The 60,679-nt window shown below is 49.5% G+C and overlaps 1 protein-coding gene and 1 long non-coding RNA gene across 2 annotated transcripts; one reads left to right on the forward strand and one right to left on the reverse strand.

The window, feature by feature from the left end:
* Window positions 1-28,647: 28,647 nt before the first annotated feature.
* On the forward strand, window positions 28,648-37,220 carry LOC140849758 (uncharacterized). Its single transcript, XR_012131942.1, has 3 exons — window positions 28,648-28,935; window positions 36,673-36,747; window positions 37,103-37,220. It is a non-coding gene; the product is annotated as an uncharacterized lncRNA (long non-coding RNA).
* Window positions 32,215-59,399, reverse strand: LOC108398583 (BPI fold-containing family B member 4). The gene is made up of 17 exons (XM_037012893.2): window positions 59,328-59,399; window positions 57,675-57,795; window positions 55,345-55,407; window positions 54,372-54,891; window positions 53,304-53,408; window positions 52,380-52,523; window positions 51,195-51,258; window positions 50,666-50,726; window positions 49,550-49,641; window positions 47,913-48,116; window positions 45,795-45,848; window positions 44,420-44,590; window positions 42,014-42,081; window positions 39,844-39,886; window positions 38,106-38,169; window positions 36,102-36,178; window positions 32,215-32,793 (listed from the first exon to the last, which is right to left on the reverse strand). The coding sequence occupies exons 2-17, from the start codon at window positions 57,778-57,780 to the stop codon at window positions 32,770-32,772; spliced, it is 1,860 nt and encodes a 619-aa protein (XP_036868788.2). The 5' UTR covers window positions 57,781-57,795; window positions 59,328-59,399; the 3' UTR covers window positions 32,215-32,769.
* Between the last annotated feature and the right edge of the window lie 1,280 nt (window positions 59,400-60,679).

The following is a 60,679-nucleotide window of genomic DNA, read 5'->3' on the forward strand; positions in this document are numbered from 1 at the left end:
TGCCCAGTCCTCACAAAGGCAGGAACTGGGTATCTGTGTCCCCAGCGAAGGGCCTTCCAACCTCACCACACTGAGGCCAGCTGGCCTGGCAGGGGGGTCTCCAAGCTTGAATATCCCATTTGTTCCTTGACCTTTGCTGTTTGAGTTGGTGGTAACGCCTGGTGCATTGGGCCCACGTCAACCCGGAACAGACAGGAAGCTCAGATGGGTGCCCACTTGGCATCAGACTGGGGAAAGGTAGCTCCGGGCACCCTGTGTCTGTCTCCTCTGCTCACCCCCGTGCGACCCAGCAAGGCCATTGTGGGCATCCTTTACAGAACATGGCCAGGGCAAAGGGAGGGCTAGGGCTGGTGGCTTGGGAGCCAGCGTGCTTGTGCTGACAGTAATGCCACTCTTAGAGCTGAGAGCAGGGAGAAGGCAGCAGTGCAGGCTCCCAAGCCTGAGTCTGGGACCAGAGAACCCAGTCCAGCAGAGCCTGCCGGGTGGTTTGGGTGCATCATCAGACCTCCTGCCCTGGCTGCCTGACATCCAGTTCTGCAAACACCTGAGACCCCTCTTCCTTCATAGCACTAAGGGCTGTGCTGAAATCTTGTGAAGGGAGTTTTTTCTTGCCCCAGGAACACAGCTGAGGGGGCTGAGTGTGACGCAGTGACCTTAGGCCTGGTTTTGGCCCCAGGCCTCAGTTGCCTCATCTGTAAAATGGAGTAGGCACACCTATGCCTGGATCTCAGGTGCAAGATGGAAACCCAGTGGGTGCTGAGGGATTCTGGGTGGTGGGCAGAGCTGGGCTCCAGGCCGGGCAGGCCTGGGAATCCTCTCTCTCTGCCTGGGGCCAGCTGTATGACCTGGACAAGGGGTGTCACTTCGCTGAGCCTCAGGTTTCTTGTCTGTGAAGTGGGACTAATCACAGGAGTTACCTCCCAGGTGTTGTGAGAATGAGGTGGGGTAGAGTGTGTGACAGGGTTTGCACGTGGTAGGCAATCAGTGCACAGTGACAATGACGAGGCCAGCAATGATAGCTGTGGCTGGTTTCTGGTTGCTTCACTTCTCCAGTGTTCCCATGTGTATGTGGCCCCACCCACCCAGGGCTGCTGCAAAGATGGAGTAGATGATGCATCCAGTATGCTTAATGCCCAGTGAACGGCAGCTGTACTTTTAGTTTGTGGGCAGTGAAGACCTGCACGAGCTAAAATGGGTTCAGGTCTCCATACCCCCGTGTACCCTGATACTGGCTCCATTAGCTGCTGGTGTATGACCAGGTACACCACCAGCAGTTATGTTCCCTCACTAAGCCTCAGTTTCTTCTCCTGGGCCAAGTTAGGAGGGTCTGACGGGTGCCTCCGGCCAATTGCAGAGACTGGTTGGGGCCCGCTGCTGAGAAGCCCTGCGGGGCAGCTCCTGGGCCTCGAGCTTGTCATTGATTAGGGCAGTTGGCCGTCCGTTCAGGAGGGCAAGCAGAGCACCATATTTTGCCTGTAATTTTGCAAGACCAGGTAATCTTGACAAGTTCCTCCAGCTTGGCCATGTCTGCACTGCATGTTCATGGCCTGTGGGACTCTGGGACCTGCCTGGTGCTCGAGGGGGAGGAGGAGGCCCCGACTGGGCCCCAGGCTGGCCCTGCTAATGACCTGCTTTGTGACTGAGCAGGATGCTCGTGCTCTTGCAGGGCCTTGGCTTCCTAACTACAAGATGAAGGGAGCACGCAGAACAGAGGTTCCCAGCTGGACAGCTGACCCCTCGGGGCTCTGAGAGGTGGTAAAGAGTGGGGGCTGCTTGGTCTCATTCCCACCAGCTGGAGCAGCCCCACACTCTTGCTCTGAGCAGGAATCCCACCAATTCCTCCAGCACCGTGAGCACTGGCCCTTCTCTGAGGCCACAAGGGCTGGGGCCACAGGACGTCATCCCCAGTGCCTGACACACATTAGACACTAATATTTATTGCAAGCTGCAAAGCATTTTTTCCTTATTGCTGAGTAGTTTAAAATGGACACATTTTTTGAATCCATGCATTTTAGAAGAAGCCTGGTCTGGGAGTCAGCTTTGGATATGCCTCTCAGCCTTTCCCCTCGTCGGCTGTGTGACAGCAGGCAAGTGCCCTAACCTCCCTGAGCCTCTGTTTCTTTCTTTCTTTCTTACTGTAAAACTAAAATTAGAACGGCCTCAACTTCAGAAGAGGTGCTGGGGGGTACTAAATGAGGAAATGTCAGTAGAGAGCCCAGCCCTGCTCCTGCTGGAGAAGGTGCTTTGTGAATAGTTACCAGCATCGTTATCATCACTGCAATAAATAATAGTGAGTGACCTAGCACAGTATTTAGGCACCCAGGGAATTGGGAGGGTGGCTAGGGGCAGTGTGTGCAGTACTTAAAAGAACAACAGGCCTGGGTTCCAATCCTGGCTCTGCGGCTTACTAGCTCTGTGGCCCTACTGTCTCAGAGACTCAGTTTACTCGTCTGTAAAGTGGGCACAATGCGGACACCTACCTCACAGGGCCTGTCTGAAGAGTGCACTAGTTGACATGCACAAGTCCTGGGAAGCGCTCTGTAGCTCCGCCATCCCTATTCTCCCAGGAGAGTGGAAACTCCAGGAGGCAGGGGGTTTGTATGGTTTTGTTCCCTGCTGTGTCCCAGTGCCATAACAATTCCTCCTTCAACAGATGTTCATTGAGTTGTTACTATCATACACAGATCAGGCACTTTGCCCAGAGGTGCCTCCCTCCAGGGAGAGTGACGTTGCCCTGTTTCCAAGCACTTTCCAGCATCGCTGCCTCCCCCAGACATAGGGCACTTCCGGCCCACCTCTCCTTTCCCTCTCTGGTCCCTCTTGTCTGTGTAGTGGCTGAGTGTGTGGGCTTGGCTGGCCAGGTGGGCTTCTCCCCTTAGCTGTGTGGCCTTGGTGCCCTTGGCCGTACTGAGCCTGTTGTTTCTCTGCTCTGGGTCCTAATGCCAGGCTCCGTGCCTTTCCAGTTTGCTGTGACACTGAGACAACAGGACGCCAGTCTAGGGCTGACACAATGCTGGGGTGTGTCAGTGCCCCTCCCGCCCATGCAGACACCGTCCAAGCCCTCCAGGACATGGGTAGGGGGACACTCAAAGGGTCTTCAGTGGCAGCTGGGGAGGTTGGACTCTCACAGACCAGGTGGGGTCCAGGCTGGCTCACCTGAGTCATCCTGGAAAGAGGAGACTTGACAGCTCCTCCTGGCCGTCCTGCCCCCTCCCCTTTCCGGGGTACAGGCAGTCCCCATGCGGGAAGATATTTGCCTTTCAGGCACAAAGGCTCCAGCCATGAGGGTCGTGGATGAATTTCTCATTGAAAATCTCCAGTGAGGCATTAAGGATTAGCTGCTTAGCCCTGGGACATGCTACCTCAGCGTGACTGCTAATCTCTAGCCGTGGCAGCTTCCTGGTCCCACTGACCCAGCCCTTAAGCTCTGAGATTGTATATTTTTCCAAACAGGGCTCAGCACCCTGGCAAGAAAGGTCACCCAGCCTGGTGAGAGCAGAGAGGGCAAGCAGCCAGGCTGAGGTCACACAGCGGCGGGGGCCGGGCTGGGCTGAGGCGCTGTCCACAGGCTTGCCCTATCCCCATTTCCCCCAGGGATGTACACATGTGCACCACAGCCCACAACCAAATGAAATGTCTTTATTTTACTATAAAAAGGCAGAAAGGATTGTCACTTTGCTTTTGAAATCAGTCAGGTAAGCCCAGTTCATCCAGTTTATAAAGGCCCCAGTTTCTCCCACTTGCACAAACTGCTCAGGAATCCTTGGCAAATAAGAAGGAACCAAGCAACAAATGTTGACAAACACCATGTCATTTTTATGACTGTTAAATGTAACACTTAGTGAGGTCATCATGTTACAGTCTGAAGACCTTTAATTACACTTCTAGCAATGTTGATATTACTGTTTTCCTCTCTGATTTTGGAGGTAGCACATTTTATTTTCTCAGCTGTCAAATGTTTTCCTAAACCCTGGGCTCTGGGTCTGGAACTTCTATTGGGTTAGATAGCTCCCAAGTCCCAGTCTGTAGAAAATGGGGAGCAACCCTCGTGGACTAACAGTTAAGCAGGAGGGCTCCCCCCAGACCCCTTGCTGGGGACTTCATTCTCCTTTTCCATGAAATGTTCCCTGAGCACTTTTCCCAAATCCAGAGAAAATTCCACATGCAGCTGGAAGGGTCTGGCTCCTTCCCTGAGTCTCTTGAAGTCTGGGTACTTTCTCATTTTTTTTCCTTAGGCCCCCCAGAGCTGGCCCAGGGTCTGGTCTCGAGAAGGAGTTGAACGATGCTTGTGGAAGGAAACAAGGGAGAAAGGATGGAAAGAGGAAGGGGGAGGAAGGAAAGCAGGGAGGAAAGAGTGAAAGAGAAGGAATGAGGGAAGAAGAGAGGGAGGGAGGGCGGTCAGCTGTGTCCCACAGACTAGGGGATCTCTAAGGGCAGGAGCCACGTAAATTCTGAGGTCCCAGAGCCCAGAGCAGGACCGGCCTGGCTCATTAATCTTGATTGACTGTCTGATGTCTGATTAATTGACTGACTGACTGACTGACTGAATGAATAAATGAGTGAAAGATCCCTTGACATGAGCAATCTCTGAGTCCATCTTGGTCTAGCTGACCTTCCAGAATTTCACTGTTGTCTGTCTTCACTCTGTGCCACCATCCAGATCCCTCCTGCTAAAGTGATCCAGACCTTTCACCCATCTACCTATCCCTTCATTCATTCATTTGTTCATTCATTTAACTAATATAAATCATTTTGTGCAAGAGCCACTTGTCCATTTGAATGGCCCCTCCCTCCATCTCTCTCTCCATCCTTCCACCCCTCCATCCCTCCTTCCTCCCTCATCCCACCATTCCCTCTCTGCCATCCATCCTCCATCTGTCCGTCCACGCATCCCTTCACCTGTTCATTCATCACACAGTTACGGAGTTGTTCTGCTCTGGCCCCGCCCCACTCCCAGCTCTGGGCACAGGGAGTGCTCCGTGTGTGTCCACTCTTAGGCATCCCCAGCAGTGGAGGGAGGCAAACAGCATGCTGACAATTACTTTCCACAAAGCAGGCAATTTTCCTGAAAATGTTCTTTGAAAACACTATGCAAATTGTCAGATTTTTGCCCTCTGCTGCTTCAGCTGCTGTCCCTGGCACAGGGCCTGGTCCTGATGAAGGCCCCTCATAAACACTAACTTGGGTTGAATTGAATGGTTTGGGACATGAACAAGGAAATGGTCTGACATTATGGTGTTGGTGGGGCGGATAATATAGCAGACAAACGTTGGCAGAATGCCCACACTCGGGGGAGCTCTGAGCGTCTTTGTCTTGCAGGGCTTTTGGTAATTAACTAGACCTCAATCTGAGTCCTAACCTTGCTGCTTTCTAACTGTATGGCCTTAGGTAAGTGTCATCACCTCTCCGAACCTCCATTCCTCAGTCGAAAATAGAGATCATGATAGCCCATTCAGTAAAGTTGGTGTAAGGAGTAGGTGAGGTTTGAGCCTGGAAAGCAGTTAGCCCGGTGCCTGGTGCATGGCAAGTGCTCAGTCATGATGACTCCACAGTGCCAGGCTCAGGGGGAGGATTAAGGATGGGAGACAGGGCAGGTCTCTATCCTACCCTGCTCTTACCAGTTGTGCAATTATAGGCAAGACAGGTCAGCTCTCTGAACCTTCTTCCTAGAATCAGGTACTGATTCTGGCAAGGAGGGATGGGAATACATTAAATAAAAAGCAGAATTCAGAGCCCTGGAGCATTAGGTGGTGGCCTCTGAATTAGAAGGGGAGGAGGCAGTCCGGAGAAAGTGGCAGAGCCCCCTCGTGGGCCTTGTGTCTCCACTCACGGCCGCTCCCAGGATTCTCCATCTCTTCTGGACCATCCCAAAGCCTCCTCTTTGGCCTCTGGGACCTGCTTTGCATGGGCTCCTCCCAATGCCCAGAGCCAGGTCTGAGGGTGTCACCCCCCTAAAATCCTCCCATCCTTCAGGGAGCCTCTTACATGAAGCCTGCACTGATTCACCCAGCTGGCCCTTCCACTTTCTGTCCTGTGGCTTTTAAACAGGTCTCTGCCTTGCCTACATATCCACTCACAGGACTGTTAGCTCTGGGAGGCCGAGGCCTGTCTGGGACTCATCTCTTTTCCCGCTGTGGCTCACATGGAAGGAGCTGAAAAATGACTGTCAGCTGCATCGGTCAGGATTTTTTTGGTTGTGTGTAATGGAGAGCACAATCCAAATCGACTTAAGTGTGAAGGGGAGTCCTTGGCTCCTGTAACTTGAAGGCTCAAGGGTTTCAGGCATAGCTGAATCCAAGTGCTCAACGGGAATCTTCAGGACTATGCATCTCTCCAGGACATGGCTCTGCCTTCTTCATTGGCTTCATTCTCAAACTGACTCCCTGCAGGGGGTGGTGGAGATGGCCATCAGCAACTCCCGGCCCACACTCTCAACAATCCTAGAGGAAGAGGTTGTCTCTTTCTTTTTTTATTAAGGTATTATTGATATACACTCTTATGAAGGTTTCACATGAAAAACAATGTGGTTACTACATTCACCCATATTATCAAGACCCCCCCATACCCCATTGCAGTCACTGTCCATCAGTGTAGTAAGATGCCACAGAGTCACTATTTGCCTTCTCTGTGCTACACTGTCTTCCCCATGATCCCTACCCCATACCATGTGTGCCAATCATAATACCCCTCAATCTCCTTCTCCCATCTGCCCTCCCCTACCCCTTCCCTTTGGTAACCACTAGTCCCTTCTTGGAGTCTGAGTCTGCTGCTGTTTTGTTCCTTCAGTTTTGTTTCACTGTTTTATTCCACAAATGAGGGAAATCATTTAGTACTTGTCCTTCTCCGCCTGGCTTATTTCACTGAGTATAATAACCTCCAGCACCATTCATGTTGTTACAAATGGTAGGATTTGTTTCTTTCTTATGGCTGAATAGTATTCCATTGTGTGTATGTACCACATCTTCTTTGTTCATTCATCTACTGATGGACACTTAGGTTGCTTCCATATCTTGGCTATTGTAAATAGTGCTGTGATAAGCATAGGGGTGCATCTGTCTTTTGAATCTGAGAAATCATATTCTTTGGGTAAATTTCTAAGAGTGGAATTCCCAGGTTGAATGGTATTTCTATTTTTGGTTTTTTGAGGAACTTCCATATTGCTTTCCACAATGGTTGAACTAGCTTACATACCCACCAGCAGTGTAGGAGGGTTTCCCTTTCTCTGCATCCTCACCAGCATTTGTTGTTCTTAGTCTTTTTGATACTGGTCATCCTAACTGATACCTCATTGTGGTTTTTATTTGCAAGTCCCTGATAATTAGTGATGTGGAGCATGTTTTCATGTGCCTGTTGGCCATCTGAATTTCTTCTTTGGAGAATTGTCTGTTCATATCCTCCGCCCATTTTTTAATTGGGTTATTTGTTTTTTGGTTGTTGAGATGTGTGAGTTCTTTATGTATTTTGGATGTTAATCCCTTGTCAGATATGTCATTTACAAATATATTCTCCCTACTGTAGGATGCCTATTTGTTCTGTTGATGGTGTCCTTTGCCATACAGAAGCTTTTTAGTTTGATATAGTCCCATGTGTTCATTTTTGCTTTTGTTTCCCTTGCTTGAGGAGATGTGTTCAGGAAAATGTTGCCCATGTTTACATTCAGGAGATTTTTGCCTATGTTATCTTCTAAGAGTTTTATGGTTTCATGACTTACATTTGGGTCTTTGATCCATTTCTAGTTTACTTTTGTGTATGGGGATGGACAATAATCCAGTTTCATTCTCTTGCATGTAGCTGTCCATTTTTGCCAACACCAGCTGTTGAAGAGGCTGTCATTTCCCCATTTGTATGTCCATGGCTCCTTTATCATATATTAATTGGCCATATATGTTAGAGTTTATATCTGGGCTCTCTATCCTGTTCCACTGGTCTGTGGGTCTATTCTTGTGCCAGTACCAAATCGTCTTGATTGCTGTGGCTTTGTAGTAGAGCTTGAAGTTGGGAAGTGAGATCCCCCCTGCTTTATTCTTCCTTCTCAGGATTGCTTTGGCTATTCGGGGTCTTTTGTGGTTCCATATGAATTTTATAACTGTTTGCTCTAGTTCACTGAAAAATGCCATTGGTATTTTGGTAGGGATTGCATTGAATTTGTAGATTGCTTTAGGCATGATGGCCATTTTGGCAATATTAATTTTTCCTATCCATGAGCACAGGATGCACTTCCATTTATTGGTACTTCTTTAATTTCTCTCATGAGTGTCTTATAGTTTTCAGGGTATAGGTTTTTCACTTCCTTCATTAGGTTTATTCCTAGGTATTTTATTCTTTCTGATGCAATGGTGAATGGAATTGTTTTCCTGATTTCTCTTTCTGCTACTTCATCATTCGTGTATAGGAATGCAACATATTTCTGTGTATTAATTTTGTATCCTGCAACTTTGCTGAATTCAGATATTAGATCTAGTAGTTTTGGAGTGGATTCTTTGGGGTTTTTTATGTACAGTATCATGTCATCTGCAAACAGTGACAGTTTAACTTCTTTACCAATCTGGATGCCTTTTCTTTCTTTGTGTTGTCTTATTGCTGTGGTGAGGAGAGGTTGTCTCTTTTCTAATATCTCTTCAAAAATCTAGGACTGTCTAGGATTACACGCTGAGCTCTGAAGCAATCACAGTGGCCAGGGGGAAGGAATACACTGATTGGCCAATATAAAAATATTCCTGCAGAGAAGGTAGAGGTGTAATGGTCAGGGGCAGGCAGACAGCCAGAGGGGCATGGCTGAGGGAAGACCTGGTTTCAAGGAGGAAGAAGTAGCTTCTGTGCCGCGGTCAAGGGAGGTGAGGCTGACAAAGGTCCACTGGTTCCCTCCACATGGAGATCATTGAGGACCTGGTGCTGGGCTGCGGAGGGACCAGGTAGGTGGAGGGCGGGATGTGTCTAAAGGAAGTGTTGTGCTCAAAGGGCATCCCATGGACCAGTAGCATTGCCTCTCCAGGGAGCTTGCTGCAGATGCAAGTCTCAAGCCCCAGCTGTGCCTGCAGCTTAACAAGAGCCCCAGGTGGTTCTTGAGCAGCAAGGCTGAGAAGCACAGCTCCAGGAACCCTGATATGCAGGGGCAGAGAAAGGGAAGGAGGGAGCTGGAGAGAGTCAAGAGAAGAACCTGGATTCTTCCTAAGGAGGGAGAGACTGGGGCTCTTAACAATGAAACAAATTAACTTTCTGCTCACAATGTGAGCTTCATTAATTTTTTGCAGGACACATTTGTATCAGATTTTCTTTCTTAAAGGTTCACATGACATGTGCCCTGCGTGTTCTGTTTCCTGAAGGAATGAATGTCGTTGGTGGGGACGTTTCTGAGAGCCTCCCACGGTGGATCCTTTGGCAGCTGGAGTTTTCCCAGGATCATTTAATGCTGGACCAAGGACACCAGGTGCTGCGGGCCCTGCAGACACTGCAGGGAGATCGCCAGGGCCCTGCATGCCTCTTTTTCTCCTTTCATTGTCTCCCCATATGGCTCCATGTGACTCTCCTTCAGGCTCACAAGACCCCGGGTTGTTCACAAGGACAGAGCTGGCAAAAAGGTTGAGAAAACACGTGCTGTCACATGTGTCACCGGGCCAGAACAGCCCCGTGAGCGACCATAGTCAATGGGCCTTCAGGCCCAGGGCGCACGTGACGCGAGGGAGGCCTGGTAAGAGCTGCACTGTGGGTCACTTCATGCCGAGTGTGGGGAGACCCTGGAGACTTGAGGGCCTCTGCCCACTGTGGGTTCCCCATGCCCTAGCCCTGGAACCTCCAGGATGTGGTCTCTTGGCTGTCACACTGTGAGTTTTCTCCCAGGTCAGAGTCATAGAACCCCAGGGGTCAAGGAAGCCCCTGTTTCATGCATCCCTAGTCCTGGCGGCACCAGAGGGGAAAGTGAGGTCAGAGCCACACGCGGGACTCAGCAAGGACACAGCAGGGCAGCTGTAGGTCAGCACAAGAACCGAGGGCGTCTCTTTTCCCTGAGGTCCTGCACAACCTTCATCTCCTGCTCTCTGACAGATGTGGGTCTGAATTTCACTCTGCCTCCTTCTGGCTGTGTGGAAATGGGTCTGGCAGCCACATCTTTAAACCTCAGTTTCCTCACCTGCAAAACAGGGATATTAATGGCCACATCCTAGAAACCCATGAAATAATCCATGTGGGGTGCACAGACAGTACAGGGCTGGACACAGAACAAAAATAAATGGTTAAGGTCTATTAGCTATTGTAATGTTATTTCTATTACCCACTCCATCTTACAAAAGGGGAGACTGAGGCACGGATAAGTTAAGTAGCCTAGTAGGCGGAAGGACTGGGGTTTGAGCGTGGGTTCTGACTCCCCAGTCCACACTTTTAGTCATATCACCTCTCTGAGTCTCAGTTTCCCCATTTTTAAAATGGAGGTAATGATACTGACCTTGAGGGATGGCTGTGAAAATTAAACAAGACCGTGAAAGCCAGGTGTCCAGCACAGTGCCTGGCACAAAAAATGCTGCTTTATACAAACATGTTCACATTCTGACTGTAACAAACAAGGATTAGCAGGGTCATGGCTCCACCTTGTGGTGTCGTCCGGGAACATCGCCCACCGCCCGCCCACCCCAGGAGCCCGGCCTTGTGTTTGTTGTCAGTCCTGCCCAGCCGGTTGGGGAGGAGGGCGGCTGAAGCCCACAATGTGGGGCGCTCCTCTATGTGGAGCAGGGGTGAAGCGGAGGGTTTGATCGTGGGATCGCAGTACCTTGAGGCTTCTCTCCACATCTTTGTAGAGATTGTTTCCTCTGCCTGGTGATTTTTAGACCATTTATCAGGGAAGGCAGTTGGCTACACTGTACCAGGCCCTGCACCTAGGGTTTCCTCATGCATTTCCCCATAAGCCAGATGCTATTCTCACTCCCATTTTGCAGAAAAGGAGAGAGAGATTCAAAGAGTCAGTGGACAGGCAGGATTTGAACCAGGTAAACTGACTCCAAGGCCTGCACCCTTCACGGTCACACCAAAGAGCCACAACAGAGGCCGCCCACTCCCTGAAACACACACCACGTATGTGGGCTTCTTGAAGAGGAGGGTTCAGGACTCAGTTACGTGGCACCAGCAGGCCTGACATTCCTGCTCACTCCCACCCCCTGGGAAAGTCCTGGGGTTCCAAGGGCCTCTGCGGCCGGTATGTGACCTTCTGGAATTTGAAATGTGTATTATCTTTTTCTTCAATTTTAGCTTTTCCAGGCAGGTCCTGAAGTGTGCCTTATACACTGAAAACTGGCTTTGGAGCAAACTGATTAGACAGGAGAGGAAGGCAGAGTACAGAGGAGGGGGAATGGGGATGCAGGCTTAGAGGTTACAGGCACCGTCACTAGGAGCGCGGAGCGCCTTCCATACGGCCAGACGGGCAGCCTTACTGACGTCATCGCCCTGTCCGATGGAGCAGCTCTGCTTCCGCACTCCTCAAAGGTACTCCAACCCTAGGCTGTAAGTCACACCAGTGTTCACTTCTGGTCCTGCCCCCGTTAGGGCGCCATTTCTCTGGGTAGTTCTTAGAGGCTCTTCTGCCTCCATCAGCCCCATGCTGGAATATCTACACTGGAGAGGTATCCCCCTTACCAGTTTTGAGCATCCCCAAACCCAGACCTAATGAAAGGACTCTGGTTTGGCTGTGGGAGATCATTAGTGGCTAAATCAAGGTGACCCCCCCTCAAGATGGGGTCAGAGAGTCCCTCGGTGACTCCAGGGTTTAAACATCCTTACCACAGTTCTGGCGGGGGTCCCATGCTGGTCCTACAGATAGGAGGACTGTTGGGTCTCTGGTCTTATCTTTCTCCTGTTTCCCCAACACTCGCTGAGGGAAAGACCGTTAGGGACTGTGCTTATTTCACAGATGGGAGAAGAGAGGCCCAGCACAAGGATGGGACTGGGGTAAGGTCACCCAGAGCGTGGGTAGTTGAACCAGGTCTCAGGATGTCCAGGCCAGGGCTCTTGCCCATCATCTCTGGTTTTCACCATAATCATGAATTCCCAGGGAAGGAGCAAGAGGCCCATGGATGAGCCAGGCCCTCCGTGGCTCCCCAGGGAGACCACAGGCTGCCCCTCCTGCTTGAGGGGGTCCCACCACCGACTCTGCCTCCTGCCCGGAACCCAGACTTGGTGGGAAATCCAGAGGGAGGCAGAGGCGGCCTGAGGTGGGCTTGATGACCATCTAGGAGCTTGGCCAGGGCCGCTCTCCTTTGTCCCCTTCCACCTGCACCCCCCACAGAGGGTGGAAGGGATTTGGGAAATGGAATGGAAGCATAGTGATCAAAAAAAATTCCTCTAGGAATCAGAAATCAGTTAGCCCCACTGCAAAGCCTCTCGCAGTGCTGCTGAGCCTGCAGAATGGGAAGAGTGAGGGGAAGTGAAAAGGCTGACATGCCCTACCTTCTCAACTCAGCACTAAAGCTGCGATGTAGCCTTTCCTCCATCCTGCGCCCTCCCTGCCTTCATCCAGATTTCCATTCTGAATCCTACCCCTACCAGACAAGGAAAGCATTAGCGTACAGCTGAGGTTTTTTTCAGCTCATTAAGATGCTAAAGGAAAATTAAGAGATCAAATTCAGAGCATCATTTGCTAACTATGGTGTGTTAACTTGTAACAGAGATGCTATTTTATCACCAGGCATTAAAAAATAACTAAGGTATGAGCTGGGAGGGCTTCTGCTGGACCCTTTTCCAGTGCTGTTTGTAATTCAGTAGGGGCTTGGATGGACAAGCCTACATAAATCCAAAGGATGAGGCCATAGTGGAGGAATGCTAGGCAGTGGGTCAACAGTTTGTAGGAAGATGTGGTGTCTGATGCTTCTCAACATCAACTTTCCAAACTGGTGAGTTAGACCCTGATGCTCACAACACACAGTGGTGTCTTTCAAATGCCTGGAATCTCTATTAATCAATGTTTTGGGAAACTATTTTATTGCTCAAAGACTCAAGCTCACTAGCTGTGGAGTTTCCCAAATGAACCATGCTCTTCAGAGCATCGCTGATGCCAAGAAGACTCCCACGGCCGCAGAGGCCACCCCAGAACCCTTTCAGAGCAGGTCTTCCGAGCGAAGGACCCCGCTGCCTCCAGGAGGGGATCTTTGCCAGCAGGTGAGGTCTTGCTGTCCAGCAGGATCTTAAGTAGCATTTCCCTCTCCCTGACCAGATTCTGGCTGTTAAGAATATGGCTTCCAGGGGTCCTTCTGAGTCAGGAGGTCTTTGTTTGGGTGAGAGGGTTTCCAGATTCCATTTCAATGCCTCCTCCTTGACCATGATGAGCCGGGGGGGCAGGGCATTGCCTGGACTCCCGTGCTGGGGGCCCCGCCATCCACTGGAGCCCCCGTGTGGCCGAGATGTCCAGAGGGACCGGGGATACCATGTCCGGACTGGCCATGACTCAGGATGACCCAGCCTCCAACTTGCCGTAGTCATTACATGACCTGGTTCCAGACTGACCATAACAAGAGATGCCCCAGCCCCACATTGCTCATAACCTCCAGATGATCTAGTTTCCAGACCAACTATGACCACTGGGTGACTTGTCTCTAAACTGACCACAGCCGACAGACATATCAGCCCCCAAATGACCAGACTCTATAGAGGACATGGCCCCAGAATGAGTACAATGATTAGATGTCCTTTCTCCAAGCTGAGCATTTCTTCCTGTTGACCTCGCTCCAGATCGAACATAGCCATCAGACGGTCCAGCCCCAAACTAACTACCCAATGCCAGAGTGACGCAACATGCCAGATGACCCAACTCTAGGCTGATCCAGCCCATTCATTGGTCTAGTCTCAGATTGACTAAAAATGACTAGGTGACTCACACCCAGGCTGGCTATATCCTCCTGCTGAGTTCGCCTCAACCTGACCGTCACCAGCAGATGTTCCAGGCCCGGGCTAACCGTTTATTAACCTTGCCCCAAACTGGCCACTCTCTCCAGATGACTCTGTCCCAATTTAGCCATGTCTCCTAGATGACCTATCCCTGGTCTGACCACTAATTAACCCCAACCCAGACTGAGCAAAACCACCAGTTTTCCCTGACCCAGGCTGACCATCCATTAACTCTGCTTTAGATAGACTATAACCACCAAATAACCCAGCCCCAGACTGGCATTTAGTGACCTTGCTCCAGACGGACCATAACCACTCGATGACCTATACCTGGTTAAGACTACTCATTGATCCTGCTCCAGATTAACCCAATGATCTAGACCCAGACTGGCCATACCCTCCAAATGATCCTGTTCCAGACTGACCATGGGCGCCAGATGACCCTGCCCCAGTTTGACCACAACCACTCGATGACCAGCTGCCAGTGTGACCCTCACTGATCCTGCCCCAGACTGAGCACACCCCCAGATAACCCAGTCCCTGGCTGACCCAGCCATCAGATGGCCTATCCCCAGTTTGACTATAAGCACCAGATGACCGATCACCAGTCTGACCACTCACTGACCCAGCCGTAGACTGACTAGAACCGCCAGGCATAGCTGTTCCAGACACGGTAGCCCTTCCTGGAGAAATATCTACAGGATGACCACTGCCTGAGATGCCTGCACCACCCACACCTGTAATGCGAGGTTGGGTGGACGACATGTGGTCAGAGTAGCCAGGACTCTTCACACCCTCTTGACCACACAGTCTGAGAGGAGTCACTCCTCTGTGGCCTGAAGATCCTCGGCTAACCAATCACCTCTGTCAGCAGGGCCTTAACCACTCATCTCACTTTGACAGGCTCACTGATTGGTCACATGGGTTCTCGTAGGGACAGTAGGATGAGGCCCAACCATTCTCCCTAGGGGGATGGTCAGCAGGTTGGGTTTCTGGGGCAGGGATGGGTGCATATTGGATGTCTTGGGCTGGCACTGCACTTAGTAAAGTCTTCAGTACTGGGGTCCTGTGGATAAATACACTCCTTGTCATTCTCAGGGGAGTTCTGTTGATAGAAATGGGTAGCAGCTCTGCTACTGAAAGGATTATGGGCGGCCCCAGCCTGCTGACTAGTCCCCCTGAGGAGGCCCATGCCATTCGTACTGGCTAGTCCTGCTGAGGAGGCCCATGCCATGTGTACTGGCTAGTCCCGCTGAGGAGGCCCGCGCCATGCATACCACCATTGCCAAGCACCTGGCTGTTCTTGAGGAGGCCTGTGCCCTGTAACAGACCACCGCTGTCCAGCAGACATCCACGTCCACTGTCTATTGGGACAGAGACACATGGGTGAGCCTAAGGCATACTCTCCCATTAGAGACATGGGAGACGGGCTCTGTGACCACACCCAAGAGCCAGGGTAAGAGTTATCCTTGCAAATTCAGAACTGCGACTCAATCTCTCACTAGATTGTTTTGAACATTTAACCCAGGAGGCAATGAAGTCACACTAGCTGGCCACATTTGGGCCATCTGTGGTGGAACAGAGAAAACAATGGTTCAGTTTTGCTCTGGGAAACAAGCCCTTTGGCCTCACAAGGGGGTTTGGCTGACTTGGTGGTTGACAGCTTCCCAGACCTTAGTTTTAATGCTCTGGGAGGCCAGGGCATTTCTGAACTTTGAAATCAATGGGATAACACTTCTCCCATTTTTATAAATCTTCTTTTTTTTACTTAACTACTTTGTGGGGGAGATTTCTGTTGTGTGCAATCAAACAATCCCTAAGACAGAAATTAGTGTCAGGGATGGGGTTCCAGATAAGAAACCTTCAGAGAAAATATGGGCCAAGCTGTAGACTTTAAAGCATATGAGTGGTTTTCAAAGAGCTCTTCATCAACAGATTGGAAGCTCTAAGTCTGGGGTGGTTCTGAAGCATCTAGTTAAGTGCTCACCTGCAACCCCATGGGGTTTAGATCATCAGAGATTAAGGCTGGAAAGATCTGCCTGGGAACTAAATGTAAGAGGGAAGACTACAATGAGGCAGCAGAGAGATGACATGTGGTTTGTATTAAACATAAGATTTAGACGCCACAAGGTGATGGAGAGGGATTAGGAGCTTTGGGGAAATGCAAAGTGCCTACTGTATCATTTACAAATCTAAGCACTTCTAAGGAGTCAGACTTGCTGACAGGTTCCAGCTTGTCCAACAGAGGGGAGTTTGCTTCTTCTGGAATCTCCTGGAAGCTTCCAGGGAGATGGGATAACCTGTTTGGGACCTGGAACCTCCAAACTGAACATGAGAAGGAGGGAAGCCCACAAAAACATCTCCGTGTTCACTCCAGGTATCTGTACAGACAAGGGTTGGCCGCCAATAAGGCAACACTGATCTGGGATCCAGGGGCCCTGGTGTCTTGTCCTGTCTTCACCGCCACTTTCTATATAGCTTAATCAAACCACTCGATTTCTCTGAACTGGTTTCTTTATCTGTAAACAGGCATAGTTTTGCTTGCTCTGCCTTTTGAGAGGAAAACATGACACTGGATAGAGAAGCACTTGGCAAATGTGCAGTAAATTCCTCTGCACGTGTAGTCCTAATAACAGCTGGAATTTACTAAGCTTGTTACGTGCTGGCCATTGTGCTAAGCACTTTGCATTACCGCATTTCATCTTCATGAGGATCTTCTGACATTAGTGCTTTTATTATGCCTCATTTATGGGGGAGAAGGCAGGGAAGCATTCTTAGTAGCCTTTCTTATAGACCAGGACTGACAATAGTTGCTCTCCAGAAGTCTAGGCCAGGAGGTAAAGAATTCAGATGCCCTTAGGAGCCAGGGAAGCTCAAAAGAGGCCAGGGGGCTGCTGTGCCGTGGAGCGCAAGTGCCTTTTAAAAATTAGTGCAGCTCCTACTAGGCTCCAGCCAGCTGTTGCCACACTGGAAGTGTGGACCCCTTTTGGTTAGAACTTAGAATTTTCAAGAGAAGCAGAGCTTTTTGTTGTTTTTTGTTGTTTAGTTCTGATGCAAGTGCTTATAAAATACCAGTTCTTTTTTGGCAAGGTCTTTATTTTCTTTACTGCTATATTCCCAGCCTCCCAAATAGGACCTGGCTCATGGTAGATCCTCAGCAACAATTTGTCAAGATGGTGAATTAAAACTCTTGATTTTAAAACACTGGCAACTAAGTCAAAAATTTTAAATTATTCAAATGTATTTTGCACACACACACAACCACACACACACACACTCATCTATTTGGGAACTCAAGCCCAGGCCTATGATTCACTGAGATGGATGAAGGGGGAAACAGACACAGGGAGCTTAGGACTGGAGATCCCCAGGAGAGAGCAGACCTTGCCTCCCCGCCTCGAGGTGGGTCTCAGCTCTCACCTGATGGATGCCCATGAAGTCCTGAACAGAAGTGAGAAATGCTAGAAGGAATGGGCTTCAGAGCCCTCCAGGGCTCAGGCTGACCAGGCAGCTGGGGGTGGAGGCACCAGGCAGACCTCCTGGGGCCATGGACTGAGGCGCAGTGGGCACAGCCAGGACACAGGCAAGGGGGACAAGTGTGGGGCCTGAGTGCACCCCAGGGAGGGGAGGGCAGCAGAAAGGAGGAGCCAGGGTCCCCGAACCAGATTTAACTTGATTTACAAAAACAGAGAACTATGGGTGAGAGCTGATAGATGTACCAGCATGGGTGGGTCTCACAGACATTGTGTTGAGCAAAAGAAGCCAGTGATTCTGCTTATACGAAGTTCAAAAGCAGACAAGGCAACACTCACCCTTGGTGATAGAGGTCAGAGGAGCGGTCCCCACTGGGGGACAGGTACTGACCAGGATGAGGCAAAGGGGAGCCTTCTGGGTAATGGAAATGCTCTGTCTCTTGATTTGGGTGGTGATTTACATGGGTGTACACATAAGTAAAAAGTCATCAGGCTATATGTTTTACTGTCTGTGACTTAAACCTCAGTTTAAAACATGTGGAACAAAGTGAGAAAGGACAGGGGGTAATCAGTAGGGGCACCCCTTGCCCAAGGAGGGCCGAGACACTTTCCATGATATCTATTACACCATCATGGATTTCACGGCTACGTTTCTGTGAGTCTGAGACCTATTTTTCTCTCACATGACTGTCTCTGAAATCAGGATGCATCTTACAGTCCATGCTCACTTGGCAGTGTGTTTTCTTTCTTGGTAGTACGTACAAAAGAGTGGTGTGGCCAACGGTCAATGGCCCCTGTTGAGTCCCCTCTCTAGGACTCTGCAGATGAAGGAGGTGTGAATTCTCTCCTCATAAACTGGATGGAGAAATGGAACAACTATAATTATTGTTATTTGCAATGCCCCAGTATAATGATCCTTGCCCAGCTGCTCCAGATACAGTCCTGGCAGGAGCTGGGCCTGCAAGGGCCCCGCGTCCCCTCCTCTCCTGGGGCCTGTGGTAAAGCGGCCCCAGGAAGTGAAGCGCCTGTTCCCTGGGGGGCTAGTGGTGGGACCACAGAACAGTGACAGTGACAAGTGACAACGGCTGCCATACACTGAGCACCGTGTGAGGCCAGGCCTGTGCTCAGCCCTCATCTCGCATCGTTTCTTGTGTTCTTGTCCCCCACCAGGTGGAGGCTGTTCTGAATCCCTAATATTTGCTACCAATGAACAAAATAGACACAGAATGTCCACAAGCCGACATGTTTGGTCTCTGGCCTAGCGGGATTTGGGTTTCCCTTAGGCATGGCATTAGCTGTTTGAAAAAGAACAGAACAAAGGGCGAGGGCCCCATTTTGCAGATCTGGAAACTGAAGCCCTAGGGTCACTTGTCAGGTCAGTGTCAGAGCCTAGAACTCAGGCTCCAACTCCGTCACTGCCATTCAGCTGCTCTCCAGGCCTCCGGAGCAGGGAACACAGGGCCCTCACCTGGGACATAGCGCCCATCACCCAGGACCTGCAGGTCTGCTCCGCTTGCCCAAAGAGGGCCAGGAGTGGAGAGGAGCTTAATTAAGTAGCAGTGGAAGAGAGGGGTGAGCAGATGCCCTGTGGGACCTGAGCAGGCTCTTGGGGGACCGGCCACTTCTGGCTGATGTCAGATCAGGGGTCAGGGAAGGGCAGGGCCGGACCCCATCCAGGTGGCCTGAGGAGGGCAAGGCCATGGGGTCATCTGGGCCAGCACCTTGAGCAGGCAATTGTGACTTCCTGAACCATCACAGTTCTATGCATGTGTGTGTTCATGTGCATGTGTGCATACGTGCATGTGTGTGTTTGTGTGTGTTTGTGTGTGTTTGGGGGTGGCTGAGTGTGTCCATGTCTCTGTGTGTGCATCTGCCCAGTTCTGGGCTGAGGCCATAGCTTTCCGTTGACTCCCAAGGCACCCTAAGCCCCCAGAAGTTAGCTCCCTATCCTAAGGCAACTCCCTGTGGGGCCTCAGTTTTCTTGGAGAGAATCCCTGACCTGGGAGGTCGCTTCCCATTGCTGGGTCTCAGTTCCCCCTTGGCACTGGCCTTAGCAGTGCCGTCTGAGGGACAAGAGGGTTACTTACAAACTGTAAAGGGTGGTGCTACTGAAGAGCTGTTTTGGGCACAATGATGGGACAGTATTTCTGTTGCCATTCATCCTCAGAATGACTCTCCTGGTGTGAGAGGAATGTCAGAGGGAGGAGGTTGTGACCAGAGAGGTCAAGGGGCTTGGCAAGGTCACACAGGAAGTCAGACCTGAATGAGAAGGGGCTCGGGTCCCCTGATCCGCACAGGCCTCTCCTAATCCCACTCCCTTCTCTCTCCCAGGCACCCAGGCTGTACCCAGTGCCCTCAAGGTGCCACTGGTGTGGGGACTGGAGCTGGTCACAGGGTGGCCGGGCTGAGGGGTGCATGGGCTGGGAGGGCTGGTTTCCCACCTGGCCTGCAGGCTCATTGCCCATCTCACACTTCACTCAGCAGGGGGAAGATAAACAGCCCCACCAGGGTGTGGTGGTGCCCGGCCTGTGGTCCAGGACCGGCTTAGTCAGGGATAGAGCACCCAGAGCTGAAGAACCAGTGTGGCCCTGGGTAAGTCCCTTCCGCTCTGGAGGCCTCAGTTTGTGCCACCTGTAAACAAGTGTCAGGGCTGGAGACCTCCATCTGGGAGGGTCAGCAGGAGGTTTATCAGCTGGGGGTGCAAACCAGGTTGGCAGCCCTCAGCCCCACTGCAGCCAGCTCTTCCCTGGCCCCATGGTGGGCTCTCCCTGTCGGACTGCTCACAGCCTCGGGGGTTCATGTGGGTGTCACCCTACAGCTTCGGAAGACGCACTGATTCTAGTCAGAACAACCTCCACCTGAGTGACTCCAGGCCTTTTTATTGGTACTGAGTAATAGAGTTGTTAAACACCATTTGCCTCTCACATCTTCTTTATTGAAGTAGAATATATATACATAAAATGCACAAATCACAAGCACAGAGCTGGAGTAATTTGTGTAAAGTAAACAGTCCCATGTGTTATGGGCTGAATGTGGCCATCCCCCAAACTGATATGTTGAAGTCCTAACTCCTGGTACCTCAGAAAGAGACTGTATTTGGAGATAGGATTTTGAAGAGGTGATTACATTAAAATGAGGTCATAAACGTCAGCCCTAATCCAATATGACTGGTGTCCTTCTAAGAAAAGGAGACTGGACAGAGCTAAGGGGGAAGAAGGCAAGGCAGGCAGTGTGAAGAGTTGAGAGGAAGGGGGAGAAATATTAGACGTAGAGGCCAGAGAAGGCCTGACTAAGAGGGTGACTTAGAATAACAAGAGCAGGAGGTGAGAGAGGCAGCCATAACTACATCTAAGGGTTGAGCAATCCAGGTAGGAGGGACAGCATGTACAAAGGCCCTGGGGTGGGAAATGTATCAGTGTGTTAGAAGAATAGTTAGGGGGTCAGCAAAGCTGTTGTGAAGCTGATAAGAAAAAAACAGGGGATAAGGTTGGACAGGCAAGGAGAGAGATGCACTTTATGCATCAAAAATATGTATCTTGATTAAAATTTTTTTCAAATTTTCTTTGACCATAAGGCACTAAGTATTGAAAATAATCTTTTGCTTTGTTATCATTACAGTAACAGCCACATACAATCTATTAAAATACTTAATAATAAACAGAAAGTAATACTGATTTGGAAATGGGTATTTTAATGAAATGGATGGGATTTTTTTTTTCCAGTTAGTTCTTTATCTGTGAATTTATTTACTCATTGCTAGAGGGAAGCAGGGCTCAGCATCTATCAGAGACCTAATTTTCATTTTTAGAGACCTAAGTGCTATAAAAAAATTTATGCTTGTTTGACAAATAGCAGATGGGCATGGGAGGAATCTTGTTGAAACAGTGTTGCTCAATTCTTTGAAATGCTTTCAGGGTATATGCCAAAAATCACAAGGTGGTGTATTATCAAAAAGTGTTTTTCAATAACTCCTGGTAGATTAAGATAGTAGCAGTCATAACCCTCTCCTCTTGTTGAAAGCCAGTTGGGAACCACCTGGCTTGCTTCCTGGGCCTGGGAGGACTGCTCACTGCCCCTTTGTTCAGAGCTTTGGCGGTGAGGAGGGACTGGGGACAAAGAAGGAAATATTTTTCATAAAGAGGAAGAAGGAAAGGTGTGAAGGTTTGTGGGAGAAGCCACTTCTGAAAGGCGGGCTGGCCATATGGCAGCCAGCACGTGGAAAGGGCTCAGAGCATCTTAGCTGCTATAGCCACAATACTTCGCCTCTTTCAATAGTGCTTTCTCACACTGTTACCATTATTATCCTCATAATTAGGGGCTATCTTGGGAGTGTTGGGGGCCTCGGGAGCAGGGCTTCTGAACCCACTCTCCTGCAACCCAAGCAACTTCCCTCCCTGCTTTTTTTCCTATCCGGCTGCCCAGAACTCTCATTTGAAGAGAGGGTTCAGTTTGAATACCCTGGAATGACAGGGATGGCTGATCCCCAGCCTCATCCCCACCACCTCTGGTTGATTTGCAGGACCCCAGGTTTGGCTGGGTTGAAAGGTCAGTCTCTGTGGCTTAGGTTAGAAGCACGTGCTCTGAAGTCAGGATACCTTGCATTTGAATCATAGCTCTGCTTATAACTGACTGATCTCAAGCCGTCTCTCTCGGAGTCTAGTCTCCTTACCCATCAAGCGGAGTTCATGCTTGTAGCTGCTATGCAGTGATGGCTGAACGAACCGCATACCAAGAGCTTATCACTGTTAGGATTAATGCAAAGGCCCTGCAGGCGAGATCTGGAGGCCTGGGTATCAAGTCTGGGAGGGAGATTTGGCGCTTGCACCTGGCTCCTTGGCAGTGCCCTGGAGATATGACAGGACCCCAGAGATTAGAGGCTGTGTGAGGCCAAGGTCCCAGAACTCAGAGCGACGGCAAAGATTTCTAAGCTCAAACTTGGCCCCTGAAAGAGTAGAGCTGCCTAAATTCAAATGACAGCAGGGAGGGGAGGCTGTCCTACTCATTTGTGTCCTGGAACATAGTAGCTGCTCAATAAATGATCGCTGGCTGAAGGACCACATGTATGGCCCACAATAGGTAAATCTGGACATGGATGGGACCTGGGAGACTTTTCTGGTTCAGAAACCAGGGAACAAGGTCCTGAACAGGAGAGTGACAACAAAAGGTTTGAATGGTCCCAGTGACTTGGGCTGGGGGGTAGCAGCGGCAAGGCTAGAATGAGGAATAAGGGCAGGCAGATGGAGGGCAGAGAGGGCACTGAGGGTGCAGGCTGAGAGACAGGGAAGGAAACACAGAATTCCCCAGGGGCAGGTAAATGGCACAGACCACTAGGTGAGATGAGATGTCCGCATTTAGGTGAGGCAGTGGGGACACAGGGCCAGGGTGTCAGCTGAGGGCTTAGAACAAGGGCTCCTTAGAGCTGAGCACTGCACCCCCCCCTTCGGGCAAGTGCCTGGCTTGTTTTACTAAGCCCAGGCCATGCCAACTTCTGCACCTGCCCTTTTCTGAGTCATCTCTTGCCTGGAAAGTGACTGGGGCTGGGAGTTGACTCTGTCACAGTTGTCTTGTATCTCAATGTAGGGGAGAAGGACAGACTCATGGAGCTTGGGGATCCTTTGATATACCCCACAAGTAAGCCAGGCCCAGTGGGCTTCAGGACTGAGCATCAAATACCTGGATTCTAAACCAGATCTGCCATCTGCTTGCTGTGGGCCCCTTGCTCTCTCCCAGTCTCAGTTTCCCTGACTGCACAACCCAGAGAGTAGACTAAAGCAGTGGTCCTCCAGATCTTTCCCTGAATCTACCTGCAAGCTTATTAAACTCAGGTTCCATTTCCCCATCCTGAAGTTACTGATTCAGAAGCTCTTCAGAGTGGGAGTCCCACGAACCCGCATTTAACCTGCTGCCCAGGATTTGAGACACAGTGTTGAAGTGAAAGGAACTTTGATGTGAACTCAGGGTATTTGGTCTGGACGCTGCCACACTGCTCTTGGCATGTGGCTCCAGGCTAGTCTCTTTGCCTCCCAGGGCCTCAGTTTTCCCACCTGCAAAATAGGAAAGGCTATCATAATATGTAGTGATCGGCAGGGGGGTGGGGATTTGCAGTTCTTGAGCACTGCCAGGCGCCCACAACCCTAGGCCAGGGCTTCTAGGGTAGCTGTGTCATTGAATCACAGACACTGACTCTACTGCTGAATTGTGTGCAAAATGGAAAAGTTTAATCATAAGAGAGCAAGCATTGGTGACATTAGCAGAGTCACTGTGTCCAGTCAGAGAGCCTCGTGGTGTGCCAGGAGTAGCTGGGAGTACGGGCTGGCCCTCTGTACCTGAGCTCAGACCTTAGGGCTCAGTTGTAGGGGCACCTCAAGGGTCCATGCGTCAGACCAGGTGGGAGTCCTCTTCACCCAAGGATGTCCTGGGAAAATGAAGTGCTAATGTCCACTTGACCAGGCCTGCCCCAGTGGTCTCTTCCTCCAAGGCCCTGACTAAGGCTCCAGCCTTTCTCACTGTGGTCCACCTTGTCCACCTGAGTATATCCAGTGTCAACATAATGTTCTTCTCCTTATCTAGAACCTTCCATAACTCCCCACTGACTGCAGGGGAAAATCCAAGCCCTTCAGCCAGCCTCCCAGGCCTCCACTATCTGGTGCCAACTGACCAGCCCCATCTCCTGCTGCTTACCTGTTCTGATCAGACTAGTTCTTTTTCTTTTCCCCAAACTCTCTGGGCTTTCCTATTTCTGTGCCTCCACTCACTGGGGAGGAGTAACAGAGAGCCGGTTCTGAAGTCAAAGGTGGACCACGTTCCAGTTTCTCCATTTACTTGCTGTGTGAATTTGGGCAAGTCACTTAACCTCTCTGAGCTTTACATCCTCATCTCATATGCTCATATAAAATCAGCATAATGCCCTTTATCTTTGAGAATGGCTGTGAGGCTCTCACAAGATAATGGGCAGGAAATGCCTGTCACTGACCCTGGGACTTGCTAGGCATTTAATAAATGGTGGCTCATTCCCCTTCCATCCTCCTCCCTCTGTCAAACCTGACCTGCCTTAGTAGACGTAAACTTGGAGCGTCACTTCCCCGCCTTGAGTTTTGCCTGACCCACAGGACTGCAGTAGCACCAGAGAGCATAAGGCTGTTTTCACCCAAGGAGTCCCAGGGTAGGCCTGTGGATGCTTCCCCAAGATTCCCAAGTGGCTTTGAGAAGGTTATAGCCAGAAGCCTGGGGATGAATAAGGCAGAAGAGATCTTTGGAAGTTTGTATTCAAAGAAGAGGCCCTCCTGGGCTGGGATAGGTGAGGGCCATGCTTGGAGCAGAAATGCCCCAGCAGCCGGAGCAGCCCAGAGTGCAGGAGCCACGGGCCAGAGAGTGCAGGTCTTCGTACGGCTTGTTGCTTCCAGATGACATCATCGTCTTGTGAGCAGCCCTCCCAGAAGACCCCCACAGTGGGTGACCACATGGACCACCACCTCCAGCAAAGCCAACACACAGAGGAACATGCATGGGATAGACAGACACACACACACACACACACACTCTTCAGCCTTCATCTTGTTCTACCAATTGCTTGTTAACCCCCATGAGACCACCACCACTGCTTCTCACCACCCATCACCACCTAGAAGACCTCAGCCAAACGACGGAACCCCAACAGGACATCACTGCCTTGTTGATGCTGCGTGTCATACATCCTACAAGGCCACCACCTAGACCACCAGATGCATTTACTTGGGGCGACTGGCTGTCAGACATTAAAATTCCTCCCACCCCGCACTCAGCACCCCAGGCACTGGGATGCTGTCATGGCTGCTCCCAGCAGTAATGTCCCCTGCTAAACCCACAAACCCTGGACAAAGCATGGCTACCACTGGGGTTTTCCACCTTCAGAATTCCAGTCAACCTGCAGCCAGATCTTCCCAGATCTTGACAGACAACACTGTTGTCCTTTGCTGGCATACCACCTCCTGGAGTGTCTGACACCCCCTGCTGCCATAGTAAAGCCTGCCCAGACACCCTCAATGCCCTGCCAGGTGGGCCAGCCACCCCGCCCTCACTGCCTTCTCAGGTATCCACCACCAGCACCCTGGCCACCCCACTGCCACGGCAGCCCCACCAAATTGCCTCTGTTGCTGCTAATGTTCAGCATGCCTCCTCCCCCTGTGCCCACAGCGACGCTGCCCCTGCGGGTGTCCTGGAGCAGCACACCGCTCAGCACACCAGCTCCATCACACCACCTGCACCGCTCAGCAGGCCACTGCTGCCACCCCACCAGCCAGCAGCCCCCACTTCGAGGAGGGGTCCTCTCATCAGCTTCTCTCTGAACTTTCCAAAGTCTATCCTTCAACCACTCTGAAATGGTAAAAACATTTGAAAACACCAATTTCTCACAAGTATATTCTCTATTTCCCTCCTTCTTCCAGTCCACCCTGGTTCCTGGTTTCAGTAGAGTGATTCATATTTCACCTATCTTCTTCCCCAGAGCCAGGTAGGGCTGACGGCCCCGGCTGTGAGGTCCGTCAGGGAGAGCGCTCTTCTCTGCCCAGCTCACCATGTGAGTATGCCTGAAGCGCAGCACACCCTCAGTACAGATCTGCTGGAGCAATGAATGCATGATGCCTTCACCTTTCCACCTGCAAGTTCCTTACAAGAGAGGTAGTTGCCGCCTGGGGACGTGGCAGCTTAGTAGGCTGTTTTATGCTCACAGGTCCTATATGTCCATCTTCCACTGAGACCTGAGGCCCCAAGGGCCTAGTGGATTCATCTCTGGCTCCAGCAAAGCCCAGTTGAGAGACTGACGTGGAACTGATGCTGATCAATGCTCGCAACCAAACAAAAAAGGAATGTGGACTGACCTCTCCTTCCACGATCAGCTGGGTTTCTCTGCGAGCAGATGTCCGAGAGGAGCACAGCCCCATGCAGGACCACCAAATCATCCGGAACATTTCATTCTAATTCCCTGCAAAGGAGACTCCCCATCAGTCCCACACAACCATGCTGGAGAAGGAAGAGAGACTGTGGCAAGGAGAGGACAGCTAATGTAGATTAGATCCAGCGGCCCGAGACAGGGAGCACAGAGCCCCTGGGAGGAAGCACAGGAACCCGAGGCCTCACCTGCAGGGGCAGGTGAGTCCTTTCACCCCCAGAGCCTCAGATGGAATGGCGATGACTTTGCTTTCTAGATGACATGCCGAGGCTTTTTGCTAGAGCTCCCCTCATCTTCTGAGGAACACATGTATTGAATCCCAATGTCTTTGGGTTTAATTAAACCAGACTTTGTTTCTCCATTCATTTGAGAGACCCTGGGGGTCCCCTAGTGGGCCCAAGGCCTTAGGATACCGTCATGTAGAGCTTGTTCCTCCTCCTGGGAAGCAGGTGGGACCAGTAGATTGTCCTCACTTCACTACTACAGCCATCCATATACCCCTTTCCTGAATAATAAATTAGCAAACTTCTGTGGCACCTAGCACTATTCTAAGCATTTTACACAAATCCACTTGTTTAACCCTTACAATACCCCAGAGAGGTTAAGGTGTCTGCCTGTGGTCACACAGCAGTGCTTGCAGGATTAGAGCAGGCAGCCCATGTGTTAAGTGCCTCTCTGTGTATCCCAGATGAGAAATAAGAACATGGGGACATGCACATGTTCCCTACAGAACATCTTTATCTGTCTAGGAGGTATGCTGGTCAGATTTTAATATTTCTAATGCAGACCAGGAACCCCACCCAGCCTCTTAATATCCTAAGTGGGCTAGGAGAGGTGGAATGTGCTGTTACCACCGGCCACAGGCTCTGCTCTGAAGAAATCAACTGAAGGGATCAGAGCACCTCTTCCCGCAGTTCTGCTGGCTGAGGCCAGGTGCAGTGGCCAGTACCTGCTCTCCCCTCCCCCCAAAGCGAACTGAGTAGGTTCTGGGGTTCTACACTGCACTTACACTTCATGACACCCCCTGTGGTGGCTTTTTGGGGTCTTCATTTGACAGTAGAGCACCAGCCTCAGAGGGTCATGAGCCTAGGAGAGAATTCCAGCTCTGTCTGCCACCTGCATGCTGTGTGACAACGGGCAGCTGAGCCTTTCAGAGCCTCCTCTGCATAACGGGGAAGCTCAATCCTCAGCCTCTGTGAGGGTGGTTGTGCGTGCTCAGCGCAGGGCCCAGTGCAGAGTAAGAACTCACTAGGTGGCTGTCATAACGGGGGAGATGTTGTTGATGGTGATGGTGCCCATTTGTTTGTTCAAAGACCTCCCTGTGTTGTCAGAGGAGGGCCAAGGCTTGAACGTACAGGGTGGACGGGCTCAGCCTGGGAGTCAAGGACTGGGCTGGTCCCCTTAGGGACTGTGGTCCACTCCACAGTGTTTCAAAGTCAGAACCATCTGCTTCAACGGGGAGTGCCCACAGGGAACAGGCCGGTGGTTGCCACAGGGGAGGTGGGTGAGGGATGCATGAAATAGGCAAAGGGGAAAAGTTCGTGAGGAATTTTTGACAGCTTGGTCTGGGTCATGGTTTCCTGACTGTATACACATGTTAAAATTCATCAAGCTGTACTAAGATTTGTGCACTTCATTGTATAAACCTCATTGACAAATAAATAAATAAATAAGGAGTGCCCTGCACTGAGATAGGTGATAGGGTCTTGGTTCTCTCATCCCCAGATGGGCTCAAGCAGGGACTGGCAGGACTTGCCAGGCATCAGCCAAATGCCAAGGAGAATGGCCCACCTGGGGCCTGGGACAAGCAGGCTCTACAGGACAATGGCAGGACAAAACTTTCTCTTTGGATGCTTGACAGATGCCAAACAACCTAGTGGGCTGAAGGGAAGGCCTCAGGCTCAACGCTGGACCCGCCAGCCATCTTGGTATCCCAGACAGCAACACATGTGGCAGAAGAACTGCCCACTTAACCCACAGAAGCATGAAAAATAATAAATTGCTAGGTTTTTTAAGCCACTCAATTCGGGGGGGTTTGTGATGCAGCAGGAAATAACACAGTGTTTCCTGGGAATTACCAGTCTCAAAGCAATTTAATCAAACTCACCTGCATCCTGTGTCACGCCTACTACTTCAGTCTGGTGGGGGGCAGGTGCTTTTCCCCTTTGTGAACCCCCCTTGACTCATCTGAAAAATGGGAAGATTGGACTAGAATAGTACTGTTTCCAGTAGTAAACATACAACTGAGATTCTAGGTGTGGAATTGAAGCTCAGGGTGGTGAAGGCAGGAAGGAACTTCAGAGGCCATAGGTCAGCCACAGGTTCTCATGGCATTGTGACAGGACTCTGATGAAGCAGCTGTTTTGGGGAACCTGGAAGGTTTGACCCCAGCCATCAAGTCACCCCCAGCTATTCTTCCCACCTGAGGCCCCAGATGCCTCAGAGAAGAGATGAGCCATCCTGACCACAGAATCTACATAAAACATGAAATTATGTTTTCTGCCACTGAGTTTTGAGATGGATTTTCACTCAGAATTAGTAGCAGAAACATCTACTGAAAGAGCTCTTTTGGGGGCTTCTAGAGTTTGATATTTGTCAACTACAACTGAAGTAGGACATTAGTGGGGTTACCTGAGAAGTCTCATTGCCCATCCTGCCACAAAGTCTTTTCAGGTGAGTCAGGGGAGCTTCAGAAAGGGGGAAAGTCCTGCTTCAAGGAGCCCTCCTCCCTCACATGCGGAGCTGGGATCCCTGCAACTCTGAGGGGCGTTCTCGGTTTACCAGTGAAACCTCAGTGTCATCCAAAGCTGGTGGAGATGCTTAGGAGAGACTCTCTTTGATTTTCAATTTAAAACAACAGTTCATGTCGGAGTTCTGTGGTTGTCCACTCAGGGTGCACTGATGGTTTGATCAGTTTTATCATGAGCAAGACGGGAGGCAGCTGCAGTGAGGTCCAAGGCCCAAACAATCAGGCCGGTGTTGAAGAATCCCTCCTGGGACAGCAGAACCAATCCCATCATGCCTCACACCTCTGTTAGTGCCTGTCACATCCCCTCAACCCCATGCTACTCTACCCAAATTCTAATATGATCTGACCTCATTTTTTGCCTCCTTCCCTATTCTTCCAAATCCATTTTCTCACTTTGAAAGGATGTCTGAGCATGTCCTGTGACTTTTAAGAAATTATAACCAGTGGGAAATGAAATAAGCTTATTATAACTCAAAATTTTCCACAAGTTTCAAAAATCCTCTTAAAAATTAAACTGCAGAAGAAACTAAGCTTGTTGAGGATGTGTGTGTGTTCTAATGTCTGAGGAAGGGATGTGAGGGACCTATGGAGGGCTTCAAACCCCTCCTGCAGCAGAGAACCAGAGGATATTGAGGGGGCTGGAGAAGAGGGTTGAGGCAGAGCCTGCCAGGCCTGTGGGCAGAGGTGAGGGATCTGGGTTTTGGTCTGGCAAAGGGCTTTTTTGTCAGGAAAAGCTTGGTGCTGGGAAGGAAGGTAATTGGGTGTGCAGTTTAAAAACACAACCCTCTGGATGCTGAGTGGAGAATGGAAAACAAGTGCAAGACTGGAAGAGGGGAGGCTGGTGAGAAGGCCGGAGCAGTGGTCCAGAGCGGAGATGATGGGAGTAGGGCCAAGATGGAGGTCGAAATATAAAGACATGGATAAATTCGTGAGGATCTATAGGAGGTGGTTCTAACACAGTGGAAGATGGGCCCGCACAGCCAAGTCCCACTGGCCTGGGAATTAATTTCCGGACTCCTTCCCCAGGCACCGCCCACCAAGGCGGGACTTCCTCCCCTCTAGCCTTTCCCGGGGGCAGGCTGGACAGAAAGCCCCACCTCCGTCTGAGTCCCCTTCCTTCCTACCCCTCAGGAGCTAGGGTTTGGGCGTTACCAAGGAGACCAGGAGAGAAGAAGACCTTGCATCCTGGGAGTGTTAGAGTGTGAAGCCACCCATCTCACTCCCCACCAGGGTCTCTGGTGATGTGTTTCCTCAGAGAGGCCTTCCCTGACTCCCCGTGGTGCCTTCCTGGCCTGCTTCCCTACCTGATATGTGTCTGTTTATTCCCTTCATAGCCCTCAAGACTATCTCAAAACAGCTTTTTTGTTTATTTATTTACTTACTTTTGTTTTCTTAGGCCTTACTATTTACAGTCTGTTTTGTGGACTAGAACCTAAGCTTCACCAGGTCAGAATTGATAGGCACACAGTGAATGAATGAAGGATGCATCCAGGAATAAACCCAATACAGTATTAGGTTACAATAAACTATTAGAAATAAACTCAATAGTTTAGCTTCCTGATATTTAAATGACATTAGAAGCAAGACTTGGAAAATAAAGTATTTTTAAAAATCACTGGGAGGAAAAAAATATCTCAGTTGTGTAAAAGGGACTTCAACATTCCTGTGCCCCCTCAAGGATAGAAGCTGGGATCAAACAGCTGCTAAAACTGCACTAACTGGGCGGTGTGTCTCTAACACACACCAGCTTCCAGCTGTTGGGGGGAGCAGCCTCTGCCTTGCTCTGGGAGAGGTCCTTTGGGCACTCACTTGCCAACATGCCAAGTAACCCTCCTTGTCCTTGGTTTAGCTCTGATCAGAGGCAAGGGATCCCAAAGGCTCACACTCTAGAAATTAGCACCAAGCACAGCAAGCACATATTGAGCACTTGCTGTATGCCAGCCTCAGTAAAAATGGTCCCATTTAAATAGCCTCACACTCATCTGAGAGTGTAATTATGGTGATGATGATGATTGTTATCCATTCTACAGATGGAAACATTGAGGTTCAGAAGGCTAAGGGCTTCACCAAGTCAGCCAAATGACAGAGATGGAATTTGAGCCCCATCTTCCTGACTCCAAAATTCATACTCCTTCGTGACCTCCTGATGACAGAGTTGCATTTAGTGAGGTGCAAAGCTGTCTGCTTTAGCACCATTCTGTAGAATGCTGTCTGATTATTTTTAACTTGAAGAGACTGGCTATTTCCCCCAATATCTGCTAGACAGGGCTTCCAGGACCCTTGGGGTAGGGGTTAGGGGAGCAGTTGCTCTGAGCAGACAATACATGGCTGGGGTCTAGGTTTCACTGAACCTATAGCCATTAGGCTTTATTTATAGAAATGAAAGGCATGCTCCTGAAGAACCCTTTTGAGAGCCTCTGCGCTCATTTTCTGGGAAGCTGCTGCATCGGTGCCTCCCCAGCTGGGACCTGAAGGCATGAAGTATTTCTGTACTTCTGTAAAATCTCTATGGCCACAGGAGTCTTGCTCCCCCTCAGCCAGCTCTTTGGTCTCACCCACCCAGGAGGACATGGGAGAGTGTGGGAGATATCACTTGTGGTCACCAATGCATCTGCAACGTGGAAACAGAGGCAGTGTGGTGAGCGGTTAGGGTCTGGGCTCAAGCTAAATCACCAGGTTCAAACCCCAGCTCTGCCATTTTGCAGCTGTGTGACCTTGGGCAAGTCACTGCATTTCCTCAATTCCTTGGTTTCCCAATAAATTCAAAATAGGGGCCAGCCCAGTACCTACCCTATGGTGCTTTCATAAGAAATGTGATCAAGTCCCAAAACCTCAGTGCAGAGCTCAGCAGGTAATGAGTGCCCAACAAACCTGAGCTCTCAGAAGAATGGGGCAGATGGGTATCCTTTTTTTCCCACACGGTTCCTGGGATAAAGCCACCCATCCTTCTGAACTTGGGCAAGTCACGTGCTGGGGACACAAAAGAGGAGGGGAAGGGGAGCGGGCAGCCAATCTCCCTTCTCTGAGAAAGGAGTGGGGACTCTTGTCATCACAGCACATGGGACTTAGTCTATGAGGCAACCCCTCTGGCAGCTAAATTTGATGATTTTGAACTTGTAGCTTCTGAGTCCTGGCTTTCCCCGTGTGCCGAGGAGTGGCTGGGGAAGCCGAGGTAGGAGGGCTCGGCCAAGTTGAGAGCAGAATGAAGGCAGTGAGAACTGACCTGAGGCCCCTTCCTGCCCATCCCTGGGTCCTCAGAGGCCCGGGGCTGCCAGTGCTCCGTCCCGAGCGGAACCACCCTCCCTCTGGTTGTAGCTGTACAGTCACCAGGTGCCTCCAGGGTAGCCACGGAGGGAAGGAACAGCCGGACGCGAAGGGAGGGTCTTTCGTGGAGACCCGCCCCAAATGCCGGGAAAGTGGAATCTTTTATTTAAAGTGTAAAATACGCAGCATGGAGTCTGTGGTGGATTCTGCGAGGCCTCAGGCTCCGGGTGACCTTCCCCCTGCTGGGGGCTGTCCGCAGGGCTGCCCAGGGGTGGAATTGCTTGCCAACAGCGGCAACAGTCGGATCCTTTCTCGAGAGCGTGGGGGCCAGGGGGAGGGGGTGCGGTGGGAGGGGTTGCAGGCGGCAGGAAGACTGGAGGGCTGGGGAGGGACCTGTCGTGGGGGGTTGCAGGGAGCTGGGGTGGGGACCGCTTCAGTCGGAGCCTTTCCTTTCCGGCTTCCTCCGGGGCTGTGGCCGCATCTCTGTCTGTCGGTCAAGCACTCAGCACCAGGAGGTCCTTAGAGAGCAGAACAGAGAACCTAGTTAGTGGGTGGGCGGGGGCAGGGGCGGTTCTGGCTGCATCCAGGGCAGTCAGCGGCTTCTGTACTGGGCAGGCCGCGTTTCCGGGAGCAGTAGCTCAGGACAGAGGGGCACCTGGGGCCGAAGGGGCCCTGTCATGGGCTTGCCCGGTACAGTGCACCCTGGGCAAGACACTGCCTTCCCTGCCCCCACATAAGCGAAGCAGTCCTGACCCCTCTCCACACTCTTCCAAAATCCAATTTTCATAATTAAAAATGTCTACAACAAAATAAACAATAAAAGTAGTAGATTTAACTCATAGAACAACATAAATACCCATGGACCCCAACAGATATGAATGATTGAGTAAACAAATAAATGGAAGAGAAGAGATGGCCTTTTCTTCCAGAAAATTCCAACTAATAAATGTAAAAGGAATAATAGAAATAGGAAATCACCATTAGGCAAGCCCCACAGTAATAGTTGTAGTCAGGAACCGTGAATGAATGTCGAAGGTAGTGGGAGAAGGTGTGACGAGAAGTGGAATATCTGCATAGCCTCAAAGCTGCTCCCCACAAGATATTTATTATCACAATGGGAAAAATTGTAACTTAGCAGTGGAGGAACCTGGCGGGAACCACCTTAAGCACATGATCAAAGCCCACATCTCCAGGCATGAGATTGTGCCATCATGTCCCGTGATACGGTTCACTGAGAAGAACACAGCATCGCTTCCCTGGTGTGCTTGCCAAGAATGCATAACCTCAATCTAATCATGAGAAAACATGAGTCAAATCCAAACTGAGGGACATCCCACAAAGGCCAGACTCATCAGAAATGTCAAGGTCATAAAACACAAGGAAAGTTTACATGCTGTCACAGATTCGAGGACACTAAGGAGAAGTGAGTAATCAAATGCAAAATGGGATCCTGGATCCTGAAACAGGAAAAGGACCTCAGGGAAAAAACTGGTGTTGGATCTATAGATTAGTTAATAGCTGTGTATCAGTGTTAATTTCCTGTTTTCAATCAATGTACTCAGGTTGTATAAGATTAGGAATAAGTTGCTAACATTAGGAACTTATATAACATTAGGGGAAACCTAGTAAAGAGTATTCTAGAACTCTGTACTATATCTACAACTTTTCTGTAAGTCTAAAATTATTTCAAAATAAGTTGAAATAAATGGCTAGACCCAAAAAATACTAATACTAATACAATAAAAAAGAGGAGGAGGAGAATAGCTATCACTTACAGAGGGCTGACAAGACCAAGCCCAGGGCCAAACCTTTACATCTTTGAGTAAGTGTAAGTAAGTAAATAAGGTGGCTCTACACCTTTGAGACCCAATAGTCCATTTTACATTTTATTACAGGTATTTGTGTTATCTCCTTTATTATTCTGAAATAAAATTCATAGATTATATAATCTACTTACACACATATTTTAAAAATCAGTATAATTCCCTTACTGGTAAAAAGGATATAAAAGGTAGGTAATTTATAATAAAAAATATGTATTTTGGTTTGAAATGCTGAGGTATGATTTTGGGAAAGAAAAAATTGTCCCCACTAATTTCACAAAGGCCCCCAGGTTGGGAAGAGGGTTCGCAGTACAGCCCAGGTGAGAACCAGCATTGGAATGGCCTCCATTGCTTCAGTGCAAACCCTACCTCTCACGAGCTGGGTGACCTTGGGCCAGTGGCCTACCCTCTTTGATACTCAGGCCTTTCCCCTATGATGGGAGGGCAGGCATCCACCAGGGTCGTGATAAGGCCCTGATGCATGTAAAACAGTGCAAGGGGCACCACTATGCCAGGTAAATGATATAAGTGATGATGAGGAGGATAACTTTGTGCCAGTACATTCATATTTTCTAACCTCTTTTTATAACTGTGAACACTAAAATACTGTATCTCATTTAATTTCTCACCACAAACTGCACGAGATGGGTATTGTTTTTCCCCATTTTCAGATGAGGAAACTGAGGCTCAGAGCAGTGCTGAGGTCCTGCAGAAGCTCAGGAGATGGAACCAGGGCAAGCACCCCTGGAGACTGTCCCAGAGCCAGCCCGGCCCAGGCTGCCCATCCAAGGTCCCTGCTCCCCTAAGGTGGTAGGGGGCCGCTTCCGGGGTCAAGAGGTAACCCTGCATGAGTGTCCAGAGCTGGGCTTTTGGTGCACGGCTGGTGGCAGTGCAAATGGTGCCACCTTTGGGAAAGGGTATTGTCCATATGGGGCGAAGGTCCATTCATTCTGCTTCTGGGAGTACGTTCTAAGGAACATGCTGAAACCTGAATCCAGAAACAGCTTTTGTGCCAAGATGTTCACTACAACATTCTTTATTAAAATGAAGACACTGATAATGATGGATACTTCTAGAATGCTTCCTCTATGTGTCAGGAGTTATACAAAGCACTTTACATGCAGAATTGCATTTTATCCTAAAAGCAGCCCTGTACGTGTGTACTATGATTAGCCCCTTTTCACAAAAAAGAAAACTAAGGCTCAGTGAAGTAAAGTAACTTGTCCAGGGTCACCCAGCTGGAAGCTGGCCGGGTCAGGATTTGAACCCAGGCCTTTGGGTTCCAATGCCCTCATCCTTTAACTCCAGTGCTCTGCTGACTCCTTTATTGAAACCATCTTTAAAAATAAAACTTCAGGAAGATGGGAATGAAAAACAGTGAAATGTTCTAAGTGGTAATTTCTGAGTCACAAATGTATGTAGGAGGATAAACACATGTTTGTTTAATCTTTCCTTTATTTCCCAAATTTCAGATATGAGCACATGTGGTTTTTCTAGTGGAAATTTGAATTTCAAGGCACCTGCCATTTTTATAATTAGCAATTACTTCAGGAATATTCATCTAAAGGCCCATCTCCCCACTGGCTGTTAGCTTTGTAAGGGCTGGGACTGTATATGTTTTGTTCGCTGCTGTATGCCCTAGCTTCTTGCACATTGTTGGACACCTAGTAGGTGCTCAGTAAAACTTTTCCAATGGACTACATCACACTTCCACTTTGGGAAAGGCCCTTACTGCTTCAGAGCAGTATTTCCCAGTATTCCCGGTATTGCCTCAGCATTCTCTTCTGAAAGATGGGGGCACTGACATTTGTCATGAGGACTAAATAAGATAATGGATGTGTGAAGTGCTATTTAAGGCTTCTTAACAGCTTTGTTTCTTGTTCTCTAAGCCCCATGTTTTGAAGGAAAAAGCCTCTGTTGCCAACCCTTCCCTTCCCCTCTCTTCCTCCTCCCAATTTCTGGGCGTGAGTGGGAAGGCGGAACAGAACTCTATCTCCCCTTACCTCCAAGACATCGATGTCTGCATTGCTGAAGTCAATGTTGAGGATTTTGGGGAGAGGGACACCAGAGCCCAGCATGGCTGTGGAAAAAAACACAGAAAGTAGTCAGGTGTCGTCAGCAGGCATAGTCAGTGAGGCCAAGAGGTGTCAGACTTCGAGAAGACCACCAGAATTTTCAAGTCTAGCCATTATCTTTCATGCTTCCAGGCCTTTGTCCTCACAGTTCTTCCTGCCGGGTGCACCTTCCCTCACGCTTGCCTGCCTACTGAGTTTTGAGCCTTCTCTAAGACTCTGAATGTCACCTTCCCTCTGAGGTTTCCTCTCCCTCGGGCCAAGCAACTCTGGGCTCCTGCCACTCGGGATGAATTCCTCCATTACAGAAATCACAAAATACTAATTCTCTGTTTCCACCTCTGTCACCTCTAGTAGACCATGAGTTTCTTGCAGGCAAGGACTGTGTCCCCAGCATTCCTCTGCCCTGGGTTGGGCACAGAGTTGAGGACAAATGCTCGCTGAAAGAAGGTGTGGAAGGATGCCCAAGTGACCACCAGGGGATGTTATTTTTTGTTTTTAGATTGTCAGAGCCTGAGAAGACCTGAGTAATGTTCTAGAAAGAAAGAAGAGAGGAAACAAGGAAGTGAAAAAAATGGTAGGTGGGGGAAAATAGGTTAAGTGAAGTTAAACACACTTTCTGACTCCAGTACCACTTTTTGGAGAGCTAAGGACATTGTGAATATACCCCAGAGGAATATTATATTCAGTATTTCCCAAACTTGCTGCCATGGAAGTTTTTCTCAGTGTATCTTTTGGGACTAATTTTCCAGGAAACCCACTTTGGGAATCATGGATCTAATCCAGTCTCTCACTGTTAGAATGGCAAATTACATTATAACAAGACCGAGGGGCTTGCTGCCAAGTTCACACCACCTCTTAGTGACAGACCACCTCTTGCTTGCCAGTCAGCCCAGCCCAGCCTAGGTCCTGACATCATCCTCTCTCCCTAGGAAATGTGCACGGACTTGGCCACCAGCACCTTCTCGTGACTGAGATTCAACCTTCTCTGGCCATGGTTCCCAGCTAAGGATCTGTTTGACATCTAGAGCTTTCCAAACGAACCCTGGTGGAGAGCTGTGGCAGCCCCTCTTTATCTTCTGTCCATGATGAAGAAGTGGGGAGAGTCTGGGGCCAGACCTCCAGTGGCCCCACGGTTCAACAAGTAGCTTCCTGATAACATCCCAAGGTGCCACAGAGCACAGGAACCACACTCAGCCTATTCTTAGGAAGTTGGGCCAGAAAACCCTCTCAAGGACCATGTGGCTGTTTAGGGGGCAGATTCTGGGTTAGGAGGCTGGGCAGATCGGTAAGAGCAACTTTAGCTTTATCTGTACTGATTGAACTTTTTACAGTAATAATGTACTTACACAATCCTGGTATAAGTAGTAAAAATAAATAATGATTAAGAATAAATCAGGAGCATAAGAAGGTGAATATACTTAATATGATTGAATTGTGTACCATAAAATGGTTAAGAAGGTAAATTTTATGTTGTGTATTTTACCACAACTGAAAATAAGCATGCAAACATTTAAATCAGGGAATATCTTGGACAGTATTTAAAAAATGGAGAAGGAATAGCTTCGAAAGAAATATAACCATATGTTGAGATTAATTGCCTTCGATAAGTAAGATTTTCTTTTTAAATTGTTGTGGACTTTCTAAAATTTACACATGTATAATTTTCAAACATGATCATAATTTTACATAGATAATCAGGAAAACAAAACAATGAGCCAAATAAGAAGAAAAAGAAAGAAAAGCAGCCAACAAGGAAGTCAGCAGACCCTTGGGATAACATTGCATTCAGAGGCTTGAATAAATAAGCTTAGAATGCAGTTTGCAGAAATGCCATTCAGGTGGAATGCCAGTACATCCATGTGCCTAACATATCAGGGGCCCCTTGGTCCCCAAGCCCTGCACCCTCAGGGAGGCAGGGCCAGCTGGACTCACCGTTCATAGCCGGCATAAACGCCAGGTCGAAAATCTTCCCGACCAGCACCTCCAAGAGGCTAACCTGCAGGGGAAGAAGGAGAATCAACCCAGGCCATGGTTTGCTCAGATGCCAGGAACTCCTTGAGGCCTGCTCTGCAGCCCAAGAGGAAGTGGCAGAGCTGCCCTGGGGAATCTGGGAGCTCCTGTGTCTCCAGAACCATGGAGCTGGACAGCCCCAAGGCGCAGCTGGTCTGCCTGCTCCCCATACAGCAGGGAGACTGAGGCCCAGGGCCCGGCAGGCAGTAGTTACTCCAAGGCTCATGGTGGGACGGAGGGGCAGGGCTAGGGGAGGCCCAGTTCCTCCCGTGGGGCACCCAGCACGGGATCTGTGGTGGCTCACTCTGAGGCCACAATGGTGTTGTGGGAGGCCCCTGGGCCCTGCTCAGCCTCCGCGGGCCTCTGGAAAGGCTCCCATCGTGTGCTCTGCAGAATGGGCCGGTCTGGCCAGCTTGCACAAGGCAGCGAGGATGTACGTATAGAGGCGGGAGATGTAAAATGCCTGGCCCACAGTTTTTGTGTAAGATCGGTCTTAACTTCTCTAAGCCTTGGTTTCCACATCCGAAAAGGGGAGTGAATAATCCTTACCTCAGAGGGTGGTTGCAAAAACCAAATATAAACTCTTATATGTGAAATACCTGCTGTGGTGTAATACCACATGGTTCTACAGTGACAGGAGCGTGACACTTCCCTCCCAGCGCTGCCTCTTACTAGCTCTCTGAGTCTGGCAAGTCACTTAACTTCTCTGGACTTGACTCTCTTACTTGGAAAATGGGCTAATAATTGTACCCAAATCATAAACCTGAGGATGAAGTGAGAAAAGCTTGTTTTAAAAGAAGCTTCATTTAGTGCCAGGTGTCACTCTCTGTTGCTCTATAAATATTCCTTAATTTCACATGAAGTGTTAGCTTCTTTTTCTACTTGAAGTCCAGAGATTCCAGCTCTAGTTCCAGCTCTGTCCCAGCCAGCTGTGAGGCGGGCCACAGCCCTGCTCTGGGCTCCAGTTCCCATCTATAAAATAAGGCTGGTGATGCCAACTCCAGGGGGTTAGCTGTTGGGTTAGAAAAGCTCGGAGGCAGGTGACACAATGGGTGTTGACTATCTCTGCTCATGTAGACTCACCTACGCTTGTCCTGGAAATCAAGCATCTGGCTGGTTGTCACTTTGTAAAGGAAAAGGGGGGCATTTCTGAAGGCTTACTTGGAGTGGGGACCCAAGGATGAACAGAGAAGAAATAGGAACCAACCCTGGAATATGAGCTTCTCAGATTAGTAAAGCAGAATTCCAGAATGGCAGTAAAAGGGCCGTTAGAAACAAATCCAAATCTGTGTGTTTTAGGGATAAGGAAACTGAGGCTTAGGGTGGGTTGGTCTTGCTCAAGATTGCACAGGAGTCAGTGGCAAAGCCAAGCCCCCTATCCAGGAAGGAAGGGGTCCCATAGGACGCAGCTGCCCCTACAGCCTCCCCACCCTCGAATGGGGGGATTTGGCCAAGTTGCCTCCATGGGGGCAGCCCCATAGGCAGAGTAGGAGCTGTGGGTCTTCACTGCAGAGTGAGACTCAGTTTTCCCATCTGTAAGCAAGGCCTGACAGAGATGATGCTAATGCTCTGAAATGCACAAACTCCCTGGGCCCCGGCCAGCCTCATGGGGGTGCCATTCCAAGAGGCTCTCACCCTGGGGCCTGAGTTTGGTACTTACATCAAAGTTGCCCACGTTTGAGGTTCTGAGGTTGAGGTGGGTCCTACAGATAAAGAAAACAGCCTGTTAGAGGTAGTGATTGTCTGAGAATCATAAGGAACTTGAATTTCAATAAACAGTCAGAAGTCCCTCCACCAACATCCTCACCAATCAGGGGCAGTTAATAAGAACAATGCTGGTCTCCACGTACTGAGCACTAACTATGTACTAGACAGGATACCGGGGCTTTATACGCCACACGCAGAGGTCCGCACTTATCTGCGGTCTCACTTCCCTGGTTTCAGCTACGGTCAACCACAGATGATCCTCCTGATGAATGGTGAGAAGGTCAGTGGTAGCCTGCCTCTACGTCACAACGCCCCCATCATTCACCTCGTCATTCATGCATAACATCACGTAAAGTCATCACATGAATAAGAAGGGTGCGAACAGTACAAGATACTTTGAGAGAGAGAGAGCCCACATTCACATAACTTACCAAAGTATATTTTTACAATTGTTCTATTTTATTATTTATTATTGCTGTTAATCTCTAATTGTGCCTAATTTATAAATTAGCTTTACCATAGGGGTGTGTGTGTAGGAAAGGACACAGGATATGTAGGGTTTGGTACTACCCATGGTTTTAGGCATCCACCGGGGGTCTTGGAATTTATCCCCCACAGATGAGGAGGGACTACTGTACGTAAGGCTCAAATCGTGGCTGTACCACCTACTATCCATGTGTCCTTGGCCAAAGTACTTAACCTCTCTATGCCACGGTTTCCTCCTCTGCCAAGTGAATGGGCTAAATGAGGTAATTCAAGTAAAGCCCTTAGAACTGCCTGGTACGGATCATCACTGCCCCGCTTCACCCTCTCAGCAGCCCTGTGTGGTGGGAGCTGCACTCTGGGCTGCTGTGCTATTCTGAGAAGGGAGGCCCAGGGCTGGGTTGGAGGTCTCTCTCTGCACTGGGACGGCCTCAGTCTTGTTGTGCCTGAGTCTCACCTGCAAGCTGACAGTCCCACCTGAGCAAGGCCAGACCACACTTGCCCCCAGGACAGAGTCCCCGAGGCTTCTGGCTTCCAGAAGGAGAGAAACCAATGAGCCTTCTCAGGGGAGAAGGCTGTGCTGTGGATATATTCCACTCTTTCCTGACTTCCACTCCCAGCCCCTGTGCCCCTCCGCCACCCAACCTCTCTCCTGCACCCTGAAGTTTGCCTGCCCTTCTCCCGCTGCCAGAAACCCTCCCCCTTCAGGCAGCCTGCCCTGTCTTCTCACCCAGGCCTCAGGTTGAGCAACACCTCCTTAGAAACTGCTGGATGACCCTGATGAGTATCGCATGGTGAGTAATTCCCATTGTTGGACTTGATAAATACTTGTAAGAAGAAAAACTTACAATGAATTGGATACATGCTGAAAATTTTACATACAATTTCATTGATCTTCAAGTGGAAATAATAATTGTACCTACTGCCATAGGCTGATGTTAAGAATGAAATGAATGCAGGCTTTCATTTAGGGCTGAGCTCCATGCCTGGCCCATACAAAGTATCCAATAAACAAGTTGTTATTACCAGTCCTCTGAGGTAGGGACTATTAGCCCCATTTTTAGATGAGAAAACTGAGTTTCAGAGAAGCAAAGTCATTTGGCCTACGTCACCCAGCCAGTCAGTGGTCACATGTGGCTCCAAGCCCATCCTGCTTGGCTCCAAAGCCTTGCTAGTAACCGTTTGACACCGCTCTAGGTCAGACGGACCTGGGGGGCTTGCAGCCCCTCTCTGTACCCACTGTGCAGCCCTGAGTAAGTGAATCTGCCTCTCTAAGCACTAGGTTTCTCCTCTTCAATGGGAGAATAACAGCTCGGACTCCACAGGACCATTGTAAGGCCAAACAAGACACGTAAGGACCCAGTGCACACGAATATCACCACATCGTTATTATTACTGGTGTTGGTGTTGGTGGTAGGTTCTTCCTATTAAGCTCACAGTTTCGCCCCCCTGCCCAGCTCGTGCTGGTGGTCTTGGCAGTCACGGCCCATTCTCACCTTTGCAGGCTCTTGGATCACCCAGAGCTGACAGCCATGCCAGGAGTCCTCCGAGCCCTCTCTAGGGTCCCTTCGTGAGCTGGCACCAGACCTACAGCCCCAATGAGGCCTTTCTGAGGAGCCCAAGTCCCAAATCCCCCTTACTTGTCCAGCTTGGCATCAATCATGAGCTTATCTCCATCCACAGAAAACGTGGCCAAGAGTTCTGTGTCCTGGAGGAAAGGGGAAGAGAATGAAATGTCACTGCCAGAATGTATCAGCCGTTGCTTGCTCAGGGCTCACTGCATGCCAGGCACTGGCGAGGTCCTTCATGAACACTGAGCTGTTATCTGAGGTCTCAGTTAAACCTCCTTCTGTAAGTCAAGGCCCCCAACAATACACACCATTTAATAGATATCTCCCCTCTTGAGGGAAGGAATTGGGAATACCAAATGCCTATATCAACTGTTGCTCACAAGTAAGTCACAGCAAGAGCTGAGTGAACATTCCTCAGGAAGACAATTGTCATAGGAAGCCAATAATTGGTTGGCTGGTGGCTGTGTTTTACCAGGTTCCTCTGAGCTGCCTCAGAGAGGGTGAGGGTAGCCTGCAGCCTCTGTAACTGGCTGCAGATGAGTCTGCAGATAGGATTGGGCATCATCACTGCCTCATCCCCCACCCCCAGGAGAGGGTATAAAAGCTCCAGACTCAACCCTATCTCCAGTAGAAGCCTTGTCACAGGAAAGTCCCTCTTTGCTTCCCTGTCACCCCCCAAAAATAAAATAAAATAAATTGGTCTTATGAAAAAAAGGAAGCTTCCAACACATTTAGGTGATGTTATCAGTTATGACAATATTAACAATAACTGGGATGATGGAGAAGGACTGGGGGCTCAGAATGTATATGGCAGGGACCACACAGGCATGGGAATCATACCATCCATTCATGAGGAACTGGCTTTTGAACTGAGGCCTGAAGAATATGTAGGATTTGGTCAGATGAAAAATAGGGTATGAGTGTGTGGTCCAGGCAATGGGAAGAACATGAGCAAAAGCCCTGGGGCAAGAAAGGGCTGGTAGAGGGACTGAGAGAAAGACAGAGAGAAGGAGGTGGGAGGATCCCAGGAGGGTGGAGTGGCATGGGGCCAGACCAGGCAGGGTTACTGGGCTGGAGAGGAGTCAGGGCTGCATCCTGGGGGCACTGGGGAGTCATGGCAGGGTTCTGCGCAGGATCATACAAACATGTGAGCTCTTGATGGAAAAATGTCCACAACGTAGGGACTGACCAACAAGGAACTGGTTTGGGGGCAGCCACCTCCACTTCCTGGGTGAGAACCAGCTCTTTTATTCCCTCCTCTAATGAAGCCCAGAAAGGACCCCCCACACACACCATGGCGTGGCATGCTCCAGCTGAGAACACCCACTTCCGGACTGAGGTGGTTCATTTGGCCTCCAGCCCTGGGAGGAGAGCCTGGGAAGACATGGAAGGTGGGACAGAACCCAAGGGTCTGAGTCCCAAGCATTAACCATGGAGGTGGAAATGGGACTCAACGCAACTTAACACACTCCTTTGGCAAATATTTAGTGAGCACCTACTATATGCCAGACCCTGTGCTAGGCTCTGGTGATCCAGCAGTGAATAAGACAATTTCTACCCAGCAATAAACTAACAAATAGATGCATTTTATGTCAGGTTAAGGCTACAAAGTTAAGCAAGCAAGGCAGAGAGAGAGAGAGATGGGAGAGGATATTTTAGACAGGAAGTCTGGGGAGACCTCCCTGAGGAGGTGATATCTGAGCAGAGACCTAAAGGACATGAGAGAGTAAGCCATGCAGCTATTTGGGGGAAGAGCAGTCCAGGCACAGGGAACAGCACGTGCAAAGGCCCTGGGGTGGGATGTTGGAGGATGAAGAGCTGAAAGGGGACAAAGGGATGATCTGGAAGGACTTTGTGGTCCATTGTTAGGGGACTGACTTTTGTTTTAGGATTAAAAGAAAGCCTTTTGAGAAGGGGACTAACATGACTTTAACACAATTGCTTTCTATGAAATAGAGAAACTATTGTATTTGTATCTATACAGATTGTGGAAACTATTGTATTTGTATCTGCCCCCTGCAGGTGCCAGGGATAAGTAGGGTGTTGTCTTCTTCCCTTCCCCCACCCACCACCCCCCGCCCGCATCTGGGAGAAAACATAGCACATGCATTTTCTGTTGAACACACATGTGCTCAAAAAATATTGCTGAAAGCACAGCCAAGGGCTACTTTGCCATGCACTGTGGCACACAACTGGTGAGAATAATAGCCAACACTTTTGGAGCTGTTGTTCATCCAGGCACTGCTCTGAGCATCTAATGCCCTGTGACCATCCCCATGAGATAGAGAGAATCAAGCCCAGAGAGGGGGAGAAACTTGCTCAGGGTCACACAGGCAGCAGTGCTAAAGACTGGATTTGAATCAGATCATCTGGCCCCAGAGCTGCCTGTAGTCCCCATACTGGGGACTGTGGGGACTTGAAAGGGTCTGTGGACTCCAGGAGAGCATGTGGCTGCCCATGCCTCCAGATACTCACCACGTCGATAAGGCAGATGGTGGTCTCCACGTCGTTGGGCTGGGACACCATGACCTCGGAGGTGGCGAACACCTTCACCAGTGCCTCATCCTTCTGCAGCGTCACTGTAGGTGGGTTGGGCACCTGGATCCTGATGGTGAGGGGGAAGGGCTCGGGGTACTGCTGGAACACCTGTGGGTGGACACCAAGCCCATCTCAAGGCCTGAGTCCCTGCTGCAGCCCAGCCCTCCTGCTGCCACACTGTATGACCTCTGAGCCTGCTTCCCTATCTATAAAATGGGTCACTCCTCCCTTCTGGCCCCATGGAGATGATTAGACCCAATTGAAGAACAAACTCTTTAAAAGTTAGTGCACATAAGAACTGGCCCAATAAATAAAGAGTCCAGTTGAGTGAGGGGTCCACCTGCAGCATCCTGAAGCTGCCATTGTTTACTTTAGAAAATAGTGCTCTGCCATTCAGCTTTCAGCCACATGAGGGCGATAGTGACCATTTGTTGAGTTTGGCCTTTGAATTCCACCTAGAACTAGACAGGACAGGTGGCAAAGAGATGGAACACGTCTAAATTGGCTGTAGATTACAGCAATCCTTCACACCAACAGTGCTTACTATGTAAGAAGCTTTTTGCTGCCACGTGCAGAGTAACGACCCGGGATCAACGCTGGAATGAGAACTGGGATCAGAAAAGTCTTTGTTCCAACTGTATATGGCCACTAATCTGACAAGAATGCCTTTGCTTTTTTTTTTTTTTTTAAGAATTTGTTATTATCAACAGGAACAAAAACATTTATCAAATGCCTATTGCACGTCTAGGTTCAAATCCTAGATCTGCAGCCACTCTGTGAGTGGGGCATTGTAACCCTCGTTTTCCAGATGAGGAAACAAGCTCAGAGAGGTCATTTGCCTAAGGTAGGATGGTTGGGCCATGCTGAGTTGGAACACAAATTCACATCTGTCTGCTCCAAACACCTGGCTCTTCAAGCCCTCTAAGCCAGCATGCACCCACATGTGTCAGCATCTTTACTTGCATTTTCACCTTCATCTCTTTTACCCTCCTAGGTGAACCTGTGGAATAGGAGCTATTATCCTTTTTTTGATGAGGAAGTTAAGGCTCAGAGATGTTAAGGCTCTTGGCTGAAGACACACAGCAAGGTAGTGGCCAGGCCAGTATTCAACCTGTGCAGGCCAGTCTACTGCTAGAGCTCAGGATCTTCCTCCCTCCATGTGGTCTGGTCTCCAAGCCTTTGTTACTGCACTCCCAAGGTGGGGGTCAGAGATTTCCCCTCTCGTGCTGAGAGTCTTCCCTTCCCACCCAGCTCCCAGGCACCTAGAAGGGAGGTGAGGCTGAAGACGAGGGAACGCACCTGCCTTACATACCTTAGGAATCAGGGCTCCCAGTGTGGATGTGGTAAGTGGAGGAAGCTCTTCATACTGCAGGACAAGAAGGGTCATGTGAGTACCTGAGGCTTTGTAGACAGACAGGAGTTGCCAACACAATGATTAAACTCCTACATGCTCCCAGACAATCAGTGGGGGCATCTTCTCCCACTTGAGGACCCTTGGGAGTTCTGCCTGTCCAACAGCAGCCACCGTGCACATCGTGGTAGCCATTTGTGGCAGTGGCCAGGGCCAGCCGCTTAAGCTCACCATAGGCATGACTTCACAGGGCAGGGGCAAGACCTGACTCTCTCCTCTAAAAATGCAGTTCTTTATTAAACAAGGTAAACATCAGTGAATCCATGTGCTTAACCCAGTGTCCACTAAATGCACGATTCTGTCATAACCTTGAATCACCTGTACTATTATTTAATGTTTTCCTTAAATCAATTTACTTTTAAAAACCTCAAATACTAAAATATTGACAGAAACAGATGGTAACTGCCAAGGTAAATGCAATAAAAACCAAACAATGCTATTATGTTCTGTATGGGTATCGTTGCTTGCAGAGGGCAATGGGTGTGAATTCTATTCTGTCTGAGTTTAAAAGAGGACACTTAAAGGTGCAAGAGAGGGTGAACTAAATACTGGCACCAGACGGAGACTTCCTCCTAGATGGAGTCACAACTGGCATAATTCTTAGGGTGGTCTTTTAGAGAACATTGTATTCTTAGGAAATACACTGAAAATTGGAGTGGAATGTCATGGTGTTTCCAAAAACTTGAATTGTTCAACAAGATAGATGATGATAGGTAGATAGATGATAGATAGATAGATAGATAGATAGATAGATAGATAGATAGATAGATAGATAGATAGATAGATATAGGTAGATGATAGATAGATATAGATAGATGATAGATAGATATAGGTAGATGATAGATTAGATAGATAGATGACAGATAAATGAGAGATAAATATAGATGATAGATAGATAGATGATAGATATAGATAGATGGATGATAGATGATAGATATAGATGATAGAAAGATTAGATAGATAGATATAGATGATAGATAGATTAGATAGATAGATAGATAGATAGATAGATAGATAGATAGATAGATGATAGATATAGATAGATGATAGGTAGATTAGACAGATGGATGGAAAAAAAGCAAAGCAAATTAACAAAACAGAAATAGACTCATAGACACAAAAGAGAGACTGGCGGTTGCCATAGGAGAGAGGAGTGAGGAAGGTGAAATAGGTGAAGGGAATAAAGAGACACAAAATCCCAACTATGGTATTAGCTACAGGATGAAAGTACAGCATAGTGAATATAGTCATAATATTGCAATACTTGTATATTGACAGATAGTAATAACACTTACTGGGGGAGCATTTAATAACATCGATAATTGTTGAATCACGGTTGCATACTTGAAACCAATATAATATTGTAAATTAACTATATTGCATATAAAGAAAAAAATGCTACTAGTTGTCAGGAAATAAAAGATAGGTGGATGGATAGGTGGATGGATGAATGGGTGGGTGGGCAGGCCTGTGGGTGGCAGATGGATGACAGATATGAAGTAAACATGGCAAGGTACTTACTAGCGAATCTAGGTGATGGATATTTGGGCTTTGATTGTGCTATTTTGCAACTTTTCTGAAGGCATGAAATTTCTTGAAAGAAGATGATTCTGGAGCATATCTTATTCTTATGGACCTTTTAGTTACTTAGTATCAATGTTTACCAAGTAAAAGAATTCTAAACATTTATATTGTGATACATATACAGCAATATATACTATGCTTTTAAAAGAGAATTTTCAAAAAATCAAATAGAACGGAATAGTAAATAATTGTCTCACCATATGATTTCATGTTATTTAATGCCGTGTCTCTGAATCACCTAAAATCCTCCTGGGCACCACCCTTTGGTAAACACTGACATAATCGATACCGATCCACAAACTGGCCAAGAGCCAAAGGATGGATTCTACAGTTTTTGCTTTAAAGCGTTTTTCCCAAGGCCCTGGGGGCTAGAAAGGCTCGGCAGGGAGCTGTTTGCCTCCGGCCTGCCCTGCCTCCAGGTGGGCCATGACTCACCATGCCGTTGGTGATGTCAACATCCAGTGCACCCTGCTTCTGCAGAAGCGTCAGCACCGAGCCCAGGAAGTTGGCAGAAATGGCCAGTTGAGAGTTGGTGTTGTCGCCCATGGGGGGCAATACTGGCATCTTTTTCTTAGGAGATGTGGCCGGCCGGCCCAGTGGATAGTCGATGAGATCCCCTCCGGCCTCCCCAACCAGAGTCTGGGGAAGCAGAGAGGAAAGGGCTCACGAGGAGGGAGGCAGGGAGAAGAGTGCAAGAGGGAGGCTGAAGACTGTGGGGAGGCTCCGAACCCACCACCAGGCAGCCTTCCTTGATTAAACCCTCTGGGTCTGAATGATGTCATTTATGGTCCCCAGCTGTTCTTCATTTTGTGATGGAATGGAACCTCTTCGAGTTTCTACTTTATGACCACTTACAAATACAGCCATGGTCTAGCAGCTTTTCCTTTAAATACCCCTATGACAGATACTTTCCCCCTCAGCCCTGCCACTCCAGCCTGTTTATGCACCTGCATAACACACATGGCGTATCTATACTCTCTGAAGACCAGACTTCTCTCATGGCCTAGGAGGCACTGTGTGGCTGCCCCAGGGGACCTCTCCACCTCATCTTGAGCCACACTGTCCCTACTGCCCCCTTGTCAGTCTCTACCATCAGCTCCACCCCCACCATGGCACCTTCCCACATGCCGTTCCCACCCCCACACTCTTCTCTGGTTGCTTCCTACTCATCTGGCAGGTCTCAGCTCTTGCCACCTTCTCTAGGAAGCCCTCTGTGATCTCCCTGGGTATATCAAAGCCCCCTGCTTTAGGCTCTGATAGCTTGGGACCTTCTTTCACAGCACTGATTGATCTCTAATCAGTATATTTGAGTGACTCTTGGATGGCCTATCCCCTATAATAGATTATAAGCTCAACAAGGGCAGAGCTCTAACCTGGTGCACCACGGCACCCTCAGCCCCAGCTCAGAGCCTGGCACACAGCAAGTAACCAACAAATGTCTCTTGAATGGCTAGTGTTTATGAATCCACTAGGTGTGCATAGATATGTGCACACAGGTGTACTATGTACGTGAGAGCGTGGATGCCCACCTGCAGCTCTGTTGGCCATGGTGGGAGTATTTATACCATGGAAATCAGCAAATGCTACAAATCAGGACTTCTGTTTTAATCATGGAGAGCCAGTTGTTAATGCTTATCAGCACACTAGTGGCCAGATTCATTCCTCCAGGAAACCCAAGCCCATAGCTGTAGCCCTAGTAGCTGGGAGGTAAATTGTGTGGGTTCAGATCCCAGGTTCACATTTATTAGCTGTGTGACCATGGGCAAGTGGCTTAACTTCTCTTTGCTTCAGTTTCCTCAATTAGAGTGCCATGTCATAGGCTGCTGTGAGGCTACACCGAGTTAATCTACATAAAGCACTTAGAATGTGCCTGGCACACAGTAAGCCCTTGGTAAGTGTTGGTTGTGACTGTATTTCCTAACATGCTCATAAAAGGTCCTCATCTAAACAAAAGGGGGTCCTTTTCAAATGTTGCTTCCCAGGAATTCAGCAGAAGCCTTGAGGGATTCTTGTGCACACCCCTGCCTGTGCAGGGAGGGCCACCTCCCTTGCCTCGAAGCCCAGGCACTCACGTTGAGGTCCAGCTCCAAGAATTCCCCGGTCACAAGTGGGAGGCTGGAGAAGGTATATTGGACGCTTCCCAATATCCCCAGGGGAACCAGAGCTGTAGGCAAAGGTGGCAGTCACAGGGCAGTCCTTCTCCCCCCCCACCCCTGCTTCTGCCCCAAAAGGAAGGTAGCAAGGCTCTAACTCCAGACACCATGGAAAGAGCAAGAGTTCTTGGTTCAAATCCCAGCTCTGTGTCTTCCTTGCTATGGGACCTTAACAAGACACGGCACCTCTCTGAACTTCAATTTCCTCCTCTCTAAAATAGGCTCAGTGTAACTCCTTGGACTATATTGGGGGGAGGGGGACAATGAGATTTGGATATTGATAAGCTTTGCAACCTATACGGTGCTGTGCTTAAGCTTCCACAACGTGGTGTTCAGTTGAGTCTGGCATTTCCCTGGCAGCTTGGGATGAATAGCCCCATCTTCTGGCTCTTCCCTCCTGTTCCTGGCCACAGAAGGAGAGAACTTTGCCTGTCTGGGAACACCATCTTCCAACTGTCCCACAGAAATGGGAGCACCAGCAGGGGGGCAGCCCTCTATGGCTGTAGAGGCTGCATACTACGTAACTCAGGAGCCACCATTCCCTGGAATCATGCAGTGCACGGACTGCTCAACCGCATGGGGCAGGCCTGCCTTCTGGAATGTTCACTCAGAAATCTGGGATCGGGAGGCGATGTTGAGCCTGGTTATGGGGACCTGGACAGTCTCCACGGTGACCCCTACCATTCATTCTCCCATCCCTCTGAGGGCTGAAGCCAACCCCCCATTTCAGAGATGAGGAAACCGGGAAGAGTCTCACCAAGTCCATATGGCTGCCACCGTGGACCTAGGGCTCTAACCCAGCCTCCCAACTCCCACTCCAGGGCCTTAGGCCTCTGTCAAGATTCCTTCCTGTGGGACTTGGGGGGATGTTTGGGACAGGAGGAAAGGCCAGGTAGCCCCTCTCTTATGGCATCAGCCTCACAGCACTCGGCTCTCCCCCCAGGCCCTGCCGTGTCCCAAGCGCTTTCTGTGCGCTGCACCCAGATCAGGCGTGAGTGGATGTTGGCCTAATAAAGCAAAGCAGGAAGGACTTACAGTCCACGAGACCCAGCTGGTCGTTGACAAGCCCCAGCACCACGTCCACGATGGGGCAGAGCTGTAGGGAAGAGACGGCATGAAGTGCTGGTGAGGGTGCGGGGATGGGGAAGTGGCTGCATGAAGGACAATGACAGTGACTGTTTATGCCTGCTGACTCTGTGCGGCGCTGTTCTCCCCCCAGCCCCGTGGGGAAGGCTTCTCATAACCCCGTCCTACAGGTTGAAACCCAAGACTCAGAGAGGTGATGTGCCTTGTCCCCCAGCTTGGAAATGCTCGAGCTGGGAGTCGAACCCGGAACTGTGTGATTCTCAAGCTTCAACCCCTTTATCCCTTCCCTAACCTGGCCCTCCATGTTCTCAGGGTCCTTCCCAGACCCCAGGTACATGCCCCAGCCCCCTGGCTCCTCCACCCCTCTGGGTCACCTGCATATCCACACAGATGGAGGCAGCACTGTGTCACCCAACCCCCCTTCCTGGTATGGGGAAAGTCCATGCTCCTTGCTTCCTGTCTCAGGATAGGTTCTTACCAAGTCAGGGAGGACGTTGGCCAGGACTCGGTTCACTAAGTTGTCCACAAGGTTGGGGAGAAGCCTGAGGAGAGGGAAGAGGGATGAGAAGGGGCTCACCAGGGACTCGGGGTTCCTAGCCCAGGCTCTGACAGCAAGAACCCTTGAGTACTGGAAAATTCTTCTGAAAGCTGGAAGCACAGTGTCCATTCACCCATTCAACCTGACCAGACAGGCTACCCAGGCATCTTGCTTAGCTTTTCATTCATTCATTCACTCATCCATCCAGCTATCAATTCAGAAAACAAATGCTTCTTGAGTTCCACAATGGGCCCAGCCCAGGCTGGGATGTTCCTTATTTTGAACTGCCAAAGTCATTCCCACCTGCTTGTCTGCCCCTCTAATGCGCTGTGTGCTGCAGCTTTGTGTTATCTTCCCAGAAGGAAAATAGTGCATTACTTCATTCAAGCATCTCACACAGCATGCGGTACTTAGTAGCAGGTGGTGAATGTTTGTAGACTGCAGGGAAGGGCAAACACTGACTGACAGAATGTGCTCATGTGGTCCACAAGAGAAATGGGTTGCTCAATGCTGAAAAGATTGGGAGAAATGATCTATTCTACAGACATGGAAACTGAGGTCCAGAGACATGACCCAGAGCAGGCTCTAAGTACAACACCCAGCTTTAAACTAACTCTCCTAACCTCTTAGTTAAGCAGGGGAATTCATTATTGATGCATAGGCAAGACACAAAGGCGGCAATCATAACACAAAGTACCCCTGACAGTCTGGTCCCCTCACCCCACTGAGAGCTGCCTCCACCTCCCTGCTGTAGCTGACTGTCCAACATGCTGTGCCAGTTTGACAGAGCAAAGAATTTCCTGAAATAAAGTCCTAATTAGAACATTTCCCCCATACTTACTTACCTCCCCTGAGCATTTTCGTCTCCTTTACAAGTGAGTTCACATCTTAAAGGGCCTTGTCTTAGTTCCAGTTCTCCTTGGATGATAAGGTCCGTGAGAATGGACACACAATGCTTATCCATTCAGATGGGCAGCAGAGCTGCTCAAAGGCCCATAGAAGCAATAGTGGAGCTGAGGTCTGACCCACAGGCTACTTCTTCAAATCTCTGCTCTTAGCCATAGTTTGCCAAAGACAAACCACTCCGTCATCCCCTGAGGCAGTTCACTGCCTGCTGGTACTCACCCTCTCAGCAGCTTGACCTTGATGCCTCCCAGGAGGGTGTCACAGCGCTCGATGACCAGCCTAGGGTAGCCTGTGCGGTCCATGGTCAGCCGCACCTTGGCTGTGATGTTCACCTCCACAGCGATGTCCAGAAAGCCAATGAGACTGGAGGAGACCAGGAGCCAGGGAGACACTGAGAACCTCCAGCCGTCAGGCAGCTAAGCCTCACCCAGGCCTGCCAGCACCTCACCCCATAGGCTCTTGACCTTGCTGTCCCTGCCCCTTGGTATTTTACTTCTATTATGCCCATTGCTCATCTCTGGGAGGGTCCCAAACCAGAGGGCTTCCCTGATCCTTCAAGTCTCCTGTGAACAAAGCTATCCACCCCTCGGTGTATAAGAGCTTCGAAGGCTGGGAACAGAAGTCAATAAACGAACTCTATGTATAAATTCTGGTTTCCAAGGTGACCCTCCAATCACCTAGATTTATAGACATGACCTCATCCCATGGGGAGAAATCAGTACAAAATCCACCTTCTGAGGTCCTCTGAAAAGCGCCTTTGATGTGGTGGCACTATTCAGGGAGGTATTTGCTTGCTTTCCCTCCTTTGGGGCCACAGCGACTTGGAAAAGGAGGTGTCATTATGCCCACTGCAAGTGAAGATGCTAAGGCTCAGTGATAATAGAGGACAGGCCCAAGGCCACACAGCTTAAAAGAGAGCCTGGATTCAAACCCAACCCATCCCCTAACTCCAGCCTCCCAGATCTGAACTTCAAAGGTGGCCTTCACTGCTGACAAGAACTGCAAGTGACCTGAACCCAGAGGTATAAGCCAGCATGTGCTGGTGACACATGATGTCTTCCTAGAGAGGGAAAGTGACCTGCCCAAGATCGCCCAGCCAGGACACAGGGTGGTGGGGACCCCGCCAGTGCTGAGGGCACACACCTCTTCCCATTGATAGCCACACGGGTGTACAGGCTCAGGTAGACACCCACGCCAGGCAGGAGTCGCACAGACACCCGAGGGAGGGTCAGCTCCACGATGCGCAGCCTGCACAGGACGGATCACGGTGAGAGGACAGTTGCCCCCCTGCCTGCTGCTCCACCCCCTGGCAGTACCCTTTCTCACACCCCTCTTCTCTGTGCCCCATTCATTCCTCCTGCCTCTAAAGAGACCTGAGGTTTGTGGGTAGAACTGGGGAAACACTGAGAAGTTAAAGGCAAAAAACGCCACTTCCAGTACTTGCTCTGCATAGAGACCCACTGTTTACACTTCCATGTATTTCCTTTGAATATTTTTTCTTGTAAAGATGCCATTCTCTCTGCTTATCTCTTTTCTTGCCTGATTCCTTCCTCCATATTCTCAGATTTCAGTTCAAGGTCCTCTTCCTCCAGGAAGCCTTCCCTGACCTCTCCATTATACACAGCTTCATTTCTCCATGAAATTCTTACTATTGTTATAATTATATGATTATTTTCAGGTTTCCTTATTAATGCTCATATACTTCACCAGCCTGCAGGTTCTGAGAGGACAAGAGATATGTTTTTTCTTGGTTAACGATGGGGTTGTGTCCCCAGTACCCTGAACATAGTAAGAACTCCAAATATTTGTTGAATTAAACAGGGAATATGAGGAGGAGGTGGGCATAGTTGAAATTATGTATGTGCAATTTTAAATCTTTAGACTTTTTCCACTTGAGCTATTCTAGTATTATGACCATTCTACAGGCGAGGAAATCAAGACTCAAGGAGGTGAAAGGAATGAGCCGTGTTGTCATTGGTCTCCATGTGACCATACTTGTCACACACAAATATAAAAGGGTAAGCTGAGACTCAAATTCAGGACTGTTTAATGGCAAGACCAAACCACACAACTTGGAACTTTCAAGAGGTCCAGTCCTGAGGCCAAGCCCAGAACACTATCCCTCCTCCCACTCCTGGCCTCTGGGGGAGATCACTCCTGTTTGCAAGTTCATCAGGAGGACTCCATAGGGGCAGCCTGGCCCCTCCTTACCCTGTGATGCCTTGCACGGTGCTGAGGATGCCGCCCTCGCCGAGCACACCCAGGACGCCCCCTCCTCCAAGAAGTCCTCCGTCACCGAGGAGACCACCTCCGCCCAGCAGGCCACCTTGGCCCGCAAGGATGCCATCAGCTGCCAGCATGCCCCCAGTGCCCAGCAAGCCACCTTGGCCCAGTGCCCCAGTGGCTACGCCAGGTGGGATCTCTCCAGGCTGCAGTTCTCGCCGGTGACGCCTGCCCACGGTTGGTGCCCCTTGGGCGGACCTATACCGCCCATGGCCCCTGTGGCCGCCATGCATAGTCTCGGCATTGCGGTAGTCTCCGCCTCGGAGGTCCCTGATGCTTCCATCGGGCTCAAGGATCTCACCGTATCGGTATTTGCCCCCCAGCTGAGCCGTGTTGTCATTGGTCTCGATGTGACCATACTTGTAATTACCACCAAGCTGGTTGCCATTGGTGTATTTTGGGGGGTGCTCTCGGACATGGAAATCGTTGTAGGGGACGCCACCAACACCTCGGGGGAATTCAGCCTGTCTGTAGTCGTCGTAATGGTGTCGGCCACCGCCCAAGAGACCACCACCACCGCCCAAGAGACCACCACCACCGCCCAAGAGACCACCACCACTGCCACCCAGCAGCCCCCCACCACTGCTACCACCACCACCCAAAAGACCCCCACTGCCACCCAGCAGCCCCCCACCACTGCTACCACCGCCACCCAACAGCCCACCACTGCCACCCAGCAGCCCCCCACTACTGCTACTTCCACCACCCAGGAGCCCCCCACCACTGCTGCCTCCGCCACCCAATAAGCCTCCTCCAACTCCACCCAAGAGGTCGCCACCATCCCCTCCACCCCCACCACCAAGCAGGCCCCCCAGAAGACCACCTCCCCCACCACCTCCACCTCCACCTCCACCAAGCAGACCCCCCAGGAGAGGCCCACCACCGTCACCACCAGCTTTACCCACGGGCACCTCTCTCAGGGCTGAGTGGAGAGCATCACTTCGCTGCAGGGTGTCAGAAATGGCTGTGGAGAAGGAAAGGTGCCAGTTAGGGCTCCCCCCTTTCTTCCACCTCCAGCCCGCCCACCCCGCCCACCCCCGCCCCACCTTGAGGCACTGCTCAGCTCTTTGGGCCCCGCTTTTCCCATTGGTGACGTGCCAAGGTGGAATGAGAAGAGTCTCCCAGACCAGTCCAGCCCTGGCATCCTAGTGAGCTCTCTCGCTGCAGGTTTTCACTGGCTCTCATTTTTTTTTTTTTTTTGAGAGGGCATCTCTCATATTTATTGATCAAATGGTTGTTAACAACAATAAAATTCTGTATAGGGGGGTCAATGCTCAATGCACAATCATTAATCCATCTCAAGCCTAATTCTCGTCAGTCTCCAATCTTCTGAAGCATAACGAACAAGTTCTTACATGGTGAACGAATTCTTACATAGTGAATAAGTTCTTACATAGTGAACAGTACAAGGGCATTCATCACAGAAACTTTCGGTTTTGATCACGCATTATGAACTATAAACAATCAGGTCAAATATGAATATTCGTTTGATTTTTATACTTGACTTATATGTGGATCCCACATTTCTTGCTTTATTATTATTATTTTTTTTATTTTTAATAAAATGCTGAAGTGGTAGGTAGATGCAAGATAAAGGTAGAAAACATAGTTTAGTGTTGTAAGAGAGCAATTGTAGATGATCATGTGTGTGCCTGTAGACTATGTGCTAATCCGAGCTAGACAAGGGCAATAAAACATCCACGGATGCAGAAGCTTTCTCTCAAAACAGGGGGGGGTGAGGATCTAAGCTTCACCACTGTTCCCCGATTTCTCACCTGATGGCCCCCCTGCGACTGTGCCTGTCTTAGGTTGTTCCTCCCTTGAGGAATCTTACCCATCTCTGGCTAACCAGTCATCTTCCGGGGCCATACAGGGAAATGTAAAGTTGGTAAGTGAGAGAGAAGCAATATTGTTTGAAAAGATTAGCTTTTTACTTCTTTGCAGATTTATGCCCTGTGGCTTCTATGCCCAGCACTTGTCTCGAGGTATCTTTACCACCTGGAGGAATTATGATGCTCGGTAAATTCAATATGAGGCACGAATTCTGTTTAAGGGTTGTAATTAGGAAGGAAGAAGAAAAGCTATAGAGGTAGCATATGGAAGAAAACATGGGAGGATTGATTATTTCTTTGACATATCTTCTTGTAGAGTACCTTAAGCATGTATAGGTTTTAAACTACTAACTAACTTGCGCACACATATTAACATAATAGGAATATGGTGACATAAACTAAGCAAATCTACAATTACCAGCCATCTCCAGTGAAGCCAAGAAACCCACTTAGGCACCCTAGGCATTTGTGAAAATTTGTCTATGATATGATGGATATTGTCCAACTGTACTTGAACAGTCTGAGAGAAATCAGACAAATTAAAGCAACCCATTTCTGGGATCTGTTCACATCCCATATGTTCTTTTAATCGTAGATAGTCTATAGTCGTAAGATTTTGGAGCGCTACAACTTGCACCCCTCCCAACTCCTGGTTGAATTCCAACAGTCCAAATCCACTCAAATTTGTTGTCTCACTGTATGCACATGCCAGCCTAGACATCTCCCTCCTCATTCCAGTGGCAAGTCCTTCACTGGCTCTCATTTTAACTAGAGCTCAACATCATTCAGCCAAACCTGGGTGCATTTTCTCCCTCACCCTCCCTTCCAAGTGCTCCATGCATCACAGCTTAAAAAACGTACTTAGACAGGAATTGGGGCATGGGGAGTGCCCATGTTTGCCAGATGACAAAAGTGAGGTCCCAAGTATTGGAGGCAGGAATAATTACAGCTCCCACTTTTGAGGGCCTTTTATGTACCAGGAGCTGTGCTAAGTTTTCACAAGGCCTTCTCATTTAATTCTCATATCAGTCTTTGGAGACAGGGGCCAAAATCACACCCATTTTGCAGATGAGGAAACTGAGGCTCAGAGAACTCAGGTTGTGGACTTCAGGTCACGTGGTGTTTAAATCAGTATTTAAAGGCTGATTCCAGTCCCCATGCTCTTAATCACCGTTTTCTACTGTCTCAAGCATAAAGTCCCCAGCATGGGTCTCTCATCTAGTAGGTGCTCGGGAAGTGGTAGCCAAAAGAAAAAGGAGAAACTAAGGCCCAAATAGGAAAAGTTACCCATCCTCCTGATGTGGGATCTGCCAGGAAGGGAGTCCTTGGGAACCTGAGGGTTGGCTGCACTGCCCTGCCCACCCCTGCCATCCCTGACCCCTGGCAGGCCTGGACTCACCGTTGCTCAGCACATCTTTGGTAACCCTGAGGACTGTGTTCGTCTCTTGGCGGGTGCCACAGACGGCCGCCACAGACAGAGCAGCCACACACCACGCCGTCCACATGCTGGCGCTGCTTCTCTGCTGAGCAGACAGTGCATTAAATGGCTGTGGCAGAGTCACCCCCCTGGCCAGCAGGTGGAAGCAGGCACTTCTGGCCAAGTCGTATCAGGGCCCTGCGGCCCAGAGACCAGAAACGGACCAAGGGCACACAATGGGACAGGGTCCAGAATTCCTGTCACTGCCTTCTGAGTTTTTCAAACTAAAATGACTCTGAGATATAAAACAGACCCATTAATCAAAATGTCCCAGAGCATGGATATTTGTTATCCACCAAGATGAAATTTCCAAATGGAATCTCAGGGAGAGGTCACAGAGATTCCAACGTAAATAGCAAACTGATAGCAGGCAGGCTCTGGGGGAAATCTCTCCAGCATCTACCCATCTTTTCACCCACCCACCCATCCACCCTACCACTCATCCATCCTTCCATCCACCCATCCACCTATCTGTCTAACCATCCGTTCATCTACTCCTCCAGCCATCCATTCTCCCCCTTTTATCCATCCATCTACCCACCCTTCGATCAGTCCATTCACCTATCAACACATTCATCTAGTCATGCTTCCATGCAGCCAGCCAGCCAGAAAGGAGACATCTTTGGAGGAGACAATTCTACACCAAGTAGTTAAGATTAAGGGCTCTGCATCAGAGCTACCTGGGCTCTAATCCCTAGGCAAGAGACTTTACCTTTTTGAACCTCTGCCTCCTAGTTGCTAACACATAGTATCAGGTACATAGTAGACACCAAATATACAGCAGCTATTACTGTTTTGGCACTAGTATTTCAGACCCCAAAGAAGTGGGCAAGGAGTGTTATGAGATTGGAGGGGTGAAGCATGCTTTTGGGGATGAGCTGCTCAGCCTCTAGGAAACCTTATTTTGCTGCCTCTGTGCCCTTGCCCTCTTCTCTCTCTCCATCAGCTCACTCTACCCATTCACCAATTTCAGAGAATCATTGCCTTCCATCTGAGCTAACTGAACGTGGCTTCCCATCTGAGCCAAACTGAAATTGTTGGCTTCAGCCCCATCTGCTTGTGCACCCTCTTCCCTTTTCCCTGCCCCTGCTTCTCTTGAAGTTCACAAAGCCCCGCATTTTTTTCCCCATTCCCGTTTGCTCCTAGGAGAATATCATAGGCAGTAATTTATACTAGAATATGAAGGACTAATATGTGCAAGAATTTTTTTTTCTAGCTTCCTCTCCTCATACTAACCCTATACTCAGAGAGTTCTGTGTTCAAGGAGGATCACCATTGCCCATTAAAAAGATGGATACCAATGGAAGGATTTCTGGCGAGCAGCTAAGGTACCAGGTACCCAACAATCCCTGAGAAAGATGAGTGCAGCTCTGTTCACCCATGTGACTGGTGTGACTTAGGCCCTTTTGTTGATTCCTGAGAGGTTCTCCTGGCTATACCCATGTTGCAAACAAGACAGCTGAGGCTCAGAGAGGGTTCACCCTGATGGGTCTCTAGCCTGGAACTCTCCTCATTGCCTCCTCAGGCCTCAGCCCTGCTGCCCAGACACTGAATAGGGAAGGGGCTTCTCCTTACCCCGGGGAGGTCCCTGCAGCTCAGTCTTGAGCGGTCCTGTTCCCTGGGCCCTCGGCTTTTGGCTGAGCCTGGTCACAGGTCAACCTTAAATAGCAGCTGGAGCCTGAGTCCAGGCCCAGAGAGGGAAACACCGTGTAATTACTAGAGACCGGAATCCAGATTTGCTTTGCAAGTTGGGCACTGAGCCCCAAAACCACAAAGGTTTGTGGTTTACAGCTAATTCTAAGCTATGTTCAGCCCCGGATGGTGTCACATGAGCTGGGGTTTATCAGCCTCTGGTCTGGGCACATTCCTGAAGACCCCAGCCAGGCTTCCCGATGGGGGAACCACAAACACTTACAGATGCACCAGGGTTTCAGGTGGTCTGGGCTGACAGGAAGTGCCCAGATTGGACTCAGCATCAGGCTGACCAGGTTCAAACCCCGTTCAGCCCCTGACTCACTACATGACCTTGGGCCAGCCACTTCCCTTCTTTGTTCTGCTCATTATTTCCATCTGTTAAATGGGTATAATACCTGCTTCACAGGACTGATTTGAGGACTCAAGGAGATGAATATGGATCTGACTCTTCACACTTGGGGTTGCTGTGAAAAGAACAAGTAGATGGGCTTCTTTTGGCCTGTAGATGGTTTTCTCCCAGTAGTTTATTATGGAATGTTCACACATACAGCAAAGTTGAAAGAATTGTACAGTGAACACCCGTGTACTCATCACCTTACACCTGCCAGGTACATCTACCATTAACATTTTGTTATACTTACTTTACCATATTAATATCTACCATATTACCATATTAATATCTACCCATCCATTCATTAATACATGTTTTGAAAAAGATGTATTTCAAGTCACAGGCAAGTACACTTTCCTCTAAACACTTCAACGTGTATGCCACTGCGAGTCTTCCCTTTAGATGTAAAACTTACATTCAGTGAAATGTACAAATCTTGTGTTTACTTGTTAAATTTGACAATCTTACACAGTCATGTAGCCCACACCCTTATTTCAGTGCAGAATATTCCCATCACTCCAGACTGTTCCCTCCTGCCCCTTACTAGTCAATGCCTGCTCCCGCCCCTCAGGGGCAGCCACTGCCCCCTCGAGACCTGCTGGGACACACAGGTCATAGCTCTTCCGTGGCATCAAGGTGGATCTGCCCGCATACTCACGCCTGCTCCTTTCCTCACACAGTGCTGCTCATTCCTTTCACCCCCTCCCCCTGACCCTGTCTCTGGGCGTTTGCACATGCAATCTCTGCCATAGAGCACCCTTCTCTGGACTCCACTGGTCAAAATCGTGCAGAAATGCCAGCTGCTCTGGAAAGCTTTCTGTGACAACCCCAACCCCCATCC

This window comes from Manis javanica, chromosome 5 (assembly GCF_040802235.1).
Source record: "Manis javanica isolate MJ-LG chromosome 5, MJ_LKY, whole genome shotgun sequence".
Lineage (NCBI taxonomy): Eukaryota > Metazoa > Chordata > Mammalia > Pholidota > Manidae > Manis > Manis javanica.

Excerpts from the sequence above, each read along its gene's own strand:
- LOC108398583 (XM_037012893.2), bottom strand. The coding sequence starts at position 57,780 with ATGTGGACGGCGTGGTGTGTGGCTGCTCTGTCTGTGGCGGCCGTCTGT. Across the intron at positions 48,117-49,549 it reads TCTTGGAGCTGGACCTCAAC|ACTCTGGTTGGGGAGGCCGG; the intron begins GTGAGTGCCTGG and ends CTGCTTCCCCAG. Across the intron at positions 45,849-47,912 it reads TTGACATCACCAACGGCATG|TATGAAGAGCTTCCTCCACT; the intron begins GTGAGTCATGGC and ends CTTGTCCTGCAG.